General features: G+C 45.1%; 1 protein-coding gene across 2 annotated transcripts; it reads right to left on the reverse strand.

Annotated features, from left to right (window-relative positions):
• Positions 1-1477: 1477 nt before the first annotated feature.
• LOC140212387 (sterile alpha motif domain-containing protein 9-like) lies at positions 1478-29861 on the reverse strand. 2 transcript variants are annotated; one of them, XM_072283133.1, is made up of 3 exons: positions 29720-29861; positions 15413-15548; positions 1478-9836 (listed from the first exon to the last, which is right to left on the reverse strand). In XM_072283133.1, exon 3 carries the CDS (start codon positions 9820-9822, stop codon positions 4927-4929), a length of 4896 nt encoding a protein of 1631 aa, XP_072139234.1. In that variant the 5' UTR covers positions 9823-9836; positions 15413-15548; positions 29720-29861; the 3' UTR covers positions 1478-4926. The 2 variants fall into 2 exon arrangements, with proteins under 2 accessions (XP_072139234.1, XP_072139233.1); XM_072283132.1 differs by lacking the exon at positions 15413-15548.
• Positions 29862-72089: the final 42228 nt, after the last annotated feature.

The following is a 72089-nucleotide window of genomic DNA, read 5'->3' on the forward strand; positions in this document are numbered from 1 at the left end:
GACTGACTGTGTCCTGGGGCCATTCTCACTGACTATCTGTGTCCTGGGGCCATTCTCACTGACTATCTGTGTCCTGAGGCCATTCTCACTGAACTGACTGTGTCCTGGGGCTATTCTCACTGAACTGTGTCCTGAGGCCATTCTCACTGACTAACTGTACCCTGAGGCCATTCTCACTGACTAACTGTGTCCTGGGGCCATTCTCACCACACTAACTGTGTCCTGAGGCCATTCTCACTGAACTGACTGTGTCCTGGGGCCATTCTCACTGACTATCTGTGTCCTGAGGCCATTCTCACTGAACTGACTGTGTCCTGGGGCTATTCTCACTGAACTGTGTCCTGAGGCCATTCTCACTGACTAACTGTGTCCTGGGGCCATTCTCACCACACTAACTGTGTCCTGAGGCCATTCTCACTGAACTGACTGTGTCCTGGGGCTATTCTCACTGAACTGTGTCCAGGGGCCATTCTCACTGAACTGTGTCCTGGGGCCATTCTCACTGACCTACTGTACCCTGGGGTCATTCCCACTGACTAACTGTACCCTGGGGTCATTCTCACTAACTGTGCCCTGTGACCATTCTCACCACACTAACTGTACCCTGGGGTCATTCTCACTGAACTATCTGTGTCCTGGGGCCATTCCCACTGACTAACTGTGCCCTGAGGCCATTCTCACTGACTAACTGTGCCCTGGGGCCATTCTCACTGACTAACTGTGCCCTGAGGCCATTCTCACTGAACTAACTGTGTCCTGGGGCCATTCTCACTGAACTAACTGCATCCTGGGGCCATTCTCACTATACTAACGGTGTCCTGGGGCCATTCTCACTGACTGACTGTGCCCTGGGGCCATTCACACTAACTATGCCCTGTGGCCATTCTCACTGACAAACTGTGCCCTGTGGCCATTCTCACCGCACTAACTGTGCCCCAACAGATGAGGAACAAACAATAATGGAGAAACTTACAAGATATTTACCTCACCCAAGGCTGATGAGCCAAAGCCACTTCAACACTGGCCCACTCACGTAATGGCCATTCCCTTTGCCCTTGCCATAGTTTTGTACATCCTCATGAATCCTGTTCACTGATTGGGCACAGTCCAACTCCAAAAACTGCCATGAAGTGCTGCCTTTTTTAATCTTCAGCTGCAAACCCAAGTGAAATTGCCTCTTCTGCTCGCGTTCCCAGTAAATGACGAGGCACAGTTCAACTCCTGATGTGTTTGACTTCAATCTTCAAATAAGAAAGCAGCATTTGGAAATAGCCTCTGGTTATTTTATGCAACAAACATTTCACAGAAATTTTGATAGGTAGTTGGATGAGAGGGGTATGGAAGGTTATGGTTCGGGTGCAGGCTGATGTGATGAGGCAGAATTATAGTTTGGCATGGACTAGATGGGTTGAAGAGCCTGTTTCTGTGCTCTAGTGCTCTATGACTCTATGAGAAGGAAAAAAAGACAAACACCACCTTCGCAAATAATGCATTTATTAAAAAGACAAATTGCAGAGTCCAGTAAGTTGCGTAAGCTTTGTTTATAAAAGAAGTTATCAAAAGTACATTTGAATCATCAGGCATAGAGGCAGATAATATAGTCTCTACAAAAATAATGGACTGTGCACAAAGTTTTCCAGATATATCTTGCTTGGTCCCAGCATTCACCAAATATGCAGTGTGCAGAATTTTAGTACCAGGAGCACTGAAGGTAACCAGCACTAAACAGGACGATTGCTTATTTTGGAAGACAGGGCATTGGGAGGAATCTGCCCATGACAGTAGGGATAGGGAGGATGGTGAGTCCAACTCTTCTCATTACTACCATCAGGGAGGAGGTACAGGAACCTGAAGACCCACACTCAATCATTCAGGAACCGCTTCTCCTCTGCCATCAGATTTCTCAATAGTCCTTGAACCCATGAACATTTTCTCATTATTTTCCCTTCTTTTTGCATTTCTTATTGCAATATATAGTAATGTTTATGCATTTCACTGTGCAAGTTTCATGACATTCCTCAGTGATAATAAACCTGATTCTGATTCTGACCCCATAAGCTCTTCCTACCACCGCAATTAGTCAAAGTAATTGTGCCCAATCCAGGCTTTAAGTCAGGTTAATATTACTGCGGCCTCCGTTGGTCAGGGTCAACCATAGATACTGCGTCCCAGCTGTCTACATCAGTGGTCCCCAACCACCAGGCCACAAAGCATGTGCTACCGGGCCGCGAGGAAACGATATGATTTGGCGATATGAAACGATATGAGTCAGCTGCACCTTTCCTCATTCCCTGTCACGCACTGTTGAACTAGAACAGTACCCCCCTCCCAGCCCCCCCCCGTTGGCCAGTCCGCAAGAATATTGTCAATATTAAACCGGTCCGCGGTGCAAAAAAGGTTGGGGACCCCTGTCAACATGATATGTAAGCCAGGGCAATATGATATGGAGAGCAAGCTGCTGTCCATGTAACAGACTCCCCATCTCCACACAGCTGATGAATCCAAAGGAACACCAGAGATCGACAGTGTTTGGCACCAGTGGCATCGTAGCAGTTGTCTGTCAACATTGAACTCAATGCAGGACTGTCTTAGAGACTCCAGCTCTGGAATTTTCCTCTGGATTTAATCCTGAAGCCTTCCCCATGAGTGGATACAGCCACAAGGCAGTGCAGGTTTGAGATCAGAGTTTTCCTTCTCCTCGATGAGCTGCCAACCATAGCTGATGAGCCCCATCTTACCAAATCAAAGTCATATGTGAAGGGTTAGGAGCTGGACTTGGTTGTCAGAGGCTATTTGAGGTGCATGCCATTAGGAATAGATAGTGGGAATTTATCCCCACACTGCCTCTCCTCCCCCCCCCCCCCCCACCTCGGCTGTGACAGCCTTAAAGAACCAAGACAGGTTATTAGTATTCCCTAATTCGATATTAGAGCCTGCCTTTAACTGCTGGATTCTGAGTGCTGCGTAAATGTAGCTAGCCTTGATGCTTTGTGCTTTGGAACTTGAGGTATGCCTTCTACTGCTTTCAATAAAAAAAAAGGTAATGCTGATCAGAAAATCTAATTGAAATAGAGGATTATTCTGCTGGTATTTAACAAAAAGCTGAATTAACAAAATAGAATCCAGGAAATAAAATACAGATGCTGAAAATACAGGCTAAAATTTTGGGCTTTGCATTAGATGAAGTGGTAAAGAGATGTGCAGAAATTTGCCAAATGCTTTTTCTCTTGAAAACCTGAAGTGATCTGAAGGAGATAGAAAGAGTGATCATCATTGTACTTGGAGTACTGTGAGCAGTTTTGGGCCCCTTATCTAAGAAAGGGTGTGTTGGTATTGGAGAGGGTTCAGAGAAGGTTTATGATACTGACCCAATGACTGAGAGTGTTAACGTCTGAGGAGTGTTTGATGACTCTGGGCTTGTACTCCCCGGAGTTCAGAAGAATGAGGGAGGATCTCATTGAAAACTATCAAATATTGAAAGGCCTAGATAATCTAGAGTGTATGTGAAGAGGGCATTTCCTATAGTGGATGAGTCTAGGACCAGAGGGCACAGCCTCTGAATAGAAGGACATCTCTTTAGAAGAGAGATGAGGAAGATTTTCTTTAGGCAGATGGTGATGATTTTGTGGAATTCATTGCCATGGATGGCTGTGGTAGCTCAGCCCTTCATAAGATGGTCTTATGACCCTAAGAGCAGCAAAATAAATTACAAAATAGCTCTATAGGACCCTGGCTAGAGCAGACCTGGAGTATTGTGTTCATTTCTGATCACCTCATTATGGGAAGGATGTGGAAGCTTTAAAGAGGGCGCAGAGGAGATGCTGCCTGGATTAGAGAGCAAGTCTGATTAGGATAGGTTGAGTGAGTTAGGGCTTTTCTCTTTGGAGAGAAGGAGGATGAGAGGTGACTCGACAGAGGTGTATAAGACGATAAAAGGCATAGTTTGTGTGAGCAGCCAGAGAGTTCTTACTGGGGTGGAAATGGTAAATACAAAGGGCATTATTTTAAGTGTTTGGAGGAAAGTATTTGGTGGGGAGGAGGTGTATCAAAAGTAAGTTTCTTTACACAGAGAGTGGTAGGTGTGGAATGTGGTGGTGATAGAGGCAGATACATTAGGGGCATATAAAAAACTTTTAGGTAGACAGGAGGGAAAGGTTATATTGATTTTAGAGCAGGCTCAGAAAGGAGATAATGCTGAGCCCTTATAAGACACTAGTCAGGCTGCACTTGGAGTATTGTCAACAGTTTTGGGCTCCATATCTCAGAAAGGATGTGTTGTCATTGGAGAGTGTCCAGGGGAGGCTCATAGGGATGATCCCAGGAATGAAGGGGTTAACATATGTGGAGCGTTTGGCAGCTTTGGGCCGGTACTCACTGGAATTTAGAAAGATGTGGGGGGATCTCATTGGAGGCTGCTGAATGTTGAAAGGACAAGATAAGGTGGATGTGGAGAGGATGTTTCCTCTAGTGGGGGTATCCACAACTTGACGGCACAGCCTCAAAATTGCGGGGCGACCTTTTAGAACAGAGATAAGGTGGAATTTTTTTTAAACCAGAGAGTAGTTATTCTGTGAAATTCTCTGCCACAGACTGCGGTGGAGGCCAAGTCTGTGGGTATATTTAAGGCAGAAGTCGATAGTTTCCCAATTGGTCAGGGCATCACAGGATATGGTGAGGAGGCAGGTGTATGGGGTTGAGTGGGATCTGGGATTAGTCATGATGGAATGGCCGTACAGACTCGATGGGCTGAATGGCCTAATTCTGCTTCTATATCTTATCGTCTTAAAAGGTTGGCACAATATCATAGTCTGACGGGCCAGTATTGCTCCGTAAATTTCTAAGGTCTGTGTTCTATTTTGAAGTCTGAAGGAAAGTTAGGTACAAGGCTGTGTATCAGTGTTATCTCACAGCCTATATCTGTAACTCTTAAACTGTAGTCTCAATGTCATATGCAATTGGTCCATCCATAGAGAACCCCAAATAGAAGGATACTTTCTCGATGCTTAGACCACTTCTCAGCTTACCCAAATATACTGGTCTCACAGGAATTTTGACACTGCCAAACTCTGCGTACACCTTGTTATCCTCCCCTGTTCTGCCCTTCACGCGGACAAGAAGACTTCTGACATCAGGTGTCTTCCAGATTTCTCCAGATTGCCATAAGGAATTGAGATTTGGCACCTTTCTGAAAATTTGATCTATTTTTGCTTTGTGTGTGAATCTCCTCAAACCTTGTTCTTTGCAGAGATAGAAGTGTGCAACAGGATGTTTGGAATGACTCATTCGTCTGTAGCACCCTCTGAATGACTGTCGGATTGCTGTTATGCATTTCAGAAGAAGTCTGCAATCTTCTTCAGTTTCATTTCTTTTTGTTGGCCAGAATAACAGGGAACCCAAGAAATACGGTTCAACGTAACCACAGTTAAACTCCACATCACGCAGCACTTCCTTCAAAAGATCTTGAAGTTTAGTGTAAGATTCGATGTTCTTTGACTTTGGTTTAACACAGTTAAGCACAATGTTGGCCAAGATAAAATTCTGTTTCTGCTGAGGTAATCTTGCTGTTTCATTCATGAGGATAAATTTGTGACTATTGACAATTTCTTCCATTTTACCCCCAGTTTCAGAATTATTTGTCAGGAACTCAAGCAAACCGGCAAACCGGTCTGCTTTTTGAGGCTCCAAGAACTTCTTGTGTTCCTCCAACTGTAATGACAGGCTGAGTTTTGGATTCCTTCTCTTTGCTGAGATGGTTTCTATCTGTGACTGACAAAATACTTTGCAGTATTTATTAAAACAATCTGAAACTTTTTTCCGAACCCTAACTTCAGCAGCTTCTCTCTCAATGTTCTTTGTTTTGAAATGGACAAAGTAGTCTTCAAAGAAGTCAAGAGCTGTCTTCATGTTTGTTTTAATATTAATAAGATATCGATTGTATTCATCAAGTACTGAACACAATTCTTCATCGATATTATTTGTCTTTTCAATATGCTGAAGATTCATGTTACCTGACAGGAAGAATGCTAAATCCTCTGCATTTCTTTCTTTCTTCCCACTGAAGAAAGGGACCATTCTGATAATATCTATAACATACAGAGCAACTTCAATCTCTCCCAGATATCCAGAGGTATTGTAAATGTCAGGTTTTGATCTGGTCCCCCATTCATGCCAGCCAGCTCTATCTTCTTTCTGTTCTGTCAGTTGTTGTGATTGTTTGAAAGCTTCTGAAGCAGACTGCGCAAGATCCAAGAACTCCTTCAGTTGGGTAGGAGTCACCACTGTTGTTTTGTCAACTTCAACTGATTCCAACTTGTATTTTAATTTGCTTTTGAAAACTTGGCCTAGTGTATCTCTTATGTAGGAATTGTCTTTTGCCTGATCTTTAGCCTTTAAAGCCCATTTGAGTGCTGAATCAAAATCTTTTCTAACCAGATAGAAGTGTCTTGCCAAGGCCTGTGAAATGAAAGGATTTTGGTCAAACTTGTTTGATGCATCAGTCAAAATGTTTATGACTTTATCACTTCCTTCCTCATTCTGTACTGCTTCAATTAAAGGAGAGAACAGAGTATTGGCCTCATCTCCATGTTCTTTCCGCTGTCTGGTAATTAACATACTGTACGTGTCTTGTAGGAGTTTTTCTCTTCCAATACCGCGTTGGAGGAAAATGTTATTAGTGAGAAATGTCAAGACAATGTCACTCTTGGGAAGACTGTAAGATTGCTTAAGTTCTTCTAAGCAGCCACTTGCAATCAGTGGATGGATGATCCGAATTCCCTGGTACCTCCCACACTCTTCCACTTCCATGCGGATAAGTAGGACATTGCAAGGGCCTATCAAGTCTTCAAACTTCTTAGGACCCCAAAATGTGGTTTTCACTTGTCCTAATCCCAAGAATTCTTCACATTTTGAAACTGATATGGAGGAATCTTTAACATAGCAGTTCAGTAAAGCTAGGAATGAGATCAGCTGTGTTTGCCTGCTTGCAACATCCAAATCCTTTAATAAATTATGGACCACATTTTCAATGTACTTTTTATCAAAATTATGCTTCATAATCATGAATGAGTAGAAATCTTCAGGTTTTGTGTGTTGCTCTTCAATTTCCTTAAGTTTTGACTCAAATGAAAGCTGCTCAGCATCAGTCAGTTGATGCTTCAACGCAATACTTTCCAACACCATCATCTTTGACCTCCCAGCTGGATCCTGTGACCTCATGCAGTTCAAAATGATTACCAATGGTGTATCAAATTGGAGTCCTTTCTCAGCAACAGCATTTTGAATTGAGTGCTGTAACACATGAACGTTTTCAAATTCTTCAAGGTCATCTACCAAAAGTAAGACGGGATGACAGGAAGTCCCATAGGTCACCAACTCAACAATTTGTCTTCCAACTTCTAAGGGATCTTCTTTATTGTTCTTCAACACAGCACATCTAAACTTTTTCCTTAAATCCCATAAAACATGCATGGCCAAAGTTGTCCCACCACAGCCTGGATGATGAAATAAACTGATAATCACACACGTTGCAGAAGTTGATTTTACATTAATTAACTCAACAAGACGGTCGTAGCCTTGCCGTTTGATAAAGGGAACTTTTGTGGAAAAATAAAAATTCCACCACGATGCTTTACCACCTCTGTAAAACTGTTCTTCCTTGGATTTTTGAAATTCCTTAAACTTATTTTGATCCTTTTCGATGTCAGTATCCTCACATTCATTTTCACCCAAGATTTCAAGTGCTGTCATAAATTCCTCATCTTTCTTCTTAAGAACAATAGATGAGGCAGATGCTGAGGGCAAGAATCGCCTTGTGGACCGAGTGACCGATTTTATCTTCAGAACAGTGTCATTGACTTCTTCCAGGCTTAAGGCAGAAACACATCTCCGGATAACTTCCTCTGAATCACACCTGAATTGCATAAGATCTTTCCAACGCAAGTAAGTCTGCTCATTTCCACAGATGCACATTATGTCTTTGACCCCTCGCAGTTCCTGGTAAAATGAACAGAAGGTTTCAAGAAAGGGATCTCTTTGATCATCTACTTTAGCCAGCAGCAAAAACACTACCAGAAATTTCCCTTTAGGCATGATGTCTGGTCGGCACAGGAATGAAACCAGCCTCCTGACGTCAGCAGCTCGTTCTTTATACCACTGATTGGGTTGTAGTGGCTTGTATTCTTGGCCTTCAAGATCTGATCTTCCATTGCAGAATATCCAGCTTGGTTGTTTGTACAATTTTAGTTTCTCAATGTTTTCAATAATTGATGTATCAATATCCTGGAACTGTCCCGGGAAGTGAAGGTTTGCTGTTCTCTCTTTACGATAAGAATGACATAGCCCACTGCTTACAGACTCAGGGTCATATTCTAGCACACAAAACCAGTTCAATTCATTCAGGAACTCTAAATGTTGAATTTGATTCTGCTGTGCTTTATTCGTCACCAAAATATACCACTGATAATAGGAAGTGTCGATCATGTCTGAGCCACCTGTAATCATCCGGATCAGATTGTATCCTTCTTGTGTCTTTGTCACCCTTTGTGGTTTTGCTTCAGCCTTTTGTCGCATCTTGACCAAGCCCTCTAAAGTCTCGGTGAGAAATTTTTTGTGCTCTGCATCTCTCTCTGTGATGTTTTTATTTCCCAGAATATCTCTGGAACTGGTTCCATCACGTATGAACAACTGCTTCTCCTTGACCTTCATCCACTTCTTGCCGGTTTTATTCAGCAGGTGGATATAGTACAATTTAGAGTCACAAATGTCGGAGCTTGGCACAATGTCAACTTCAATAACGAATCTTTGTGACAGTGTTTGATCTGAGTTCAAAACCTCCACGAATCGGGGCGGTCGAATGCAGGATTTTGCATCTGCAACATCTTTCTCATCAAAGTAAGTAGAAAAGCTGTTATACAAACAATCAACGTACTTGTCAGTGTTCTCCACAGACACACCTATAATCTCACCATGTTCGTATCCACTTTTTGTGTCTCCTACCCCAAAATGGATGGTCCCATTTGTTCTGCTGTTAAGACATGCTGCTGAGAATCTGAAAACTTCATTACTGAACTTCTTCATCATATCTTCCAACACGTCTGCCCTCGTTTCATTCCCAGGCACATTAAAAAGCTTGAACTCATGCACTGGGTCTAGGAGATTGGAGGGTCCTGTTTCGGGAGGAAGGACATAGTTCTGTATATACCTCGAACCTATGTGACGCTGGTCAAATGGATATGGCTCACATCTTGGTTTTGAGGCATTTTCTTCAAACTGCTGTTTGTTTTTCCTTGCCTCAGATTCTGAGGCAGACTGTGCCTTTGCAACAGGAACAATCCTCTCTTGTTGATATTCCTGTCCGTTTGTCCCACTTTCCTCTGAATTTGTGGGGCTTGAGTTGGGTTGTGTGACTCGATCTCCCATCCTTCTCTTTTTACTGTGTTTCTGTGCCGAGGGGTTCTTGTTGAGATCCGAGGAAGCTGATTTACTCCCCTGACCTTCTGCGTTGAGTAACTCAGGTGCTTCAGAATCCGAAGCATTTGACCCTTTGCAAAGGGAGCTTTCGTCAGTTGTTTGCTTTGTGGAACTCTTTGAAAGTTTGATGAATTCATCACGTTTATTTATTATCAGAGCTGCTGGTCCAGCCTTTATGCCCATTCCATTTATGTCTGCTTTAGTAAGTCCTTCCAAAACCACTCCACTGACATCTTCATTGTACAATATCTCACCACACTGCTGACCCAGTTTCAGTTCACCAGTCACCCAGGATTTCACATGCTCTTTGGTCCATTCAGTTAAGTCACTGGGTAAACAGCAGGATTTGTTCATCTTTGGTTCTTCACCTTTAATGGAATCACAATTTGTCAAATTATTTATGTTGAACACATTAAACCTTTCGCATCAACTTTACTATTTGTCATAAGTACATCAACATACACTCAGTGGCCACTTTATTAGGTACACCTGTACACCTGCTTGCTAATGCAAATACCTTGCTTCAGTCTTTACTGTGGAAGACACTAGGTGTATGCCAGAGGTTCCTGTGTGTCAGGGAGCAGGTTTGAGTGTCATTGCTATTACAAAAGGAAAAGTGCGAGGCAACTGGAATGTCTTAAGGGGGTTAAGTCACCTGGACCAGATGGACTACATCTCGGAGTTCTGAGAGAAGTTGCTGAAGAGATAACGGATGCATTGGTCATGACCTTTCAAGAATCACTTGATTCTGGTATGGTCTCGGAGGACTGAGAAATTGCAAATGTCATTCCACTCTTTGAGAAGGGAGGAAGGCAAAAGAAAGGAAATTATAGGCTAGTTATCCTAACCTCAGTGATTGGGAAAGTGTTGGAGTCCATTATTAAGGACAATGTTTTAGGGTACTTGGAGACTAATGATAAAATAAGTCAAAGTCCACATGGTTTCCGTAAAGGAAAATCTTGCCTGACAAATCTATTGGACTTCTTCGAGAAAGCAAGGTTAGCAAAGGGGAGGCAGTTGATGTCATTTACTTGGATTTTCAGGAAGTGTTTGATAAGGTGCCACACATGAGGCTGCTTAAAATCGTATGTTGTTACAAGAAAGATACTGGCATGGATAGAGGAATGGCTGACAGGCAGGAGGCAGTGAGTGGGAGTAAAAGGGGCCTTTTCTGGTTGGCAGCCAGTGTCTAGTGGTGTTGCTCAGGGGTCAGTATTGGGACCGCTACTTTGCACATTGTTTGTCAATGATTTAGATAATGGAATTGATGGCTTTGTGGATGATAAAAAGACAGGTGGAGGGGTAGGTAGTGCTGAGGAAGCAATGCAATTGCAGCAGGTTTTCGACTAATTGGAAAAATGGGCAAAAAAGTGGCAGATGGAATACTGTGTTGGGAAGTGTATGATAATGCATTTTGGTAAAAGGAACAATAGTGCAGACTATTATCTAAATAGGGAGAAGGTTCAAACATCAGAGGCGCAGAGGGACTTAGGAATCCTCGTGCAAGACTTCCAGAAGGTTAATTTACAGGTTGAGTCTGTGGTAAAGAAGACAAATGCAAGGTTTGTATTTATTTCAAGGGGAATAGAATATAAAATCAAGGAGATAATGCTGAGCCTTTATAAGATACAAGACAAGCTGCACTTGGAGTATTGTCAACAGTTTTGGGCCCCATATCTCAGAAAGGGTGTGTTGTCATCAGAGAAATTGCAGAGGAGGTTCACGAGGATGATTTCGGGAATGAAGGGGTTAACATATGAGGAGCGTTGGCAGCTTTGGGCCTGTACTCACTGGAATTTAGAAAGATGCGTGGGGATCTCATTGAAACCTACTGAATGTTGAAAGGACGAGATACGGTAGATGTGAAGAGGATATTTCCTACGGTGGGGGTATTCAGAACTAGAGGGCACAGCCTCAGAATTGAGGGGCAACCTTTTAGAACAGAGGTGAGGAGGTTTTTTTTTCTAGCCAGACGGTAGTGAATCTGTGAAATGCTTTGCCACAAACTGCAGTGGAGGCCAAGTCCGTGGGTATACTTAAGACAGAAGTTGATCATTTCCTGATTGGTCAGGGCATCAAAGGATATGGTGAGAAAGCGGGTGTATGAGGTTGTGGGATCCAGGATCAGCCATGGTGGAGTAGACTCAATAGGCTGAATGGCCTAATTCTGCTCCGAAGATGGGTGGAGGGGTAGGTAGTGCTGAGGAAGCAATGTGATTGTAGTAGGAATTAGAAAAATTAGAAGAATGGGCAAAACAGTGGCAGATGGAATACAGTGTTGGGAAATGTATGATAATGCATTTTGGTTAAAGGAACAATAGTGTGGACTATTATCTAAATAGGGAGAAGGTTCAAACTTCAGAGGTGCAGAGGGACTTAGGAATCCTCATGCAAGACTCCCAGAAGGTTAATTTACAGGTTGAGTCTGTGGTAAAGAAGGCAAAACCAAGGTTTGTATTTATTTCAAGGGGAGTAGAATATAAAATCAAGGACACAATGCTGAGCCCTTATAAGACACTACTCAGGCCACACTTGGAGTATTGTCAACAGTTTTGGGTCCCATATCTCAGAAAGGATGTGTTGTCATTGGACAGAGTCCAGAGGAGGTTCACAAGGATGATTTTGGGAATGAAAGGGTTAAGTTATGTGGAGTGTTTGGCAGCTTTGGGCCTATACTCACTAGAATTTAGAAGAATGTGTGGAAATCTCACTGAAAGAACTAGATAGGTGGACGTGGGGCAGATGGTCACTCTGGGGAGCGGCGGAAGAACCAGATCCATAACCAGAGGGCACAGCCTCAAAACTGAAGGGTGACCTTTCAGAGCAGAAGTAAGGAGGAATTTTTTTAGCTGAAGAGTGGCGAATCTGTGGAATGCTCTGTCACAGACTGCAGATGAGCCAAGTCCATGGGTATATTTAAAGCAAAAATTGATAGATTCCTGATTGGTTGGAGGATATTCCTGGACGGATATGGTGAAAGGACAGGTGTATGACGTTGAGTGGGATCCAGGATCAGCCATGATGAAATGACAGTGAGACCGGATGGGCTGAATGGCCTAATTCTGCTCCTACGTCTTATGGTCTTATATTTAAGAAAACAACCTCTACCTAATGTTGCAAAAATGAAGGAGCTGGTTGTGGACCACAGGAGGAATAGAGATGTGCGAGACCCTATTGACATCAATGGATCTGGGGTTGAGAGGATGAATAGCTTTAATTTCCTTGGCATAAACATCACCGAGGATCTCACGTGGTCTGTACATACTGGCTGTGTGGGGAAAAAGGCACAACAGCACCTCTTTCACCTCAGACAGTTGAGCAAGTTCGGTATGGGCCCTCAAATCCTAAGAATGTCTACAGGGGCACAATTGAGAGCATCCTGACTGGCTGCATCACTGCCTGGTATGGGAACTGTACTTCCCTCAATCGCAGGACTCTGCAGAGAGTGGTGCGGACAGCCCAGCACATCTGTAGTTGTGAACTTCCCATGATTCAGGACATTTACAAAGACAGGTGTGTAAAAAGGGCCCGAAGGATCATTGGGGACCCAAGTTACCCCAACCACAAACTGTTCCAGCTGCTACCATCTGGGAAACGGTACAACAGCATAAAATCCAGGACCAACAGGCTCCAGGACAGCTTCTTCCACCAGGCCATCGTCTGCTTAATTCCTGCTGACGCAACTGTATTTCTATGTTATATACTGACTATCTTGTTGAACATAATATTTATTATAAATTGCTATAAATTGCACATTGCACTTTTAGACGGAAACGGTAGTGCTGAGGAAACAGAGAGTCTGCGGAGAGACTTGGATAGATTGGAAGAATGGGCAAAGAAGTGGCAAATGAAATACAATGATAGAAAGTGTATGGTTAGGCACCTTGGCAGAAGAAATAAAAGGGCAGACTATTATTTAAATGGGGACAGAATTCAAAGTTCTGAGATGCAACGGGACTTGGGAGTCCTCGTGCAGGATACCCTTAAGGTTAACCTCCAGGTTGAGTCAGTAGTGAAGAAGGCGAATGCAATGTTGGCATTAATTTCTAGAGGAATGGAGTATAGGAGCAGGGATGTGATGTTGAGGCTCTATAAGGCGCTGGTAAGACCTCACTAGAGTACTGTGGGCAGTTTTGGTCTCCTTATTTAAGAAGGGATGTGCAGACGTTGGAGAGGGTACAGAGAAGATTCACCCGAATGATTCTGGGAATGAGAGGGGTAACATATGAGGAACATTTGTCTGCTCTTGGACTGTATTCCTTGGAGTTTAGAAGAATGAGGGAGGACCTCATAGAAACATTTCGAATATTGAAAGGCATGGACAGAGTGAATGTGGCAAAGTTGTCTCCCGTAGTGGGGGAGTCTAGTACGAGAGGGCATGACTTAAGGATTGAAGGGCACCCATTCAGAACAGAGATGCGAAGAAATTTTTTTAACCAGAGGGTGGTGAATCTATGGAATTTGTTGCCACGGGCCACAGTGGAAGCCAAGTCGTTGGGTGTATTTAAGGCAGAGATTGATAGGTATCTGAGTAGCCAGGGCATCAAAGGTTATGGTGAGAAGGCGGGGGAGTGGGACTAAATGAGAGAATGGACCAGCTCATGATAAAATGGCAGAGCAGACTCGATGGGCCGAATGGCCGACTTCTACTCCTTTGTCCTATGGTCTATGCCTTATGGTAAAGATTCTTACACCTCAGGAATATGAAGGATGTAAGTCAATTCAGTTCAATTCAATTCAATTAATCAGCCAATTAAGTGGCAGGAATTTAATGCATAAAAGCATGCAGGCATGGTCAAGAGGTTCAGTTGTTCTTCAGACCAAAGATCAGAATGGGGAAGATGTGTTATCTAAGTGACTTTAACTGTGGAATAGCTGTTGGTACCTGACGGGATGGTTTGAGTATCTCAGAAACTGCTAATCTGGGATTTTCACATACAGCAATATCTGGAGTTTACAGAGAATAGTATGAGGAAAAAAAAAAACATTCAGTGAACGGCAGTTCTGTGGGCAAAAACACCTCATTAATGAGAGAGGTCAGAGGAGAATGGCCAGACTGGTTCAAATAATCATGTGTTTCAACAGTGGTTTGTAGAGGAGCATCTCCGAATGCACAACATGTCGAACCTTGAAACGGATGGGCTACAGCAGCAGAAGACCACGATCATACACTCAGTGGCCACTTTATGCATAGGAGGTACCGTGGGCGCCACTGTAGATGCGAACACTGCAGTTCAACTGCAGCCCATGCTCACCGCTGAAAAATCAGGCAATGCCTCTCAGTGCTTGGGAATGAATTGATGTTATAACTCAGTAATGCTTGAACTTCAATGATCTGCAGCAGTTATGGAACCTTTGTGGGAAGGTGGGATTAGGTCGATAGCTCTTTTTTGACCCCCACACACATTATGGGCCAAAGGCAGCTCCTCTACATTGGTGAGACCTGACAAAGTGGTGACCACTACGTCGAGTATATTTGTTCCACCTGGAACAACAAGCTAGATCTCCCAGTGGCCACCCATTTTAATTTTACTTCCTATTCCCATTCTGACAAGTTAGTCCATGGCATTCTCTACTTCCACAATAAGGCCACTCTTAGGTTGGAGGAACAGTATCTCATATTCTGGTTGGGTGATCTCCAACCTGATGACGTGAACATTAATTTCTCCAACTCCTGGTCATTTCTTCCACTCCCCTTCTCTCTTTTTCCACACCCCATTCTGGTTCCCCTCTCACCCCTTCCCATCTTCCTCTCACCTTCCCATCACCTCCCTCTGCTGCTCCCTTGCTTCCCTTTCTCCCGTGGTCTACTCTCCTCTGCTTTCAGATCCCTTCTTCTTCAGCTCTATACCTTTTCCATCTATTATCTCTCAGTTTCTCACCTCATCCCTCCCCCACCCACCAGGTCTCACCTATCGCTTGCCAGCTTGCACTCCTGCCTCACCTTTTTATTCCGCCTTCTATCTCCTTCCTTTCCAGTCCTGATGAAGGGTCCTGGCCAGAAGTCCTCTCCATAGACCTGCTGAGTTCCCTCAGCATTTTGTGCGTATCACTCAAGATTACCAGCATCTGCAGAATCTCTTATGTTTACAATGTTTGTGTTCAAAAAAAATATCATTAAGTATTAGAAACATGAAGGCTATTATATTTAAAACAATTAAAGATATCTCCAACTTCCTGACAATCAACACTGGTGCAGCTCAGGGATATATGTTTCACCCACTGCTCTAAACAATCAAGATTTAATACAATTAAAGATATCTCCAACTTTAATTGGATGTTTCCCATGGTGGGAGAGTCTAGGGCAAGAGGACAGAGCCTCAGGATAGAGGGGTGTCCTTTCAGAGATGCGGGGAAATTTCTTTAGCCAAAGGGTGGTGAATTTGTTGCCACAGGCAGCTGTGGAGGCCAGGTTGTTGGGTATATTTAAGGCAGAGATTGGTAGTTTCCTGATTGGACACATATGGGCAGAAGGCCTGAACTGGGGTTGAGGAGGAGTGAAAAAAAGGATCAGCCATGATTGAATGGTGGAGCAGACTCAATGGGCCAAACGGCCCAATTTCACCCATGAATATGTGGCTAGGCACAGCTCAAATGCCATCTGTAAATTTGTTAATAATACAACCATTTTGGCAGAATCTCAGGTGGTGATGAGAGGGCATACAGGAGTGAGATATACCAGCTAGTTAAATGGTGTTGCAGCAACAACCTTGGACAATGTCAGTAAGACCAAAGAACTGATTGTAGACTTCGCTGAGGATCTAACCTGGACTCAACATATCGATGCATCTAAGAAGAGGCAAGACAGCAGCTATATTTTATTAGGAATTTGAGGAATTTGATATGTCACCAAAAATGCAGGTTTCTACGGATGTACCATGGAGAGCATTCTAACTGGCCACATCACTGTCTGGTATGGGGCTGGGGTCTGCTGCACAGGATTGAAGTAAACTTCAGAGAGTCTTCTGCTGCTGTAGCCCATCCACTTCAAGGTTCGGTATCTTGTCTACTCAGAGATGCTCCTCTGCACACCACTGTTGTAATGTGTGGTTAGTTAAGTTACTGTCACCTTCCTGTCAGCTTGAGGCCAGTCTGGCCTTTCTCCTCTGACCTCTCTCACTAACAAGGTGTTTTCTCGCACAGAAAAGCTGCTCACTATTTTCTGCATCATTCTCTATAAACCCTAGAGCAGGGGTTTCTAACATTTTTATGCCATGGACCCCTACAATTAACCCCAGGTTGGGAACCCCTGTTCTAGAGATTGTTCTGTGTGAAAATCCCAGGAGATCATCAGATTCTGAGATACTCAAACCACCCCATCTGGCACCAACAATCACTCCACGGTCAAGGTCACTTAGATCACACTTCTTCCCCATTCTGATGTCTAATCTGAACAACAATTGAATGTCTTGACCACGTCTGTATGCTGTTATGGATTGAGTTGCTACCACATGGTTGGCAGATTTAGATATTTGCATTAACGAGCAGGTGTACTGGTGTACCTGATAAAGTGGCCACTGCGTCTATATTCCTGTTCTGTCCCTATTCTCTGTGATGATCTTTGAAATTTCTCCAACTCCTGCTGAAAGGGTTTGTGAGAGCAAACAGAAGGGCCAGACAGAGTTGTCAAAGTAACTGTCAATTTATTTAAAATCTGGTGTGCACGCAGAGACCAGCGAAAGCTGATCTACCTGAGTGTGAATTTGGTATGGCTTTTACATTCTCAGTTGAAGAGATTACCAGTAAAACTACATTTGGATAATAAAATGCTGGCTACAGGAGACTTAATTAAGTAACAGACTAGGTCCTGATTACAGAATAAAATGATTGTCCACAGGTCTAACAGTAAGTCAAATTTTCTATTATAACAATGGGCATACGTAACATAATTATCACGTTCCTGATTGGGTATTGTTGCTGCTACATTCCATGTCTACAGTCCTAAGCTTTGTGGTTCTCTGTTACCACATTAGCTCAACCTACATCCCTATTTACAAGTTATTAACCCTCACAATTCTTAACCACTACAACAAATATATTTTTAGCACTCTGTGGCAGCAAATTCCACATGATTATTATCACATTGAAGAAAATTCTCTTCACTTCAGTAAAAAATTTCTTGACTTATAACTTGAGACTCCAGCACTTTCTAATATGAGCTCAGAGGTGGCTGTTTTGAAGGCCCCATCCTACACCTCCTGATTGACAGACACCAAATAACAGACAACTGACAAATCAAGAATTTATCAAGCTCCGCCTTAAATGCACACAGGTCACTGGGTGTACTTAAGGTAGAGAATGATAGATTCTTGATTAGTCAGGACATGAAAGATTACGGGGAGAAGGCAGGAGAATGGGGTTGAGAGGAAAGTGGATCAGCCGTGATGATATGGCGGAACAGTCTTGATGGGTTGAATGGCCTAATTCTGCTCCTATACCTTACAGTCTAAGCATCCTCCCACAGTTTTGCCAGCTGTTAATGCAGCTTGGGACTTTCAAGTGCTTTTAAAGGTCACTGCCACTCAGGGAAAGTTAATACCATTGTAAGTGAATTTTTTTTAAGAAATGAAGATCATCTTTGTTCCAAAACAAATACACTTAAAAGTAATGAACACATTAAACTGAACAAACTATTTAAATGCGACACACACAAGATTGTGAAAGAACTCTGCAGGTCAGGCAGCATCTATGGAGGGGAATAAACAGTCAATATTTCTGGTCAAGTTCCTTCATCGGGACTGGGAAGGAAGGGGGAAAGATGCCGGGATAAAAAGTTGAGGGGTGGGGAAACGAGGACAATCTCAAAGGTGATAGGTGAAGCCAGGTGGGCTGGGGAGGGGGAAAAGAAGTAAGAAGCAGGAAGGTGATAGGTGGAAAGGGTAAAGGGCTGAAGAAGAAGGAATCTGATAGGAGAGGAGGTGGACCATGGGAGAAAGGGAAGGAGGTGGGGAACCAGGGGAGGTGAGTAGAAGAGGAGAGATGAGAGGAGTTTCATAGTGGGGTATGGAAGAAGAGGGAAGGGAGACCAGCCCTTTACCTTTTCCACCTATTACCTCCCAGCTTCTTTCTTTGTCCCACCTCCCTTCTTCTTATTGTGTCTTCTCCTTTGCCTTCCTTTCCATTCTGATGTAGAGACTCAGCCCGAATCGTTGACTGTTTATTCATTTCCTGATGCAGCCTGACCCAGTGAATTCCTCCAGCATTTTGTTTGAGTTACTATGGATTTCCAGCATTTACTGAATGTGTTTAAAACTAAATATAACATGCCCCGCCCACTATTATTTAACCTGAAGCCTCTTATCCCAGCTGGAATAGATCAGCATGTTGTTATATTTTATGCCTGGACTAAATGTACAGTGGATTCAGGTGCCAATTCCCCAGCATAAAGTCTGGAGAACTTCAGCAAAATTTATCAGTGAATTACTTTGTAAGTCAGGACTTCCACTGTGCCTAGCTACAGTGCTGAATCTCTGAATTTGCCAAGTTCAGACAATGAGTCACTGAACATACTCAACACTGTTGGCTTGAGCCTGCAAATCCCAGCCCATGGGTTTAGAATGCAGAACAGTCCAGCACAGGAACTGTCATGGTCCGGTCCATGAAATCCGCGTTCCGGTTTACGGTCCAGTCCGTGGACTCCGGACACTGGGTCTTCCAGCTGTCCCTTGTTTCATTTGGGCTTAATCATAGGCACCCGACGCTCGTCTTGGGGCTGGGAATATAAGTGGCCCTAGGTTCGTGTGTGCTTGCTGGTTTGTCTAGTCAGTATCTTGTCCTTGCCTCTGTTCGGTAAGTCAGGCTGTCTTTGCCGTTACCCTGAGGCTGCACTGTTCCCTTCCCTTCCCTTCCCTTCCCCTTCCTTCTGGAGACTTGCCCGCAACCTTGTCAAGTTCTACCACTGGAGCAAGACCAGAACCTCACTGTGTCAAGGTAAGGAACTGTCTCTGTGTCCACACCTCTGTGAGGTAGGTCCGGCTGTTTGCTGCTACCTAGTGTTGAGAACCGTCTCTGTTTTCACGCCTTTGCTAGGTAGGTCTGGCTGCTTGCCACTACCTAGTGTTGGGAACTGTCTCGTCGTGTTCAGCATTCTGTGTAGAGCCCCAGCCCCAAGTCCTGTTTCCAAGGAGGGTCCTGGCTCTGTGCTCTGTGTACGAGTCCTGGCCCTAAGTCCTGCTCCCAAGGAGGGGTCCTGGCTCTGTGTTCCATGTCCCTGTGTTCCTGTCTCTCAAGTCCAAGGCTCCGTGTTCCCGTGCTCTAGACAAAGGCTCTGTGTTCCTGTCCTCCCCAAGACCAAGGCTCTGTGTTCTGCGATCCTGTTGTAGCAATTCCAAGGCTCAGCTGTTCCTGAGTACCAAGTCAAGGCTTTGTGTTCTCATCCTGTCCATGTGCTTCGTCGTTATTCATCCTTTAATATTAGGAGGTTAATGAATATTATTTATACCCCCTCACTTACTACCCCGGAATGTATTATCTCATTAGATGCTGAGAAAGCCTTTGACAGAGTCGAATGGCCTTATTTAGTGTCCTTGAGAAATTTAATTTTAGTTTGACATTTATATCTTGGATTAAATTGTTATATTACTCCCCAGTAGCCTCGGTTTGTACTAATAATCATAGATCTCCGTTTTTTCGTCTTTTTCATGGTACTAGGCAAGGATGTCCTCTTAGTCCTTTACTATACAATATCGCCCTTGAACCTTTAGCCATTTCTATCCGCGACTCGCCCAATATTTTTGGTATTACCCGCGGAAACGAAATACATAAATTCGAAGAAGGAGTCTGAGAGTCTGAGTGGGAGTGCCGAGAAAGACATTTTTGAAATTTTCGTAATTTTTTTTTTCCAACGGCGTTCTGAGAGGCGGGACTGCGCAGGCGTGTGACGTCGGGCTGTGCGGCACGGCAGATTTAAAAGGAACAGAGCCTCATAGAGCGGGCAGCGTAGTTTGCGGGCTGCGGAGTGAGCCGGGAGCAGAGTGAAGACTTAAAGGCTTCGGCTCAACGGGCTTAGGCGGAAACAGGCGAGGAAGGTTTGGCATTCATTTTCTGTTGTTATTTGAGGAGAGGGGCAGTATGAGTGTGAGGGCAGTTTGCTGTTCTCGGTGTCGGATGTGGGAGGCCCTGGAGTTTACAAGCCTCCCGGACGTCTACATCTGCACCAAGTGCATCGAGATGCAGCTCCTAAGGGACTGCGTTACGGAACTGGAGCTGCAGCTCGATGACCTTCGTCTGGTTAGGGAGAGTGAGGAGGTGATAGAGAGGAGTTGCAGGCAGGTGGTCACGCCGGGGCCACGGGAGGCAGACAAGTGGGTCACGGTTAGGAGGGGGAAGGGGAAAGGTCAGGTAATAGGGAGTACCCCGGTGGCTGTGCCCCTTAACAACAGGTACTCCTGTTTGAGTACTGTTGGGGGGGACAGCTTACCTGGGGGAAGCGACAGTGGCCGTGCCTCCGGCACAGAGTCTGGCCCTGTCGCTCAGAAGGGTAGGGCAAGGAAGAGGAGGGCAGTTGTGATAGGGGACTCGATAGTAAGGGGGTCAGATAGGCAATTCTGTGGACGCAGTCCAGAGACCCGGATAGTAGTTTGCCTCCCTGGTGCCAGGGTCCGGGATATTTCTGATCGTGTCCAAGATATCCTGAAGTGGGAGGGTGAGGAGCCAGAGGTCGTGGTACATATAGGTACCAATGACATAGGTAGGAAAAAGGATGAGGTCCTGAAAGGAGAATATAGGGAGCTAGGAAGGGAGTTGAGAAAAAGGACCACAAAGGTAGTAATCTCGGGATTACTGCCTGTGCCACGTGACAGTGAGAGTAGGAATGCGATGAGGTGGAGGATAAATGCGTGGCTGAGGGATTGGAGCAGGGGGTAGGGATTCAAGTTTTTGGATCATTGGGACCTCTTTTGGCGCAGGCGTGACCTGTACAAAAAGGACGGGTTGCACTTGAATCCTAGGGGGACCAATATCCTAGCAGGGAGATTAGTGGGGGCTACTGAGGTGACTTTAAACTAGAATGGTTGGGGGGTGGGAATCAAATTAAAGAGGCTAGGCGTGAGGAGGTTAGTTCACTACAGGGGGATGGGAACCAGTGCAGAGAGGCAGAGGGGTGTAAAGTGAGGGTAGAAACAAAAAGTACTATGGAGAAAAGTAAAAGTGGCAGGCCGACAAATCCAGGGCAAGCATTAAAAAGGGCCACTTTTCAGCATAATTGTATAAGGGCTAAGAGGGTTGTAAAAGAGGGCCTGAAGGCTTTGTGTGTCAATGCAAGGAGCATTCGTAATAAGGTGGATGAATTGAAAGGGCAGATTGTTATTAATGATTATGATATAGTTGGGATCACAGAGACATGGCTCCAGGGTGACCAGGGATGGGAGCTCAACGTTCAGGGATATTCGATATTCAGGAGGGATAGACATGAAGGAAGGGAAGGTGGGGTGGCGTTGCTGGTTAAAGAAGAGATTAACACAATAGAAAGGAAGGACATAAGCCGGGCAGATGTGGAATCGATATGGGTAGAGCTGCGTAACACTAAGGGGCAGAAGACGCTGGTGGGAGTTGTGTACAGGCCACCTAACAGTAGTAGTGAGGTCGGAGATGGTATTAAACAGGAAATTAGAAATGTGTGCAATAAAGGAACAGCAGTTATAATGGGTGACTTCAATCTACATGTAGATTGGGTGAAGCAAATTGGCAAAGGTGCTGAGGAAGAGGATTTCTTGGAATGTATGCGGGATGGTTTTTTGAACCAACATGTCGAGGAACCAACTGGAGAGCAGGCTATTCTGGACTGGGTTTTGAGCAATGAGGAAGGGTTAATTAGCAATCTTGTCGTGAGAGGCCCCTTGGGTAAGAGTGACCATAATATGGTGGAATTCTTCATTAAGATGGAGAGTGACATAGTTAATTCAGAAACAAAGGTTCTGAACTTAAAGAGGGGTAACTTTGAAGGTATGAGACGTGAATTAGCTAAGATAGACTGGCAAATGACACTTAAAGGATTGACGGTGGATATGCAATGGCAAGCATTTAAAGGTTGCATGGATGAACTGCAACAAATGTTCATCCCAGTTTGGCAAAAGAATAAATCAAGGAAGGTAGTGCACCCGTGGCTGACAAGAGAAATTAGGGATAGTATCAATTCCAAAGAAGAAGCATACAAATTAGCCAGAGAAAGTGGCTCACCTGAGGACTGGGAGAAATTCAGAGTTCAGCAGAGGAGGACAAAGGGCTTAATTAGGAAGGGGAAAAAAGATTATGAGAGAAAACTGGCAGGCAACATAAAAACGGACTGTAAAAGCTTTTATAGATATGTAAAAAGGAAAAGACTGGTAAAGACAAATGTAGGTCCCCTGCAGGCAGAAACAGGTGAATTGATTATGGGGAGCAAGGACATGGCAGACCAATTGAATAATTACTTTGGTTCTGTCTTCACTAAGGAGGACATAAATAATCTTCCAGAAATAGTAGGGGACAGAGGGTCCAGTGAGATGGAGGAACTGAGCGAAATACATGTTAGTAGGGAAGTGGTGTTAGGTAAATTGAAGGGATTGAAGGCAGATAAATCCCCAGGGCCAGATGGTCTGCATCCCAGGGTGCTTAAGGAAGTAGCCCAAGAAATAGTGGATGCATTAGTGATAATTTTTCAAAACTCGTTAGATTCTGGACTAGTTCCTGAGGATTGGAGGGTGGCTAATGTAACTCCACATTTTCAAAAAAGGAGGGAGAGAGAAACCGGGAAATTATAGACCGGTTAGCTTAACGTCGGTGGTGGGGAAACTGCTGGAGTCAGTTATCAAGGATGTGATAACAGCACATTTGGAAAGCGGTGAAATGATCGGACAAAGTCAGCATGGATTTGTGAAAGGAAAATCATGTCTGATGAATCTCATAGAATTTTTTGAGGATGTAACTAGTAGAGTGGATAGGGGAGAACCAGTGGATGTGGTATATTTGGATTTTCAAAAGGCTTTTGACAAGGTCTCACACAGGAGATTAGTGTGCAAACGCAAAGCACCCGGTATTGGGGGTAAGGTATTGGTGTGGGTGGAGAGTTGGTTAGCAGACAGGAAGCAAAGAGTGGGAATAAACAGGACCTTTTCAGAATGGCAGGCGGTGACTAGTGGGGTACCGCAAGGCTCGGTGCTGGGACCCCAGTTGTTTACAATATATATTAATGACTTGGATGAGGGAATTAAATGCAGCATCTCCAAGTTTGCGGATGACACGGAGCTGGGTGGCAGTGTTAGCTGTGAGGAGATGCTAAGAGGATGCAGGGTGACTTGGATAGGTTGGGTGAGTGGGCAAATTCATGGCAGATGCAATTTAATGTGGATAAATGTGAAGTTATCCACTTTGGTGGCAAAAATAGGAAAACAGTACAAGGCCTTGGTGATACCACACCTGGAGTATTGTGTGCAGTTTTGGTCCCCTAATCTGAGGAAAGACATCCTTGCCATAGAGGGAGTACAGAGAAGGTTCACCAGATTGATTCCTGGGATGGCAGGACTTTCATATGAAGAAAGACTGGATGAACTGGGCTTGTACTCGTTGGAATTTAGAAGATTGAGGGGGGATCTGATTGAAATGTATAAGATCCTAAAGGGATTGGACAGGCTAGATGCAGGAAGATTGTTCCCGATGTTGGGGAAGTCCAGAACGAGGGGTCACAGTTTGAGGATAGAGGGGAAGCCTTTTAGGACCGAGATTAGGAAAAACTTCTTCACACAGAGAGTGGTGAATCTGTGGAATTCTCTGCCACAGGAAACAGTTGAGGCCAGTTCATTGGCTATATTTAAGAGGGAGTTAGATATGGCCCTTGTGGCTACGGGGGTCAGGGGGTATGGAGGGAAGGCTGGGGCGGTGTTCTGAGTTGGATGATCAGCCATGATCATAATAAATGGCGGTGCAGGCTCGAAGGGCCGAATGGCCTACTCCTGCACCTATTTTCTATGTTTCTATGTTTCTATCACTATATGCAGATGATTTGTTGTTATACATCTCCAATCTGGAGAAGTCAATTCCTGCTATTCTAGGTTTGTTGGCTCAATTTAGTAAATTTTTCTGGTTACAAATTGAATCTTAATAAGAGTGAATTATTCCCCCTAAATAAGCAGGAACCTATTTATGGATGAATCAGTTAAATTGGTTACTGATTCATTTATATATTTAGGGATAACAATTACGAAAAAGTATAAAGACTTACTTAAAGCTAATTTTTTACCTTTAATTGATCAGATTAAACTTTTGTTTACTAAATGGTCACCAATATCTTTGTCTTTGATTGGTCGGATTAATGCTATTAAGATGATCATTTTGCCCAAATTTATATATGTATTTCAATTGGTTCCAATTTTTATCCCAAAACCCTTTTTTGATAATGTAGAATCAAAAATTTCCTCATATATATGGCAGAACAAAAATCCTAGCTTAGGTAAAAGGTATTTATAGAAATCTTAAAAGGGGGGCTCGCCCTCCCAAATTTTAGATTCTATTATTGGGCAATTAATATTTGATATCTAAAATTTTGGTTACGAGATTTGGATGTATCTTTAAATCCACATTGGGTAAATCTTGAATGTAATTCATTACAAGGGTTTTCTTTGGGTTCGGTTTTAGGAACTTCGCTTCCTTTTACTACTAAATTGTATAAACAAATGAATAATCCAACAGTTAAGCATACTTTATGTATATGGTTTCAATTTCGAAGATTTTTTGGGTTTAATCAATTTATTTTAGCAAGTCCTATTATATCTAATTTCCTTTTTCAACCTTCCACTATGGACCAAGCTTACTTTGATTGGAAAACCAAAGGCATAGTACGTTTTCGCGATTTATTTCTGGATAATTGTTTCATGTCTTTTGATCAACTTTCTAATAAATATAACTTACCCAGATCTCACTTTTTTAGATATCTACAGATTAGAAACTTTTTAATTACTGTTTCTCCTAATTTTCCACACCCATATCCAATAGACACTTTGGAAAAAAATTTAGATTTAAATCTTTCTCAGAAAAGTGTTGTAGCAATTATATATAATTATGAATTTATGTCCTGATGTTTCCAATAAAATTAAAGCTGATTGGGAAAGAGAACTTAAGATTATTATACCGATTGAAAAATGGGAAAAAATTCGTTAATTGGTTAATTTATCCTCCATATGTGCTAAACATGTGGTGATACAGTTTAAAGTAGTGCACAGGGTTCATATGTCCAAAGGTAAACTATCTCGTTATTATTCTTATATTAATCCAATATGTGATAGATGTCATTTTGAGATAGCTTCTTTAACTCACATGTTTTGGTCATGTCCTTTGTTGGAAAAATATTGGAAAGATATTTTTGACATTATTTCAACGGTTTTGAATATAGACTTACAACCTCATCCAATTACTGCTATCTTTGGATTACCAATGATAGATTCAAATTATTTAACCTCTTCAGCACGTAGGATGATTGCATTTCTTACTTTAATGGCTAGAAGATCCATTTTGCTGAGTTGGAAAGAGATTAACCCTCCTACTGTATTTCATTGGTTTTCACAAACTATGGTGTGTTTGAATTTGGAAAAAAAATAGAAGTGCGGTCTATGACACTTCCATTAAATTTGAAGAAACTTGGAGGCCATTCATTCAGCATTTTCATTTGATGTAATTTGACCATTTCCAAACTTGTTTTATTTCTCTGTACTGTTGGTTGAGAGGAATGGAGTCGTCGACACTAAGGTTTTCTTCTTTCCCATTTTTAAGTTGTTAGAATTGCCCAAGTCTTTTAGTTTAGTTGACTAATTCTGTTTAGTTTTTTTTTGGGATGGGGTTTGTTTTTTTTTTCTTATTCATGATTTTTCTTCAGTTTTTTTTTGCTTTGTATTATCCATTGTTATTCTACACAATTGGGAGCTTTGTCAATTTATACTATTTGATCTTACAATTACTCATTTTAAGTTTAACAATGTATCTCCTACTATTTGTATTATTGTTATGTTAGGTTTTCATTCTATGAAATTAATAAAAAGATTGAAAAAGAAAAGTTGAGGGGTGGGGAAACGAGGACAAGCTCAAAGGTGATAGGTGAAGCCAGGTGGGCTGGGGAGGGGAAGAAGAAGGAAGGTGATAGGTGGAAAGGGTAAAGGGCTAAGGGCTGAAGAAGAAGGAATCTGATAGGGGAGGGGGTGGACCATGGGAGAAAGGGAAGGAGGTGGGGAACCAGGGGAGGTGAGTAGAAGAGGAGAGATGAGAGGAGTTTCATAGTGGGGTATGGAAGAAGAGGGAAGGGAGACAAGCCCTTTGCCTTTTCCACCTATTACCTCCCAGCTTCTTTCTTTGTCCCACCTCCCTTCTTATTGTGGCTTCTCCTCTGCCTTCCTTTCCATTCTGATGTAGGGACTCAGCCAGAATCATTGACTGTTTATTCATTTCCTGATGCAGCCTAACCCAGTGAATTCCTCCAGCATTTTGTTTGAGTTGCTATGTATTTCCGGCATTTACTGAATGTGTTTAAAACTAAAAATAACATGCCCCGCCCACTATTATTTAACCTGAAGCCTCTTATCCCAGCTGGAATAAATTAGCATGTTGTTATATTTTATGCCTGGACTAAATGTACAGTGGATTCAGGTACCAATTCCCCAGCATAAAGTCTGGAGAACTTCAGCAAAATTTATCAGTGAATTACTTTGTAAGTCAGGACTTCCACTGTGCCTAGCTACAGTGCTGAATCTCTGAATTTGCCAAGTTCAGACAATGAGTCACTGAACATACTCAACACTGTTGGCTTGAGCCTGCAAATCCCAGCCCATGGGTTTAGAATGCAGAACAGTCCAGCACAGGAACTGTCATGGTCCAGTCCATGGACTCCAGACTCCGGGTCTAACGGCTGTCCCTTGTTTCATTTGGGCTTAATCATAGGCACCCGACGCTCGTCTTGGGGTTGGGAATACAAGTGGCCCTGGGTTCGTGTGTGCTTGCTGGTTTGTCTAGTCAGTATCTTGTCCTTGACTCTGTTGGGTAAGTCAGGCTGTCTTTGCCGTTACCCTGAGGCTGGACTGTTCCCTTCCCTTCCCCTTCCTTCTGGAGACTTGCCCGCAACCTTGCCAAGTTCTACCACTGGAGCAAGACCGGAACCTCACTGTGTCAAGGTAAGGAACTGTCTATTGTTGAGTTGGAACTGTCTCTGTGTCCACACCTTTGTGAGGTAGGTCCGGCTGTTTGCTGCTACCTAGTGTTGGGAACCGTCTCTGTTTTCACGCCTTTGCTAGGTAGGTCTGGCTGCTTGCCACTACCTAGTGTTGGGAACTGTCTCGTCGTGTTCAGCATTCTGTGTAGAGCCCCAGCCCCAAGTCCTGTTTCCAAGGAGGGTCCTGGATCTGTGTTCTGTGTACGAGTCCTGGCCCTAAGTCCTGCTCGCAAGGAGGCGTCCCGGCTCTGTGTTCCATGTTCCTGTCTCTCAAGTCCAAGGCTCCGTGTTCCCGTGCTCTAGACAAAGGCTCTGTGTTCCCATCCTCCCCAAGACCAAGGCTCTGTGTTCTGCGATCCTGTCGTACCAAGTCCAAGGTTCAGCTGTTCCTGAGTACCAAGTCAAGGCTTTGTGTTCTCATCCTGTCCATGTGCTTTGTCGTGTGCTGGAGTTCCCTCATCCTGTACTGGAGTTCCTTCGTCTTGCCCTGGAGTCTCTCATTCGGTCCTGTAGCCTCGCCTAGTCTAGTCTCCCAAGGCCACTTTTGCCTGGTTCTGGAGTCCAAGCCCGAGTCTAGACCCAGGTTCTGGGTCCTTGTCCAGTCTCTGGCTTGGAGTCTGAACCCAAGCCTCGTCATGTCCTCGCCTCAAAGAACCCAAGCCTCTACCCCCTCCCCAGGCAGCACAGTTCAGGCACCCTCCACTCAGTGTAAAACAACTTGCTCCTCACGTCTCCTTTAAAATTACCCCTTCTCATCTTAAATGCATGTCCTCTGGTATTAGACATTTCATAGAATCATAGGAAACCTACAGCACAATACAGGCCCTTCGGCCCACAAAGCTGTGCCGAACGTGTCCTTACCTTAGAGATTACCTAGGGTTACCCATAGCCCTCTATTTTTCTGAGCCCCATGTACCTGTCCAAGAATCTCTTAAAAGATCCTATCGTATCCGCCTCCACTACTGTCGTCAGCAGCCCATTCCACACACTCACCACTCACTGCGTAAAAAAACTTACCCCTGACATATCCTCTGTACCTACTTCCAAGCACCTTAAAACTGTGCCCTCTCGTGCTAGCCATCTCAGCCATAGGAAAAAGCCTCTGACTATCCACACTGGGAAAATGATGTTGTCTGTCTGTTCTATTGATGCCTCACATAACCTTATAAAGTAAAATCAAAGCTCCCCTCAACCTTCGCCTCTCCAGACGGTTTGCGGTGCATGCATAGAACATCCTGCCAGGGGTAACACACACAGTGCTGGAGGAACTCAGCAGGCCAGGCAGCATCTCGGAAAAGAGTACATAGATGCTGCCTGACCTGCTGAGTTCCTCCAGCATTTTGTGTGTGTTGCTCGGATTTCCAGCATCCGCAGATTTTCTTTTGTTTGTGATCCTGCTGGGGTGGTGGTACACACAGATTGATTAGGGACAATTTTAGAGACTATTAGATAGGCATATGGATGGTAGAACATGGGGGGGGGGTGGTTTATGTGGGAGAGAAGGGTTAGATTGATCTTGGAGAAAGTTAAAAGTTAGTACAATATCCTAGGCCAAGGGGCTGTAGTGTGCTATAATGATCTCGTTCTTTGTGTGTCAATAAATCAACCATGATGTAATGATGGAGCAAAAATAATGGGCTAAATGGCCTAATTCTATTCCTATGTTTTATGGTTAATGGTCTCAATGTGACAACTGGATTAAAAACATCCTTAAATATATCCATTTGGGAACTGAAAGCAAAATAAAGTCGAGAAGCCTGGTCCAATGGAAGTGACGGAACTACAGTGTTAAGCCAAGTTCAGTGCCGTCGCTGCCTGCCCTCGGGTATTTGGTGTAAGTCCTTTTGGAAAGGACCCACATCCTGCGCACAATTCTCATCACTCCTACACTAGGGAGACGATGGACAGTAATGTGCACGCTCTTTCTGTCACCCTGCCATACATAACGCACCGTTTTTAACACTGACAGCTACCCGCAGTCGTGCCCGAAGCTCTTCCGTATTTCCGCTGTTTTGATAACCAAGGAAGTGAGACTGAAAGACATTTGAGCTAATCTCTGTCATATAAAGGAGGCGCAAGGCTCACCCGGTCCTTCTCCGGCACTCTGCATCGTCCGGTAGCGGTACAAACCGGCTCAGGGAACAGATCCCTGTCGGGACAGGGGATGAAAGCCCTACCGGGCACCAGGAGACCCTGTCCTGCCGAGACGGCGATAGTCCCGCGAAGTGCTCTAATTACAAACAACCTTCAGTTTCGATTCTCCCTTTTATCTTTCTCAATTCGTTTACTTGGTATCAGATTTTACGTCAGAGCCTGTGAAACGCGGAAGTATTTCTTCGCGGGGGACGGGGCTGGTGTCTGAATATCCGCAGCTGTCAGGCAGCAAGACACCCCGCAAGCCGCGAAGATCGGTTGGAATCTATTCGATGATTATTGTACAGCACTTCACAGTGCATTCGGTTCCACGACCAAATACTGGTCTCCACAAAATATATTTCACCATGGAGTTCGCCGTTAGGTGTAGCTTTGGTACCCGCCGAAGAATGGTAACTTCAGTACCTGTCCATTAGGGACAACTTTTGTACTTTGACATTAGCGGTAACTTTGTGCCTGGCCAATGAGGGTAACTTTGGTACCTTTCTGTTCGGAGTAAATTTGGCAACTTAGTGGACGTTAGGGTTAACTTTGTTATCCGGCTATTAGACCATAAGATATAGGAGCAGAATTAGGCCATTCGGCCCATCGAGTCTGCTCCACCATTTCATCATGGCCGATCCAATTTTCCACTCAATCCTGATCTCTTGCCTTCACCCCGTATCCCTTCATGCCCTGACCATTCAAGAATCTATCAAGCTCTGCCTTACATGTCCATAAAGACTTGGCCTCCACAGCTGCCAGTGGCAAAGAATTCCACGGGTTTCCAACTCTCTGGCTGCAGAAATTCTTCCTCATCTTCATTCCAAAAGGACTCTGCTCTATTCTGAGGCTGTGTCCACTGGACTTAGCACAGGAAACATACTCTCCACATCCATTCTATCAAGACCTTTCACCTTACAATAGGTTTCAATGAGGTCACCCCCCAATCTTCTGAATTCTATCAAATGCTCTTCATATACCAAACTATTCAATCCTGGAATCATTTTCGTGAACTCCTTTGAACCCTCTCTAGTTTCAGCACATCCTTTCTAAGATAAGGCACCCAGACCTGCTCACAATACTCCAAGTGAGGCCTCACCTGTCACAATAGGGTGCTGGGAACAGACCCCAATGCAAGACACAGACACTGAAGCACAAGGAACAGGACTTGACTACGGTAGGGACGTGACAGGATACAGACCAGGAGCAGGGACAACAACGCAGACTTGGGCAAGGGAAAGCTGAACCAGGACTAGAAACCATGGGCTAGGGGACAAGGCATCGACACCGAGCCCGAGACTGGACAAGGACCAAAAACCTGGGTCTTGCCTTGGGCTCGGACCCCAGAACCAGGCAAGGACATGACATGGCTTCAGGACAGGACGTGGCAGGGGACTAGAGGCCTGAGTCTGGAGCTTGGCTGCAGGCTGGCGTCTTGGGTCTTGAGCCCGGCTGGCGGGATCCTCGCGGCTCGGCTTCCTGGAGCCCGGCTGGCGGGATCCTCGCGGCTCGGCTTCCTGGAGCCCGGCTGGCGGGATCCTCGCGGCTCGGCTTCCTGGAGCCCGGCTGGCGGGATCCTCGCGGCTCGGCTTCCTGGAGCCCGGCTGGCGGGATCCTCGCGGCTCGGCTTCCTGGAGCCCGGCTGGCGGGATCCTCGCGGCTCGGCTTCCTGGAGCCCGGCTGGCGGGATCCTCGCGGCTCGGCTTCCTGGAGCCCGGCTGGCGGGATCCTCGCGGCTCGGCTTCCTGGAGCCCGGCTGGCGGGATCCTCGCGGCTCGGCTTCCTGGAGCCCGGCTGGCGGGATCCTCGCGGCTCGGCTTCCTGGACCTTGGCTGGCGGGATCCTCGCGGCTCGGCTTCCTGGACCTTGGCTGGCGGATCCTCGAGGCTCGGGTTCTTGGACCTTGGCTGGCGGATCCTCGAGGCTCGGGTTCTTGGAGCTTGGCTGCGGGATCTTCGTCTTGAAATGCGGAGGCTGATAACTCAGAGGCTGGAGCTGAGAGACCGACTGGGATCTGAACATCAAACAGAGCAGGGACTTATCCTTCGAAAAGCCGGGACTCATCTTTAACTCGACACTAACATGAGAGTGGACAATACATAGACAGAGCTGGGACTCATCCATAGACAAGCCGGGACTCAACTTTATCTCCACACCACAGTGGGACAGGTCCACCTGTTGGGTAACAGCAGAACAGCCAGACTTACCCAACAGAGGCAAGGCCAAGACAAGACAGATCCCCTTGCAGGGTAACGGCAAAATGGCCTGACTTACCCCACAGAGGCAAGGACAGGAAGAGACAAACACCAAAGAGCCTCAGACAGTTCCATCTCTGCTCCAGGGTATCTCCGAGTCGCAGTTCAGTCAGCAACCTCAGCTGGCTACAGAAACAGCCAGATCCCTACCTATCTCAGAGTGGCTGGCAGATACTCAGCTGGCCCAGGAAACAGCCGAATCCATACTGCAAAGACAGCTCCAACTACCAACAGCAAGGCTCCATGAAGTGATGGTTCTCCTAAAGATGACAAGTGGCCACTCTAGCTCTCAGGGGATCTCTTGACAAGACAAACCAGCAGCCCACACTCAACCCCAAGGCTACTTATCTTCCAAGCCCCAAGATGGGAATCAGGTGCCTATGCTTAACTCAATCAAATGAGGGACAGCTGGAAGACCCGGAGTCCTGAGTCCACGGACCGGACCGTGAGCTGGAATGCGGTCTTCACGGACCGGACCATGACATCACCAGTGCTTTATAAAGTTTCAACATTTCATCCTTGCCTTTATATTCTAGTCCTCTTGAAATGAATGGTAACGTTGTGTTTGCCTTCCTCACCACAGACTCAACCTGCAAATTAACCTTTAGTGAATCCTGCACAAGAGCTCCCAAGTCCCTTTGCTCCTCAGTTTATTTTTGTATTTCCTCAACAGTTAGAAAGTAGTCAACCCTTTCATTTCTTTCACCAAAGTGCATGTCCATACACTTCCCGACATTGTATTCCAACTGCCATTTCTTTGCTTATTCTCCTAATTTGCCTAAGTCCTCTGTAGCATCTCTGCTTCCTCAAAACTACCTACCCCTCCACCTATCCTTTTATCGTCTGCAAACTTTGCAACAAAGCCATTTAATTCCATTATCCAAATCATTGACATATAACGTAAAAAGGACAACCAGAAAAAGCTCCCTTTATTCCAGCTCTTTGCCTCCTGCAAATCAACCACTGCTGGAATCTTTCCTGTAATACCATGGGCTCGTCACTTGTTAAGCTGCCTTGATAGGTCATCTTGTCAAAGGCCTTCTGAAAATCCAAGTGCACAACATCAACTGATTCTCCTTTGTCTATCCTCCTTCTTATTTCTTCAAAGAATTCCAACAGATCTGTCAAGCAAGATTTTTCCTTGATGTGCCTCCAAATACCCTGAGACCTCATCCTTAATAATCGACTCCACCATCTTCCCAACCACTGAGGCCAGACTAACTGGCCTATAGGTTACATTATTCTGCCTCTCTCTCTTCTTGAAGTGTGGAGAGACATTTGCAATTTTCCAGGCTTCTGGAATGATTCCAGAATTTAGTGACTCTTGAAAGATCATTACTAATGACACCACTATCTCTTCAGCCACCTCTTTCAGAACTCTGGTGTGTACACCATCTGGTCCAAGTGACTTAGCCACCTTCAAACTTTCCAGTGTCTGAAGAACCTTCTCTCTAGTAAAGGTAGCTTCACACACCTCATGCCCCCTGACACCTGAAACTTCTGCCAGACTCCTAGTGTCTTCCACAGTGAAGACTGATACAAAATATTTATTCAATTCATCCACCATTCCATTGTCCCCCATTACTACCTTACTTTCCCCAAGCAGTAAAGACTGATCAATACCTCCACCCACTAATCAGCACAACACTTTGCCAATGATCAGGATTCCATTCCCATTGCTGTCTGTAATGAGTTTGTACATTCTCTCCGTGACAACATGCGTTTCCTCCCACAGTCCAAACATGTACTGGTTGGTAGGATAATTGGCCAGTGTAAATTGTCCTGTGACTGGGGGGCTTGCTAGGTAGTGTGTAATTGGCCAGTGTAAATTGTCCTATGACATGGGGGCTTGCTAGGTGGTGTGTAATTGGCCAGTGTAAATTGTCCTATGACATGGGGGCTTGCTAGGTGGTGTGTAATTGGCCAGTGTAAATTGTCCTATGACATGGGGGCTTGCTGGTGGTGTGGGTTGAAGGGCTGGAGAGGCCTACTTCGTGCTGCATCTCAATAAATAATTTATCCCATTTCTAGCTTTTTAGAAAATCAATTTTTTAAAGTAGTATTCCCCTAAATGGGATTGAGGTCGACGTGCTTGTTTACAGAATTGTTTGTGGAAAACCACACTTCTAGGAATTCTCTTGCCTGCCTTGTGTTTGCTTATGCCATGACTTTCACTGATACCCAGTCGCATTTGTGCCCCTCTCGATCTTCATGGGTAGTGATGAGGGAGAGTTGGTCACTCTTTTACAGCCAGTTCATGGGTGATGATGAGGGGGAGTTGGTCACTCTGCTTTACAGCCAGTTCATGTTCTTGGATCCTTGTGGATAGTTGTCTCCCCGTTTGTTACCAGGTTCAAGTACGGAGTGAGAAACTCAAGCAGGTCGATAGTTCACAGACTTTAATGTGAAGAATGTTAAAGGGAAAATAAAATAAACGCTAGACCAAAACTCAAACTAAACCTCTCAAATGGGAAACGAAGCTGACACTGCAGCTGTAAAGAACATCTAAACATTAAACGAATACCGCTAGACTTCAGAGTCAGTTGACTTGACAGTCCGATCGCTCAGGGAAGGCTGAATGCAAACAGGCAGTGAAGCGTTTCTGTGCTCTGTCCAAGTCTCGACCAGCATGGAGTTAAATACTATCACGATTAAATAATTAGCTGACATGTGCAAATTGACAAGCGCAATTACCGTATCTACTGCACTGCCAAATCCGTCCTGGTAACAGGGCCCCCTCTCCAGGCATAGTCCCTGAGGCGCCACATACCTGTGTCCTCTGGAAGTCCCGGATCAGCGACTTGTCGGAGATGTCCTTCGCCAGGATCGAAGTACATTATTTTGGGCCATACCCTTCCCAGTCCACAAGGTACTGGACCTTACCACGTACTCAGCGAGATCCCAGGAGGTGCCGCACAGTATAGACAAGGGAACCATCTACTAGGCAGGGAGGAGGGGTGACTGGGGCCAGGAGAGAGGTAGTAACCGGCTTGAGCTCAGAAACATGGAATACTGGGTGGATCTTCAGTGATGCTGGTAGACGCAATCTATAGGACACCTTGTTGACAGCCGTTTCCACTACAAATGGTCCCACGTAGTGCAGTGCCAATTTCCGGTTCTCAACTTTCAGGGGAAGATCCCTTGATGCCAACCAGACCTCCTCTCCTGGCTTGAATGGCCTTACCTGTCGACAGAGCTGATCAGCCTGCCGGGAATGCTGTTTGTGGGCGCGCAGCAGAGAAGACCTGCCTCGTCTCCAGGTGCGCTTGTAGCGCTGGATCAGCTGTTCAGCAGCAGGAACCCCTACGTCGATCTCCATGGCCACCGTTTCAGGACGAGAGAGGGAAAAGAGCTCGCCCCTGGAGAGGACTAGTGCCAGGTAGGAGATCTATGGCAGTCGTAGCCAGTGTGCAGGCAGGGTGGCGGCCTTTCTTTTACTGAAAACCCCAAGGAGATCCTCATATTCAGCCGGAATCCCAGACAGGTCCACATCCTTAGCTGACACAGGAGGGGATTCATGGGATGGAGCTTGAGCTGGACCCAGACAGGTAGACAGGCATGCCGGTCCTCACTCTTGGAGTACCTTCAGAGACCAATCGATCCGTTGGTTATGTCGGGATAACCAGGGGAGACTGAGTACCAGTGGCAGTTCAGGTGAATTAACCAGATAGAAAGGTATTTCTTCATGATGGTTGTCTTCGAGCACCAGTTGGAGGGTTTGGGTGGAAAGGTGGATCTGGCCAGTTCCCAGAGGTCGACCGTCCAGCGCTTTGACGTTGATCTTTTCTCTTAATTCCTGAGTTGGAACTCCATCTTTGAGCGAGAGAGATGTCCATAAGATTCCCGGCTGCACCAGAGTCGATAAATGCCTTAAGTTCACGGGTCTGAGACCTCTACGACAAGGAAGCTGTGAGCATTACAGAAGTAGGGGAAGCTGACTGAAGAGAGAACCGACCTGTCAGGATTCCTCTCCCTGCTGATGGGTTTTCTCTTTTACTGGACGCTTGGAACATGCCGCCCGGAAGTGTCCTGGATCACCACAGCAGAGGCAGGAACCTGTTCTCCAGCACCGCTCTCGTTCCTCCGGAGACAGGCGCATGCACTCCACTTGCATAGGCTCCTCCGGGGTCTGGGTGCTGGGTGGTGAGGGAGGGGGAGAGGGCGAGGAAAGACGGTGTTCAGGTGAGGGGGAGAGAGGGCGAGGAAAGACAGTGATCTGGTGGTGTGTAGGAAGTTTGAAACATTCTTTCCCTGCGCCACTCAGTCACCCGGTCGTCAACTCGAATAGCCAGATTAATCAGGTCATCCAGACTATCCTGCTCGTCCCAGGCAGCGATCTCATGCCGGACCCCTGTGTTCAGTCCATGCTGGAAGGCAGTGATGAGAGATCTCTCATTCCATCCGTCTCTACTGCAAGGGTACGGAATTTGACTGCATAGGCTCTCACCGTTACTCTGCCTTGGCGCAGGTCCAGGAGTCGGTGGGCAGCCTCCTGACCCCGTACAGGAAGATCAAAAACCCTCCTTAAGTCCGCCATGAAATGTTGGAATGACTGGGCTGCAGGGTATCCTTGCTCCCGTAAAGCGTTGAACAGGCTGAGTGGAGGTCCGTCAAGAACGTGTACGCCAATTTTTGCTCATCATCACCAAAACGACCAGGCTGGGCTTGGAATGTCAGCTCTCATTGGATAATAAAATTCCTGCAACCATCGGGATCACCAGAATATCTGCCTGGTGGTGGAATACTCGGTTCCTGAGCGGTCGTGGGAGTTGGATCTGGTCTGGGCGGGAACATTCGTAGCGGAGGTTGTCGAGGCGGCAGAAAAGGAGGACCTACAAGATGCTGGAAGTGGGACTGAGGCTGCCTGAAGCTGCTGAATTGAACTGGCTGGAATGTTAATGGCTGTCAGCTGATGCTGGCTGTTCACAGTGAGTTTGTGGATGGCAGCCATGAGTGTGGAAATCACAGACACTCGAGTCCGATTGTCTGTGGTGAGCTGTTGTACAGTTGCTGCCTGGGACGATACCTGTTCCTCCAAGTGAGACTGAGCTTGTTGGCATGAGGTTATCTGCCTCTTTGCTTCCGTAACTTCACTGAGAACAGATTCCATTGCCTGTAACTTGTCTCCTACCTGACCAATGAATCTCAAGGCCAAGGTCAGCTGCTCTCTCTCTCTGCTGGGTCCACCTTTGTGTGGTTGAGACTTGCTGTTACCAGGTTCAGATCAGGCCCAAGTGCAGAGTGAGAGACAATGAAGCAGGTCGATAGTTCACAGACTTTAATGAGAACAGTGTTAAAGGGAAAATAAAACAATAAACGCTAGGCCAAACAGGGCCATTAACTAAAACTCTCAAATGGCAAATGAAGCCTACACTGCGGCTGAAAAGAACATCTAAACATTTAAATGAATACCGCTAGTCTTCAGAGTCAGTTGACTTAACAGTCCGGTTTCTCAGGGAAGGCCGAATGCAAACAGGCAGCGATGCATTGCTGTGCTCTGTCCAAGTCTCAACAAGCACTAAGATGACAAATATGGTGTTAAATACTATCACTAATTACCTAACATGTGCATATTCACAAGCACAATTGCCATATCTACTGCGCTGCCGAATCCATGGTTGTGACATTGTCCAACGTAACATTTGCTGCAGTCTCCCCACTGGATTTTGTAGACAACACTGGTCTTGTTTAATATCTTCGTTTGTTCTTTTGGTCTGTAAAGTCCTCTACTCAACGTCGCTGTTGGCTGACGCGTGACTGAAATTCTATATTCTTGGAGCAGCCTGGCCGTCATTTCTGAGGTATTTTGAGCGTAATGAAGAACAACCTGTTTGGTTGCTTCTTGCTTGGTGTGTTCATCTTCGTATGAAGTTCCATGGGTATCAGTTTCATGCAAATACTTTAAAGAAATGTTTCTCCTTTTTATCCTTCAGCTCTGCAATGCTGCAGTGTGTCTCTGCTCTTCGGAACAAAGTTTTGATACAGCTCCTCTTGTGTGCATTTGGGTGGTTGCTGTGATAGTTTTGGTTCTGATCCGTATGTGTTCCCTTACAATAAACACAAGTTTCCCAAATACTGACAAGCAGGTCCAAGAATATTAGTTTCCCCTCAGCTTCTGTTTCCATTGTGAATTTAACATAATCAAACACATAGTTATAATTTTTCTAACACATTGGTGATTATCTTTTGCACAGTTGATATTAAAACTCAGTGAACTGTTCATTATGTGTCTGTCTGTCTCTCTCTCTGGACTTGAACCATCACTGAGCTCCAGTCACTGCACTAATTGTGTCGGAGCCTTTGATATCCAGCATTGTCCAACATCGAGCTTCATCAAATGGTGACTGGTGGGGTGTGGGAGTCCTCTAAGGACAATCTACCCACCTGCTCTATCCCCATCCTCACTGAGTCTAGGAGAGATCCACAATGAATGAAAGCAGGAAACACTGGAGGTGTCCGGCAGCCAGCTAGTGTCTGTGGAGAAATGATATTAGCATTTCTAGTTAATTCTGATTAATTCCCTCTCCACTGATGCTGCCTGAACTGGAGAGTATTTACAGTCATTTCAGTTTTATTTCAGACTTTCAGCATCTGCAGTTTTCTTTTCCTTGGCCATTTGTATTCTAGGCCAACTTCAGCCGAGGAACTGAATGAATTTCACGCCTTATATTTTAGTATTACACTGGCAATTATCAGTCACAACTGCTGACCGGTGTTTTAAAGGTAAATACATCTTAAATTTGCTCAGTCCAGTGTTATTGTCACATGTACTGAACTACAATGAAAAATCTTGCAGTGTCCGTTGTACTATCTCTGATAAACCCATCAGCACTGTTAGCTCTTGAGATCTCCGTCGTTCCCTTATGTTACCGTACCCATCCCTGCTTTGAATTGCTTTATATTTTCTGACCATGGCTTTGACCCCAATTTCTGGAATTCCTTCCTAAACTCTGTCTTCCTGTCACTCTTTCTCTCACTGTCTACCTCTCTGTCTCTCTGACTCTATCTCTCTCTCACACCCTCTACCTTTTCCTCACTCTATATCTCTCTCTTGCTCTCTCACATTCTCTATTACTCCTCTCTCTATTTCTATCTTCCTCTCTCTTTCTCTCATTCTATCTCTCCTTCTCTGAGAAGCGTTACAAACCCAGTGTCTTTATGAAGGTTTTGTCTTGCCTTCCTGTTGTGTACTTCTGTAGCTCTGAGACAAATTTTGGTTAATGAAGCTCTTCTGGAGGGCCTTCGAGGTCCAAATAAATATGTGTTGGTGTTGTTGTCATTTGGTTATTCAAATGATCTATGTCTGCACTGACGATGGGGATAACATTTCAATAGGAATTGTGGTCACATCTAGGTGGCTGTCGTGGCAAGTTTCTAATCATTCTATCTAATTAACCCTGGCTCAGTGAAATGAGGAGCAGTTTTACATGTGGCCACTGGGTGATGCTGCAGACCACAGTTTGACTGATGTGCTACCCGATGACTACCTGGTACTGTATCTGATATAACAAGCCCGAAGCGCATGGTGGATGTTACAGAGCTGTTGACACATCCAATAACCAAGCTCTACAAAAAGCCATACAGATAAGAGTACCATGTTTTGTTTGAGAGGCACAGGCTGATTCTGGTGGTTGTGACCTTCTCTGGGCAGAAATTCGATGCAAGTATTCTGAGAATCTTGGCTTTAAATTGATGCCTAATCAGAATCAGGTTTAATATCACAAGCATATGTCACGAAATTTGTTAACTTTGCAGCTTTAGTACAATGCAATACATGATAATATAGTAAAAACCTGAATTACTGAAAGTATATATCTATTAAGTAGGCGAGCACACGAGGAGAAAGCAGACTTGACTACTGCTACTCTCCCTTCCGCAATGCCTACAAAGCACACCTCCACCGTCTGTGTAGAAAGTCTGACCATTGCTCCAGCTTGCTTCTACCGCCTACAGGCAGACATTGAAGCTGGAAGAACCATAGTGAAAACCATCCACTGACTCAATGTGACAAGGTAGCTTTGATAGCGTCACCTGGGAGGCTTTTTCAGCTGAGAACATCTCCGAATACACGGAGGTGGTCTCAAGCTTCATTCAGAAGTGGATTGAAGACATCATTTCCCAAAAACGGTTCGGGTCTACCCAAACCAGAAGCCTTGGATAAGTAGTTCAGTGTGTGGCTCTCAGCACAAGGGATAAAGCCTTCACCTCCAGAGACCAACAGGAGCTCAAGAGGTGCCACTATGATTTACGTGGAGCCATCAAGCTGGCAAAACGGCAACACGGACAAAATCCAGTCACAGCTCTGTGACAATGACACACGCAGAGTATGACAAGGACTTTTCTGACAACTCTGCCATAGTTGGATGCATCAGCAAGGGAGATGAGGCTGAGTACAGGGCTACGGTAGGAAACTTTGTCACATGGTGTGAGCAGAATTATCTGCAGCTTAATGTGAAAAAGACTAAGGAGCTGGTGGTGGACCTGAGGAGAGCTAAGGTATCGGTGACCCCTGTTTCCATCCAGGGGGCCAGTGTGGACATGGTGGAGGATTACAAATACCTGGGGATAATAGACAATAAACCGGACTGGTCAAAGAACACTGAGGCTGTCTACAAGAAGGGTCAGAGCTGTCTCTATTTCCTGAGGAGACTGAGGTCCTTTCACATCTGCCGGACGATGCTGAGGATGTTCTACGAGTCTGTGGTGGCCAGTGCAATCATGTTTGCTGTTATGTGCTGAGGCAGCAGGCTGAGGGTAGCAGACACCAACAGAATCAACAAACTCATTCGTAAGGCCAGTGATGTTGTGGGGATGGAACTGGACTCTCTGACGGTGGTGTCTGAAAAGAGGATGCAGTCCAAGTTGCATGCCATCTTGGTCAATGTCTCCCATCCACTACATAATGTACTGGGTGGGCACAGGAGTACATTCAGCCAGAGACTCATTCCACCGAGATGCAACACAGAGCGTCATAGGAAGTCATTCCTGCCCGTGGCCATCAAACTTTACAACTCCTCCCTTGGAGGGTCAGACACCCTGTGCCAGTAGGCTGGTCCTGGACTAATTTCCTGGCATAATTTACATATTAGTATTTAATTATTTATGATTTTATTACTATTTAATTATCTTGTGGTGCAACTAATGAAAACCAATTTCCCTCAGGATTAATAAAGTCTGACTATGACTGCACACCATCATGGACTCCAAGAGGAAATGCAGCAGTACAGCCAATATTGCTGCCTTGCTCCCGGATGAGTTAAATGTTGTTTACACTTGATTCGAGGTTGATAGGACTGAACCCCCGAGGAGAGCCGCCAACGAGACCTGCTCCTTGGTCATCTTGAAGGTGTCTTCAGAGGCCAGTACCAATGATGGAACTGACTAATTTTACAACTCTCTGCAGCTGACTTCGATCCTGTGCTGTAGCCGCCCCCACCCCATACCAGACGGTGATGCAGCCAGTCAGAATGCTCACTACGGTACATCTGTAGAAGTTTGTGAGTGTTTTAAGTGAGCTACCATATGGTATCTGCTCAAACTCCTAATGAAATATAGCCACAGTCTTGCCCTCTTTATAGCTGCATCAATATGTTGTGCCAGGTTAAGTCCTCAGATATTGACACCCTGGAACTTGAAATAGCTCACCCCCTCCACTTCTGATCCCTCTCTGAGGATTGGTGTGTCTTCTTTCTGAAGTCCACCATATGAACTGTGTGCAAGACAAGCTCTTCACTGTATCAAGGTACATGCAACAGTGATAAACCAATTGCAATACCAGTTTGAATATCATGTGCTGCATGATAGTGGACCAGCCAGTGTAACACATTGCAGCACCCGCAATCGGGACTCAATTGACAGAGGTGTGCAAGATGATAAGAGGCGCAGATCGCATGGACAGACACCCTTCCCCAGGGTGGAAGTGTCCAGGATTGGTAGGCATAATTTTAAGGGGACTGGAGGAAAGTCTAGGGTGGAATGACAGAGGAAGCTTTATTACACAGGGAGTGGTGGGTGTGTGGAACACCCTGCCAGGAGCGATGGTAGAGGCAGAGACATGAGGGGCGTTTGGCAGACTCTTGGATAGACACATGGATGATAGAAAGACGGAGGCATCTGTAGGAGGAAATAGTCAGATTGGTTAAAAGGTCAGTCCGACAGGGGACCGGACGGTCAGTACCGTGTGCGACAGGGGGCCGGATGGTCAGTACCGTGTGCGACAGGGGGCCTGACGGTCAGTACCGTCTGCGACAGGGGGCCGGACGGTCAGTGCCGTGCTGTAATGTTTCATGCTCCAGTTCCTGCTGCTGTCTGTAAAGAGTTTGTGTGTTCTCCTGGAGGTGGCATGAGTTTCCTCTGGGTGCTCCAGCTTCCTCCCGCGTTTGGATTAGGGTCAGTGAGGTGTGGGCGTGCTGTGTTGGTACTGGAAGCGTGGAGACACTCGCATACTACCCCCAGTATATAATTGGACCGTGTTGGTCATTGATGCAAACAACGCATTTCACTCCATGTTTTGATGTTTCGTAAGGCAATGAGATCGTTAGACAAAGGAGCAGAATGAGGCCATTCAGCCCTTTGAGTCTGCTCCACTAATTCATCATGGCTGATGTAATTTCCCTCTTGACCTCATTCTCCTGCCTTCCCCCATGAGCTTTGACACCCGGACTAAGCAGGAACCTAACAACCTCTGCTTTAAATATCTGAGGCAATGAATTCCATAGCCTCAGCACCCCCTGGCTAGGGAGTTCGGCAGTAAATTGGAAAGCAGGACCACCGGGGTCGTAATCTCTGGATTGCTGCTAGTGAGGGTAAGAGTAGAATGATTCAGCAGATGAATGTGCAGATGAGGAACTGGTCCAGGGAGCAGGGCTTCAGATTTCTGGATCATTGGGTTCTCTTCTGGGGAAGGTATCACCTGTACGAAAAGGGCAAGTGACACCTGAATCCTGGGGGGGGGGCAGGGGGGGATGTGGGACAAATATCCTTGTGGGCAGGTTTGCTAGAGCTGTTGGGGAGGATTTAAATTAATTTGGCAGGGGGATGGGAATCAGAGTGATAGGGCTGAGGATGGGCAGTTGTTTACAAGCAGAGGCAGTGTGAAATGAGACAGTGAGGAAAGGCAGGAAGCGTGGTTTTCTATTGGGGAAATCTTGCCTGACAAATCTGTTGGAATTCTTTGAAGAGATAACAGGCAGGTGAAAAGAGCAATGTTGTGATAATCGTGGGGATCTCAATATGCAGATAGATTGGGAAAATCAGGTTGGTGCTGGATCCCAAGAGAAGGAATTTGTAAAATGCCTACAAGATGGCTTTATAGAGCAGCTTATGGTTGAGCCCACTGGGGGAATAGCGATTCTGGATTGGATGTTATGGAATGAACCAGATTGGATTAGGACACTTAAGGTAAAGGAACCCTTAGAAGGACAGTGATCATAATATGATAGAATTCATTCTGAAGTTTGAGAAGAAGCTAATTCAGATGTACCATTTACGTGATGGAGTAAAGGGGATTACAGAGGCATGAGAGAGGGGCTGGCATTGGAGAGGTTTCAAAGGAGGTTCATGAGAATGATCCCAGGAATGAAAGGGTTAACACATGAGAAGTGTTTGATGGCACTGGGCCTCTACTTGCTGGAATTCAGAAAACTGAGGGGAGATTTCATTGAAACCAATTGCATGTTGAAAGGTCTGGGTAGAGTGAATGTGAGATATAGTGGGGCAGTCTGGGACCAGAGGGCACAGCCTCAAATGGAGGGGCATCCAATTGAACAGAGATGAGGAGGTTACCAGCCAGAGGGTGGTGAATCAATGAAAACTTTTGCTACAGATGTCTGTGCAGACCATGTTATTGGGCATGAGTTTGATAGGTTCTTGGTTAATCAGGGTGTCAAAGGTTTCTGTGAGAAGACAGGAGAATGGAGTTGAGAGGGATAATGAATCAGCCATGATGGAATGGCAGAGCAGGTTGAGCCAATTGACCTAATTCTGCTCTGACAGCACTGTGCAAAAGTCTTAGGCACGTGTAAAATCAATTATGTAAAGCAAAGATGCTTTAAAAAAAAATTAAATGAAATATTTCTAAATATCAAAAAATTTACTGTAGAGGGCAGTAAACAGTAAAAAATGAAATCAAATCTAGATTTGGTGTGACTACCCTTTGCCTTTAAAACTGCATCAGTTCTCTTGTGTCTGCTGCCATGCAGTTCTATACGAAAACTGGCTGGCAGGTTGTTCCAAACATCTTGGAGAACTTGCCACAGTTCGTCTGCAGACTTTGGCTGTGTCGCTTGCTTCTGTCTCTCCAGGTAATCCCAGACAGCCCTGATGATGTTGAGATCAGGGCTCTGTGGAGGCCAGACCATCTGAAACCATGCAAAACAATTAGGGTGTCTAAGACTTTTGCACAGTATTGTAGGTCTTATGGTCTTATGAAAAGCGACCCTAACACAGGTCCTGCAGGACACCACTAATCCTCGGCATGGGCTGGAAAGGCACGTTCTGCAATACATCTCTAAAGAGATGTCACACTAGACTGCACATAATCTACACACCCTTCCTAGAGTTTCCAAGCAGGTATATATGTATTTATTTATTTGAATTAAATAAGTAGAGCAGAAATAGTGAGGTAGTGTTCATTGGTTTATTGTCGATTCAGGAATCTGACGGTGGAGGGGAGGAAGCTGATGCTCAAACACTGAGCGTGTGTCTTCAGGCTCCTGTACCACCTCCTTGATGGTAGTCATGAGAAGGGGGCGTATCCTGGGTGATGGGGGTCCTTAATGATGGACACTACCTTCTTGAGCATCGCTTGAAGCTATTTTGTTTGTGTATTTTAGACTACTTGCTATGATCCCAGTCACACACCTAACCCCATCTCCAATTCACTGAGGGTGACCGAGTTGTGAATAGACAAGCTGTTTTTTTAATTGCATTTTGAAACTACTCACTGCCGGTTTAACCTTTCCGTTCTGTTTTCAGTTAAACAATCCAATTCTGAAGAAAGGATTTTAGAGGGACCCTCAGGTAGACATCTCAGCAAGAACACAATAGTGGAATGCATTTAATTAAAGATGAGAGGCCAGTACTATATGTGATAATGAATGTCCTTTGTGTTATCACAAAGGAAACTAGGAGAGTTCTAATAGCTTCTGTCACTATGATAATGAGTTTCTGTAAAAATTGGTAGTGGAATACAGATCAATGAAGGAACCTCCCTAGAATAGCAGATTGATAGCTACACATCAGACCTGGTGTGCCTGAATTCTTGAAGGGCAAGGCCAGACAGATTATACACTCAGGGCCACTTTAATAGGTACACCTGAACACCTGCTTGTTAATCAGCCAGTCACGTAGCAGCAACTCAATACATAAAAGCATGCAGACATGGTCAAGAGGTTCAGTTCTTGTTCAGACCCAATGGGGAAGAAATGTAATCAAAGTGACTTTGCCTGTGGAATGATTCTTGGTTTGAATATCTCAGAAACTGCTGATCTCCTGGGATTTCCACTCGCCACAATCTCTAGTGTTTACAGAGACTGGTGCGAAAAACAAAAAAACATCCAGTGAGCAGCAGTTCTGTGGGTGAAAACATGAGAGAGTTCAGAGGAGAATGGCCAGACTAGTTCAAGCTGACAGGAAGGTGACAGTAACTCAGAGAACCCAGCGTTGCAAGAGTGGTGTGCAGAACATCTCTGAATGTACAACACATCGAATCTGGAAGTGGATGGGCTACAGCAGCAGAAGACCACGAATATGCAATCATTGGCCACTTTATTAGGTAGAGGAGGTACAGGAGATACCAAATAACGTGGCTACTGAGTGTAGAAATTGGTTATAGATAGATAGATACTTTATTGATCCCGAGGGAAATTGGGTTTCGTTACAGCCGCACCAACCAAGAATAGAGCATAAATATAGCAATACAAAAACCACAAACAATCAAACAACAAAATGCAAACTATACCAGATGGAAAAATAAGTCCAGGACCAGTCTATTGGCTCAGGGTGTCTGACCCTCCACGGGAGGAGCTGCAAGTTTGATGGAAGGAAGCTTTTCTCATCTGTTGCTCTCAAAATGAAATGAATTCTAAGCCAGCTCATATTTTGCAAGACAAAGGGCAGGGTCTAACCCTTATAAGAATTAATATTTAATAGATTACAGATCAGCTTTCACGTGGGATGGCACAGTAGCGTAGTGGTTAGCACAATGCTTTGCAGTACAGGTGACCTGGGTTCAATTCCCACTGCTGTCTGTAAGGAGACTGGACGTTCTCCCCGTGACTGCTTGGGTTTTCTCCAGGTGGTGCGGTTTCCTCCCAGTCCAAAGGTGTACCAGTGAGTAGGTTAATTACTCATTGCAAACTGCCTGGTAATCAGGCTCAGATCAGGGAGCTGCTGGGTGGGGTGGCTCGAAGGACCAGAAGGACCTGTTCTGCACTGCGTCTCAGTAAAATAACAATCACACATCGCAGCATATAGCGAGATGCGTCTTTGCATCAAATCAAACCAGTGAGCCCACAGTGTTTCCATGTGACTGGCGGGGCATTGCATGTCCACACCTTCCTGATCCTACCCTGTACCTTATCTTTGGACTGTGGGCAGGAACTGGAGCACCTGGAGGAAACCCCTGTGTTCATGGGGAGAACACAGAGACAGCGGTGGGAATTGTGAACGCCGATCTTACCGCTGCCACTGTAACAGCGTTACGCTAACCGATACACTACCGTCAATAAAATGTTATAGTTCATTTACCATTCCCAGAACTTGTATTCGTTGTGAAATATTCTACAATGGCCTGGTGCTCCTGACCCGAATCCTGTGGTACGTTCAAAGTTCAAAGTAAATTTATTATCAAAGTACGTATATGTCACCATATACATCCCTAAGAGTCATTTTCTTGCAGGCATTCTCGGGAAAAAGAGACTCAGAATCAGAAAGTTCACTAGGATGTTGCCGGAACTTGAGCATCTCAGTTGGGAAGGGTTGAATAGGTTAGCACGTTGGAAAATGTGGGGAGATTTTTTTAGCGGTATACAAAATTATGATGGGTATTGGTAGGGTACATGCAAGAAGGCAGGTTGGATGGGACTGCAACTAGAGGTCATGGGTTAAGGGTGAAAGGTGAAATGTTTAAGGGGAACATGAGGGGAAACTTCTTCACTCAGAGGGTGGTGAGAGTGTGTAACGAGCTGCCAGTGGATGCGATTTCGATTTCAAAGTTTAAGAGGAGTTTGGATAGGTGCATGAATGAGAGGGGTGCGGAGGGTGATGGCTCACGCGCAGGTCAATGGGACCAGGTGGAACAATAATTTGACATGGACTAGATGGGATGAAGGGCCAGTCTGTGCAGTCATGGTCTATGACTCCATGACTTCATGGTCAGTTTCAATGTTCTTACTTTTCCTTGCTGGACATGTAGTGGACATCTATTTCCTGTAGTGAGGGAGTTTAGGACTAGAGGACACGTGGAGAGATAATTTCCTGTAGTGAGGGAGTGTAACACCAGAGGACATGTGGAGAGAAAGTTTTCTGTAGTGAGGGAGTTTAGGACCAGAGGACACATGGAGAAAATGTTTCCTGTATTGAGGGAGTCTCGGACCAGAGGACATGTGGAGAGACAGTTTCCTGTAGTGAGGGAGTCTAGGACCAGAGGACACGTGGAGAGATAATTTCCTGTAGTGAGGGAGTCTAAGACTAGAGGACATGTGGAGAGATAATTTCCTATGGTGGGGTGGGGTTGCTTAGAACCAGAGGCCACTGCCTCTGAATAGAAGGTCCCATTTCTGTGCTGTAGAGCTCTCTGTCTCTATGGTGCTGGAGGAACTCAGCCGGTCAGCGGCGTCTATAAACAGTCGACATTTCCAGCCACAGCCCTTCACCAGGACTGGAAAGGAAGGGGGAAGTACCCAGGATAAGAAGGTTGGGAAAGGGCAGGCGTACAAGCTGCCAGGTGATAGGTAAGACCAGGTGGGTGGGGGAGGGGGAATGAAGGTGATAGGTGGAAGAGCTAAAGGGCTGAAGAAGATGGAATCTGATTGGAGAGGAGAGTGGACCATGGGAGGAAGGGAAGGAGGAGAGGCACGATGAGGAGATGATGGACAGGTGAGCAAAAGAGAACAGGTGAGTGGGGAGTAAGATAGATGATTTATTTAAATACTGATGTGCACCAGGAGATCAGTCAGGACTGATCTACCTGAGTGTGAATTCGGTATGGCTTTTACATTCTCAGTTGAAGAGATTACCAGTAAAACTACATCTGGATAATAAAATGGTCGCTACAGGAAGAATTAATTTAGTAACTGACTAGGTCCTGGTTACAGAATAAAATGGTTGTCTACAGGTCTAACAGTAAATCCAGTTTTCTATTAAAACAATGGGCGCACACTGTAACATAATTATCACGTTCCCGAAATTCTTTGGTGTCGTTGCTGCTGCATTCCGTGTCTCACTGCCCATCCCTATTTACCAGTTATTAGCCCTCACGGTTCTCTCTGCCCTGCAACAAATGGTACCTTGTGGGAGGAATCTAGAGAAAGCTGAGGAGACCCACAGGGCACGAGGAGGACGTGCAGGCAACGTCGGGAGTTGAACCCAGATCACCAGCGCTGTAATGCCATTACACTAACTGCTGTGCTACGGTTCATCCCCTCTGTTAAGTGATGGATTAATAAAGCCAGCAAAGCTTAAAGGAGATAATCTGTGGGAGCAGTCCTGTGGAATATTATGGGTTAAATGAAAAGTAAAGAATCTTCCACTCCGTTTCAACAATGTGACAGGACTCCAATCTCAGAAGACTAAACTCGATTGTGGCAGATTGACATTTCCACTTTGCAGCCGTCCTTTCTTGTGGTTTCTCTCAATGGAATGTCACTTAGTGTTTAATTACCAGTAAGGCTTGTCCTGTGTATTCACTCCAAGTAGAGGCTGAAGTGAAATTGTTAAAACTAATTTCCTTTTGAATTCTATGAGATTCCATTTGTCAGCATGGGTTGGAATCGTTCCAGGTCCCAGAAAGAGAGAGACCATTGTCTGACTCGCTGATTTACTATTACGGTTTATCTAATAACCTTGTAATTTAGACTGCCTTTCAGATGCTGCCTCAGATGTAGTTGGTGGTGGTCGAATGCATTGTTAATTCAAAGGTGGTAATGGTTTTCATGAAGGAAGTCTAACACTTCTATTTGCCTCAATGCCCCTCCTATGAAGTTCTATTTCTCTAAGAAAGTATTTGAAATGATAAATTACTTCAAAACCGATGATACCTATTGCCAGGTCAGCCTGGAGCATTGGCAAAAGCCATATTACCACACTTCAGAGTGTATCACTGTAAATGCTCTAAAATGTATGTTAGATTCAGGTTTATTATCATTGTCACAAATGATGTGAAATTTGCAGTTTTACAGCATCAACACAGTGCAAATACATAAAAATTACCATCAAATATATAACCAGCATTTAAAAATGGAATAAGAAGGTAGTGTTCATGGATTCATGGACTCTCAGCCTTTTGTCCTGTTGGGTGCTGTCTTTCATTGACTCCGTTGTGTTTCAAAGATTCAAAGTACATTTATTATCAAAGTATGCATGCTGTATATAGTCCTGATATTCATCTTCCTAGATAGCCACAAATCAAAGAAACACCATGGAACCCATTCAAAGAAATGATCAAATGCCCAATGTGCAAAAAATTCACACAAATGACAGAAAAAGAGTGAAAACACAGAATATAAAACATCAAACCATAGTTATTGAAATAGTTCTTGGATTTACTGAGTGTGCTCGCAAGGAAACAAATCTCAGGGTTGTATATGGTGACATACATGAACTTTGATAATAAATTTACCTTGAAATTTGATCTGGTGTCAGAGGGGAAGACGCTGTTTCTGAATCACTGAGTGTGGACCCGTAGCTTTTCCTCAATTGTACTAATGTGAAGACAGTATCCTAGGATTAAGGTTCAAAGTTTAGGGATAATCTCTATTCACCAGATACATTTACACGTATTAGGAATTTGCTGTGGTGTGTTGGTGTGACATGCAGCAAAAACAAACACCATTCAACTATTCAAAAGTTCAAAGTAAATTTATTATCAAAGTACATTTATGTCACCATACACATAATCAGAATCAGGTTTAATATCACTGACATGTTGTGAAATTTGTTGTTTTGTAGCAGCAGTACAGTGCAATACAAAACGATAAGCATATTTGTAGACTCGATGGGCCAAATGGCCTAATTCTGCTCCTATGTCTTATTGTCTTATGGTCTAAATTGATGTTCATGCCATCAGGTTGGAGGGTATAGTACACAGACAGAATGTGAGGTGTTGCTCCTCCAACTTGAGTTTGGCTACATTGTGACAGTAATCAAATCAAGCTTAATTATCATTCAATCCATAAATGGATACAGCTGAACGAGACAGTATTCCTGTGGGGCCGTGGTGCAAAATCATACACTCGCATTCAAAATAATGAGAAAGAGAAAAAAAATACAGAGTCATGCAAGAAAACACATTTTTTGTCTAAGACCCTGAGCGATGTCCTGCAAATTGATGGTTCCCGGCAGTCTAGCCTGTAGTTCTACAGATCCAACACTGGAGGGCAGCACTGCCAGGAGAGGCCACCTTGCCAACTGACCAGGGGTGCCACGCTACACCGCTTCCGGTGTCTCCTCACCTGGACAGCAGAGCAGGGGTTCCCAACCGTTGTTATGCCACTAACCAAGGGGTGCGGGGACCTCAGGTTGGGAACCCCTGCAGAAGGGGAAGCCATGGATTGACATGTCAGGATGGGAACGGGAAGCAAATTGAAGAGGCTGGCCATCAGGAAGTCTCAGATGTTGTGGTGGATGCAGTGAAAGTGCTTGATGAAGCAGTCGCCCAAACTACACCGGGTCTCACTGGTGTAGAGGAGGCTGCACCAGGTACAGTGGATGAGCCCGACAATCAAAAATTCTGCTGGCATTGTATAAACCATTTGTTTTCTTTTCTTACCAATAAAAGGAACGAGTAAGATGATTCCCAGCTGCTTTCGTGAACATGCTGCTCCTGATTTCCTCTGTGGAGTTTGTAAAGGAAAACAAAACCGTTATAACATATTGAAATCAACAGAGCCTGTCTGAAATAAAAACCTCGAGTGTTCAAGCTTTTGGAGTAAAGTAAATTCCAAATTCTCGCAGGATGAGGAGACACCTCCACCTTCAGTTCAAACACTTATTGGTGTGCAGTCTGCGTGCTGGAGGTGTTGTAAACTGCTCAGGCTTAGAGCATACAGATGTAGTTGAAAAAATACAAATGTCATGGGGCTCGTTTTTTTCAGAGAAACAAAAAGTCCATTTGAATTAATTAAACTATTAAGAGATAACATAGTTAAAAAAAATTATCACAGGGTTCTGTAAACATACACAGTAACCTCTCGTACCTATTGGGGTGACCAATATTCTTGCTGGCAGGTTTGTTAGAGCTGTTCGGGAGGGTTTGAACTAGTTTGGCAGGGGTGGTGGAAGCTGGAGTGAGGGACTCGGGATGGGACGGATGGTAAAAAAGCAAAGGTCATGAGCAGTCAGACTATCGGGAAGGGCAGGCAGATGACAGGACAAATTTGCAGCCTGCAGGGTAATTATCAGTGCATTAGGGATGCAGGATCAAAAAGGGTAGCAAATACAGTACTCAAAGTGTTTTATCTCAATGCACAAAGCATAAGGAATAAGGTGAATGATCTTGTTGTGCTATCTGGCCCGTTGAGCCTGCTCTGCCATTCAATAAGATCATGGCTGATCTGGCCATGGACTCATCTCCACCTACCTGCCTTTTCCCCATAACCCTTAATTCCCTTACTATGCAAAAATCTATCCAACCTGTCTTAAATATATCTACTGAGGTGGCCTCTGCTGCTTAATTGGGCAGAGAATTCCACAGATTCACCACTCTCTGGGAAAAGCAGTTCCTCCTCATCTCCATCCTAAATCTACCCTGTCGAATCTTGAGGCAATGTCCCCTAGTTCTAGTCTAATTTACCATTGGAAACAACTTTCCTGCCTCTATCTTATCTATCCCTTTCATGATTTTATATGTTTCTATAAGATCTCCTTTCATTCTTCTGAATTCCATCGCGTATAGTCCCAAGCAACTCAATCTCTCCTCATAGTCTAACCCCCTCATCTCTGGAATCAACCTGGTGAACCTCCTCTGTACTGCCTCCAAAGCCAGTATATCCTTCCTCAAGTAAGGGGACCAGAACTGCACACAGTACTCCAGGTGTGGCCTCACCAGTGCATAACCTCCCTGATCCCTCTAGCATTGAAGGCCAACATTCCATTTGCCTTCCTGACAGCCTGCTGTACCTGCAAACCAGCCTTTTGTGATTCATGCACAAACACCCCCAAGTCCCTCTGCACAGCAGCATGTTGCAATTTTTTACCATTTAAATAATAACCTGCTCTTTCACTTTTCCTTCCAAAGTGGATGACCTATGACCTTGCACCTACCAACATTGTACTCCATCTGCCTGACCTGTGCCCACTCACTTAACCTATCTCTTTGAAAGTCTTCCACTGTTCCTCAACCATCCCACCAAAAAGCCTGTGTTCCCAATCTACACTAGCCAAATCCTCCCTCCTCCTGTTGTAGCCTCCCCTTACACCTGTCCTCTCACCATATCCCTTGATGCCCTGAGCAATCAGGAATCTATCAGCTTCTACTTTGAATATACCCATGGAATTGACCTCCCTGCAGTGTCTCTGTATTTTTAGCACAATTTACTTTTCCACTCAGTTATGGAACCCAAACCTGTGAATTAACCTTCTGGGAGTCTTGCACGAGGACTCTTAAGTCTCTTTGCACATCTGATGTTTCAAGTTTCTCCTCATTTAGATAACAGTCTGCACTATTGTTCCCTTTACCAAAATGCATTATCATACATTTCCCAACACTGTATTCCACCTGCCACTTTTTTGCCCATTCTTTCGATTCATCTGAGTCCTACTGCAATCACATTGCTTCCTCAGTACTACCTACCCCTCCACCAATCCTTGTATCATCTGCAACCTTTGCCACAAAGCCATCAATTCCATTATCTGAATTATTGACAATGTGAAAAGTAGCAGTCACAATACTGACCCCAGAGCCAACCAGTAAAGGCCCCCTTTATTCCCACTCATTGCCTGACAATCCTCTACCCATGTCAGTATATTTCATGTAACACAATAGGATTTTATCCTGTTAAGCAGCCTCGTGAGCCACCTTAGCAAATAACTTCTGAAAATCAAAATAAATTACATCCACTGCCTCTCATTGGTCCATCCTGCTTGTTACTTCCTCGAAGAACTCTAACAGACTCGTCAGCAAAATTTCCCTTAACAGAAACCATGCTGGGCTTTGACATATTTTACCATTAGTCTCCAAGTACCCCAAAACCTCGTTGCTAATAATGGATTCCAACACTTTCCCAGCCACTGAGGTTAGGCCAACTGGCCAATAAATTACTTTCTTTTGCCTTCCTTCCTTCTTAAAGAGTGGAGTGAAATTTGCAATCTTCCAGTTCTCCAGTACTATGCCAGAATCAAGTGAATCTGATGTAAAGAACTTATTAAGTTCATCTGCTATTTCTTTGTCCCCCATCACTACCTCACCAGCATCATTTTCCAGTGGTTCAATATCAACTCTCACCTCCCTTTTATTCTCTATATAAGTGAAAAAACTTTTGGTATCTTGCATTATATTATTGGCTAGTCTGTCCTTATATTTCATCTTTTCCCTTCTTATAGCTTTTTTAGTTGCTATTTGTTGTGTTTTAAAAGCATCCCAATCATCCCAGTTCCCACTCACTTTTGTTACCATGTGTGACACGCTGTGAGGTTTCACTGCTAATGTAATGGCCTCTCTGTACTGTTACACTGCTAAGGTAATGGTTTCTGTGTAGCAGCAATGTTTGGGTTATATCTAAAAATAATGGGGCTTTGGAATGTGGGCAATCCAATGAGAGACATATTGGTCTTGTGGGTCTGAGAGCCAGGGATTTCATGGTCTTTTGTCAGCGAGAGATGAAAAGTGAAGATGCGAATGGAATGAGTTGGTAGACCAGCAGACTAAGTAGACCCGGAGCGAGGGTCCAACGGTCAGCGACATAGGGAGGAGGTCGATGGGGAATGAATGGATGAATTTGTGAGCTCCAATGTGCACATTACACTGTTTCATTAAAATGGGCCCTTTTTCTTTTTATTTTCTTTACTAATCCTATAGTCAGATTAAGATTTGTAAAGTTCAATCATTAAATCGCATATGGTGTACTGTCTGATACTTTGCAGTTCACATTTGTAACCGGGCAACACATAACACAGCATCCACACAAACGAGATTGCTCAGTTTGGCTGGCCCAGAGGTTGTCTTCCCCTAGACAAACACATTCTGGCCGAACCTGAGGGTTACAATTGTGGGGGCTCATCTGGGATTGACTCCTTTGGATGCTGTGTGATTGCCCTGAGCATTGAACCAATGGGTTGTGTGTTTAAGTCTGTGCTGGTATGGATGCTGGTAGGGTGGAGCGGTGGTGTGCCTCCATGGGGTTACTGGTAACTAATGTGTGCGTGTTGAGTGGGGTAGATATTCGTACCCCGGATGAATTGTTTATTCCATTTTTGAGTACGGTTAAAGCTGTTGGCAAAGTTGCAGTTTTAGGAGGAGATTTGATAAAATGGCAGGCTCAGATCTTGTTTTAGTTCAGAGTAGCGCTGACATAACGGTAATGGAACTGCCAGCTTCTGGTGCCCCAGGTGAGGCAGGGCCATGGCCTGTCTATACTGTCAAGGAGGAGGGGAATGTAGCAGAGTGGGCCAAGTCACGAGTCAATCTTCTCGTAGCTGGGGGTGTAGACTTCAAAGGCAAGGCTCTATCATTTCTCAGGAGTGAGGGGAAGGAATGGTCAGATTTGGAATGACCATGTCCCCCAGTGAAGAGTGAGAATTCTGAGGTAGTATCCACCTTACCTCTGGCGAATAAATGGAAAAATGCCCAGGTTCAAAGTCCCTGTGTGGACTATAGAACTCTGAACAGACATGCCATCCCTGACTGTTATATGGTCCCGAGGATCAAAGACATGCTGGCCTGTCTGAGTGGTACAAAGTGGTTCAGTGTGCTGGACTTGAGAAGTGGATATTACCAGATCCCCATGAGTGAAGTTGACAAAGAGAAGACGGCATTTATATGTCCCCTGGGACTTTTCCAGTTCGAAAGGATGCCCCAGGACCTTCCAGCAGGTCATGGAAAAGACGGTGTGGGGAATATGAACTTGCTTGAGTTATTGGTGCATCTGGGTGACCTCATAGTGTTTGAATCTACCTTGGAAGAACATGAAGTGAGGCTACAGAAGGTGCTGGGCCGCCTGAAAGCTAAAGGGTTAAATCTTTCCCTGGACAAGTACCAGTTCTGCCAAACGTCTGTTAGCTAAGTTGGGCACATAGTCTCACAGTATGGAGTAGCTACAGATCCAGATAAGATAGAGACGGTGACCACTTGGTCATACCGACCAACCTCTAATTGCGCCACGAGTTCATCCACCTTATTCTGAATGCTGCGTGCATTTAAATACCACATCTTCAGTCCTGCATTCTTTGCCCTTTTGAATAATGGTATGATGGTTTCTATCATACCATTAAAACCTTTATTCTCAGTCATTTATATTTGTCATTTTAATTAAGGAAAAAATGCAGATTAAATTTTAAGAAGCTGGTAATTTCTCAGCTGTCACATTAACGGGAAATCCCACTACCAATGCATCCAACATAACATAAAGCACGTGACTAGAAATTCCTGCCTGCTGCTCCTGCAGAAATCACACAGAAACCATCCGAATCGTCTGAGTGATCTGAGGTGTTGGTGCCAACTTCTTGTTGAAAATCTGACTGTTGGGAATTGGACAGAGCACCTCTCGTCACAATTCACCTTGTCATATTTCCTGCCCGTGATGATACCTTCAACTGGTGTGTCCTGTTTTTATTACTGAATTCCAGATCGTTCATGTCAGTTCCAGTACACAAATGTAAAGGAGAAGGGACTAATTGTTACTCCGGATCCAATGTAGAGCAGAAAAAAGATCAAGGACACGATATATATAAATACATAAGATAGTGTATATACATAGATAGATCGTTTGTCTGTAAAGTGACGCTCCACACAGGCGGGTATGAACATAAGGTGACTCTGACAGAAAATGATGAAGTAGTGGTGTTTGTGGGTGTGGAGGGGTGGGTTAGAGGTGGAGGTGCTGATCAGCCTTACTGCTTGGGGAAAGTAACTGTTTTTGAGTCTGGTGGTCCTGGTGTGGATGCTGCGTAGCCTCCTCCCTGATGGGAGTGGGACAGTCAGTCCATGAGCAGGATGGGTGTGATCAACACTCTGAAGATAACCAACATTTCAAATTAATACAGTATAATGAAAACGTCTTCAGCACATACACCTTTGTATATAGCTCGGGTGCCTAAGACTTTTGCACAGTACTGTATTTGTAAACGTGAAGCGGAGAGTGAATCTGTGAATCTGTGAATCTGGTTGGAGCAAAGAATGTTGGGACAAGCGAGGGGGGAGAGCCGCAGGAGGGGTATGGGACAGATGACAGAGGAGTGCCGGGGTGGGGGAGTGGCGCAGGTGCAGACACATCCAGACCTGAGTTGCCTGGCATGGTCATTTGGTTCCTAACAATTGTTTATTGATCATTACAGAATGTGTCTCTGGTGCTTCCCACTCCATCTCCTCTCCGCTTTTCCCAGCCATGATTCCCCTCTCCCTGTCCGCTTCCCTCTTTCAGTCCACAATACAGACCCCAAATCAGAATTAGGTCTATCATCGCTCACATGTCAGGAAATTTGTTTTATTTTTGTGGCAGCAGTACAGTTCAATACATAACATTATTATTATGTATTATATGTAACATTACAGTGCTGTGCAAATGTCTGAGGCACCCCAGCTCTATATATGTGCTGAAGACTTTTGCACAGTACTGTATAACTCAAAGCACAGCCAGAGAAAGAAATGATACAACATGAAATAGCTGAAGAGTGAGTGTGAGCTTCAGCACTCAAACCCCGCTGTGTGAGGCCAGTGGAACCCCACTGTGTGAGGCCAGTGGAACCCCGCTGTGTGAGGCCAGTGAAATCCCGCTGTGTGAGGGCAGTGGAACCCCCACTGTGTGAGGGCAGTGGAACCCCGCTGTGTGAGGCCAGTGAAATCCCACTGTGTGAGGCCAGTGAAACCCCACTGTGTGAGGCCAGTGAAATCCCGATGTGTGAGGCCAGTGAAACCCCGCTGTGTACGGCCAGTGGAACCCCACTGTGTGAGGCCAGTGGAGCCCCGCTGTGTGAGGCCAGTGGAGCCCCGCTGTGTGAGGCCAGTGAAACCCCGTTGTGCGAGGTCAGTGAAATCCTGCTGTGTGAGGCCAGTGGAACCCCCACTGTGTGAGGGCAGTGGAACCCCGCTGTGTGAGGCCAGTGAAATCCCACTGTGTGGGGCCAGTGAAACCCCACTGTGTGAGGCCAGTGAAATCCCGATGTGTGAGGCCAGTGAAACCCCGCTGTGTACGGCCAGTGGAACCCCACTGTGTGAGGCCAGTGGAGCCCCGCTGTGTGAGGCCAGTGGAGCCCCGCTGTGTGAGGCCAGTGAAACCCCGCTGTGTGAGGCCAGTGAAATCCCACTGTGTGAGGCCAGTGCAGGCCAATGAAATCCCGCTGTGTGAGGCCAGTGAAATCCCGCTGTGCAAGGCCAGTGAAGCCCCGCTGTGTGAGGCCAGTGAAACTGCCGCTGTGTGAGGCCAGTGGAACTGCCGCTGTGTGAGGCCAGTGAAACCCCGCCGTGTGAGGCAAGTGAAATCCCGCTGTGTGAGGCCAGTGCAGGCCAGTGAAATCCCGCTGTGTAAGGCCAGTGAAATCCCGCTGTGCGAGGCCAGTGAAATCCCGCTGTGCGAGGCCAGTGAAGCCCCGCTGTGTGAGGCCAGTGCAACCCCGCTGTGTGAGGCCAGTGCAACCCCGCTGTGTGAGGCCAGTGGAACCCCGCTGTGTGAGGCCGGTGAAACCCCCACTGTGTGAGGCCAGTGGAACCCCGCTGTGTGAGGCCAGTGAAACCCCGCTGTGCGAGGCCAGTGGAACCCCGCTGTGCGAGGCCAGTGGAACCCCGCTGTGCGAGGCCAGTGGAATCCCGCTGTGTGAGGCCAGTGAAATCCCCGATCTGTGAGGCCAGTGAAATCCCGATGTGTGAGGCCAGTGAAATCACCGATCTGTGAGGCCAGTGAAATCCTGATGTGTGAGGCCAGTGAAATCCCGCTGTGTGAGGTCAGTGAAATCCCGCTGTGTGAGGCCAGTGAAACCCACCGTGTGAGACCAGTGAAATCCCCGCTGTGTGAGGCCAATGAAATCCCGCTGTGTGAGGCTAGTGAAACTCCCACTGTGTGAGGCCAGTGGAACCCCGCTGTGTGAGGCTAGTGAAATCCCCGCTGTGTGAGGCCAGTGGAACCCCGCTGTGTGAGGCCAGTGGGACCCCCACTGTGTGAGGCCAGTGAAACCCCACTGTGTGAGGCCAGTGGAACCCCACTGTGTGAGGCCAGTGGGAATCCCCACTGTGTAAGGCCAGTGGAACCCCACTGTGTGAGGCCAGTGGAACCCCACTGTGTGAGGCCAGTGAAATCCCGCTGTGTGAGGTCAGTGAAACCCCGCTGTGCGAGGTCAGTGAAATCCTGCTGTGTGAGGCCAGTGGAACCCCCACTGTGTGAGGGCAGTGGAACCCCGCTGTGTGAGGCCAGTGAAATTCCACTGTGTGAGGCCAGTGAAACCCCACTGTGTGAGGCCAGTGAAATCCCGATGTGCGAGGCCAGCGAAACCCCGCTGTGTACGGCCAGTGGAACCCCGCTGTGTGAGGCCAGTGGAGCCCCGCTGTGTGAGGCCAGTGGAGCCCCGCTGTGTGAGGCCAGTGAAATCCCACTGTGTGAGGCCAGTGCAGGCCAATGAAATCCCGCTGTGTGAGGCCAGTGAAATCCCGCTGTGCAAGGCCAGTGAAGCCCCACTGTGTGAGGCCAGTGAAACTGCCGCTGTGTGAGGCCAGTGGAACGGCCACTGTGTGAGGCCAGTGAAACCCCGCTGTGCGAGGCCAGTGAAATCCCACTGTGCGAGGCCAGTGAAACCCCGCCGTGTGAGGCAAGTGAAATCCCGCTGTGTGAGGCCAGTGCAGGCCAGTGAAATCCTGCTGTGTGAGGCCAGTGAAATCCCGCTGTGCGAGGCCAGTGAAATCCCGCTGTGCGAGGCCAGTGAAGCCCCGCTGTGTGAGGCCAGTGCAACCCCGCTGTGTGAGGCCAGTGGAACCCCGCTGTGTGAGGCCGGTGAAACCCCCACTGTGTGAGGCCAGTGGAACCCCGCTGTGTGAGGCCAGTGAAACCCCGCTGTGCGAGGCCAGTGGAACCCCGCTGTGCGAGGCCAGTGGAACCCCGCTGTGCGAGGCCAGTGGAACCCCGCTGTGCGAGGCCAGTGGAACCCCGCTGTGCGAGGCCAGTGGAATCCCGCTGTGCGAGGCCAGTGAAATCCCCGATCTGTGAGGCCAGTGAAATCCCGATGTGTGAGGCCAGTGAAATCACCGATCTGTGAGGCCAGTGAAATCCTGATGTGTGAGGCCAGTGAAATCCCGCTGTGTGAGGTCAGTGAAATCCCGCTGTGTGAGGCCAGTGAAACCCACCGTGTGAGACCAGTGAAATCCCCGCTGTGTGAGGCCAATGAAATCCCGCTGTGTGAGGCCAGTGAAACTCCCACTGTGTGAGGCCAGTGGAACCCCCGCTGTGTGAGGCTAGTGAAATCCCCGCTGTGTGAGGCCAGTGGAACCCCGCTGTGTGAGGCCAGTGGAACCCCCACTGTGTGAGGCCAGTGAAACCCCGCTGTGTGAGGCCAGTGGAACCCCACTGTGTGAGGCCAGTGGAACCCCCACTGTGTAAGGCCAGTGGAACCCCCACTGTGTGAGGCTAGTGAAATCCCCGCTGTGTGAGGCCAGTGGAACCCCCACTGTGTGAGGCCAGTGGAACCCCGCTGTGTGAGGCCAGTGGAACCCCGCTGTGTGAGGCCAGTGGAACCCCCGCTGTGTGAGGCCAGTGGAACCCCCGCTGTGTGAGGCCAGTGGAACCCCCGCTGTGTGAGGCCAGTGGAACCCCGCTGTGTGAGGCCAGTGAAACCCCCACTGTGTGAGGGCAGTGAAACCCCACTGTGTGAGGCCAGTGAAATCCCGACGTGTGAGGCCAGCATTGCAGCACTTAGAATGCACCTAATGAGTGAAGGGTAGGAGCCTGGGGCTTCAGTATGAGACAATTTGACACTTTCCTGTGAGGAATTAAATTTTATTAATGTTACTTCCTTGGTCTCTGTGTTGTGAATCTGTCAAAACAGAATACACAGCATTTGTGGAAATATATTCAGAGACAAGCCTCTGAGCTGTGGTTATACCCTTGTTAAATGCAGGTGATGTCCAGCTGTTGCGAAATGAGTCCACTTTTTAAATGAGGAGTCTCCAGAAGTTATTACGATGCTTTTTGAATCTTTATTTAAAATGAGTATAATGTACCGAATGGTCCAGAGTAGGTGCAAAATAGTTTACTAGAATAGATCCAGGGATGAGGTAAAGAATTTCAGGTGATGTGTATGTCCCATCCTCTACATCCCATGACCCAGTTAATGCCCCCTAATTAATTTTGTATACTAAATAATGAGGGGTATAGATAGGGTATAGGTGGTGCATTGGAGAAACGTCTCTACCAAAGGAGATGTAAGGTGCTCCTTCCCTCCACTAGCCTGCAGGTCACCCTTGGTCAAGGTGTAGCACCTGCCTAGTCCCTCGATCAGGGCGATGTGAAGCCATGGGAGCAGGTGGTGGATGGTCATAGGAGCAGCCAGTGCATATCAGAAGTCCTAGTTACGTGACCACTGATGCCAGGAAGGCAATCTCTGAAGAGCATTGATAATGGCTGGGGTCACTCGTCTTGTAGACACTGCCCAGAAGAACCACTTCTGTAGAAAAACTTGCCAAAAACAATCATGGTCATGGAAAGACCATGATCGTTCATGTCATATGACATGACACATAATGACGATGATGATGATAGATAGGGTTGCAGTGCCGACTTTCTGGGCCAAATGGCCTGATTCTACTTCTATGTCTTATGATAAGTGCATGGTTACTCTTCAATCTTCATGGTGGTGCACTAGAGACTAAATTATTTGGGCAGTGAGTCAGCCAGGCCTGCATGAAACAAGGATTCAACTCAATGTCAATATCCACTCGGAGTCTAAGGTCCGTTAAATGCCAATTGTGAAAATCTGAGATTTTCCCAGAGGACTTTTCCACGTCCTGCCCAATGGTCTCTTTAGGTATGATCCAATTCTTCATTCAGTGTCAGAATGAGAATACACACATCCCACTTTTCTCTGGAGTTCGCGGTCCCAGAGAGTTGTGGAGGCTGGCTCATTAGAAGGGAAGACAGTCAGAGTTTTGGAAGATCGGGGGACTGACAGCTGTGTGAGATCTGACACAAAGGAAGAATTGAGGCCCGAGTTAGATCAGCCACGATCACAATGAACAACAGGCTAGACGTTTCAAGCCAGGAGGCTCATCCTGCACCTATTTACTGGTGTTCTACAACTGGTCCCAGAGTCTGTATGAAGGGAACGTGACTTGATAGATGTGTACAGGGTGATAAGAAGCATAGATTGAGTGGACAGCCAGAGACTTTACCCCAAGGAGGAAATGGCTAAAACGACAGGGCATAATTTGAAGCTGATTGAAGGAAACTATTGGGGGGATGTCAGAGATAGTTGTTTTTTAACAAAGAAAGTAATTTGGAGTTGTAAAATTAGTCAGCTCCATCATGGGCACTAGCCTCCGTAGTAAGGAGCAATACCTCAAAAAAGTGTCATCATTCAGGACCCCCATCACCTAGGACATGCCGTCTTCTCATCGCTACCATCAGGAAGGAGGTACAGAAGCCTGAAGACACACACTCAACTATACAAGAATGGTTTCTTCCCCTCCGCCATCAAATATCTGAATAGGCATTGAACCCATGAACACTATTTCACTATTTTTAAATTTTAATTTTTGTGCTACTTACTTAATTTAACTGTTTTATATATATATATTTACTCTGAATCACGTTTTTCTATCATTATAAGATCATAAGACCATTAGATGTAGGAGCAGAACTAGGCCATTTGGCCCATCGATTCTGGCCCAACATTTCATCATGTCTGATCCAATTTTCCTCACAACCCCAATCTCTTGTCTTCTCCCCATATCCCTTCATGACCTGATCAATGAAGAATCTGTCTATCTAAAGATACATACAGACTTGACCTCTGCAGCTGCCTGTGGCAACGAATTCCACAGATTCCACTCTCTGGCTAAAGAAATTCCTCCTCACCTCCGTTCTGAAAGGACGCTCCTCTATTCTGGGGCTGTGTCCGCTGGTCTTAGACTCTCCCACCACAGGAAACATCCTCTCCACATCCGCTCTATCAGGACCTTACTCTGTTCGATAGGTTTCAATGAGATCACCCTTCATCCTTCTGAATGCCAGTGAATACAGGCCCAGAGCCATCAAATGCTCTTCAAGTGACAAGCCATTCAGTCCTGGAATCACTTTTGGGAAGATCATTTGAACCTCTTCAGTTTCAGCAGATTCTTTCTTAGAAACGGGATCCAAAACTGCTTTCAATGCTCCAAGTGAGACCTCAGTAGTGCCTTATAAAGATTCAAAATTACAGCCTCACTTTTACATTCCAGTCCTCTTGAAATGAATGCTAACATCGCAAATTAACCTTTAGGGAATCCTGCGCAAGGGTTCCGAAGTCCCTTTGCATCTTAGGTTTTTGTATTTTCCCTCCATTTAGAAAATAGTCGACTCTTTCATTTCCTTTACCAAAATGCATGACATACACTTCTTGACACTGTATTCCATATGTCACTTCTTTGTCCTTTCTCCTAATCTGTCTAAGTTCTTCTGTAGCCTCTATACTTCCTCAAAACTATCTGCCCCTCCAGCTATCCTGCTGAAGGGTTTCGGCCCGAAACATCGACTGTACTCTTTTCCATAGATGCTGCCTGGCCTGCTGAGTTCCTCCAGCATTTTGTGCGTGTTGCTTGGATTTTCAGCATCTGTAGATTTTCTCTTGTTTCCCCCTCCACCTATTCATGATCACCTGATCATCCAAATCATTGACATGCAACATAAAAAGAATCGGCCCCTGGGGAACACCTCTAGTCACCGGCAGGCAACCAGAAAAGGTACCCTTTCCCCACTCTTTGCCTCCTGCCAATCAGCCACTGCTTTATCCATGCTAGAATCTTTCCTGTAATACCATGGGCTCGTAGCTTGTTAAGCAGTTTCATGTGTGACTGCTTGTCAAAGCCCTTCTGAAATCCAAATACACAACATCAACTGATTCTCCTTTTGTCTATCCCACTTGTTATTTCTTCAAAGAATTCCAACAGATTGTCAGGCAAGATTTTCCCTTGAGGAAACCATGCCGACTACAGGTGACTTTATCATGAGTCTCCAAATAACCCGAAACCATATCCTTAACAATCGACTCCAACTTCTTTCCAACCACTGAGGACAGATTAATTGGCCTATAGTTTCCTTTCTTTGCCTCTCTCCCTTTTTGATGAGTGGAGTGACATTTGCAATTTTCCACTCTTCTAGAATCATTCAAGAAACTAGTGATTCTTGAAAGATCATTACTAATATCTCCACAAGCTCTTCAGCCACCTCTTTCAGAACTCTGGGGTGTACACCATCTTGTCCAGGTGACTTATCTGCCCTCAGACTTTCAGTTTCCCAAGAACCTTCTCTCTAGTAATGGTAACTTCACACTCTTCATGGACCATGAAACCTGGAACTTCCACCAGACTGCTAGTGTCTTCCACAGTGAAGACTGATGCAAAATTCAGTTTGTTCAGTTTGTCCACCATTTCCTTGTTCCCCCGTTACTACCTTTCCAACATTGTCTTCTAGTGGTTAAATATCTACTCTCACCTCTCTTTTACACTTTATGTATCTACACTTCATGTATCTGAAGAAATTTTTGGTATCCTCTTTAATACTATTGGCTAGCTTACTTTCATATTCTGACTTTACCTCGTTAGTGCCTTCTTTAGTTGCCTTCTGTTGGTTTTTAAAAGCTTCCCAATCCTCTAACTTCCCACTAATTTTTTCTCTGTTATGGTGCAGGGGGCAGGGCTTCAAATTCTTGAATCATTGGGATCTATTTTGGGGAAGGTATGACTTATACAAAAAAGATGGATTACACCTGAACTCAAAAGGTACTAATATCCTGGCAGGATTGTTTAATATAGCTGTTAGGGAGGGTTTAGACTAAGTTGGCAAGGGGAAGGAAACCAAGGTGTTAGGGTCGAGGAAGAGGAAAATAGAAATGTCAAAAATACTGTGCAGTAAAGATGGCAAGAAGGACAGGCTGGTGAATATACAGGATAATTTGCTGCAAAATAGAAATATCGGCAACAGATACTGATCTAAATGTACTGTACTTAAATGCACGCAGCATTGGAAATAAAGTGGATGACCTTGCTGCACAGCTGCAGGTTAAAAGATATGACATTGTGGCCATCACCGAGTCATGGCTAAATGATGGATGTGATTGGGAGCTGAATATCCCAGGATACACTGTACAGGAAGGATAGGAAGGTAGGTAAAGGGGGCGGCGTGGCCCTGATGGTAAGTAACGATATCAAATCAATAGAAAGAAGGGACATAGGATCAGAAGAGGTAGAATCCTTATGGGTAGAATTAAGAAATGGCAAGGGGAGAAAGACACTAATAGCAGTTATATACAGGCCTCCAAACAGCAGCCGGGGATTAGGGAGCTGGAGGTAAAGGAACCCCTTGGAAGTAGTGATCATAATATGGTTGAGTTCAGTTTCAAATTTGAAAAGGAGAAGCTGGTATAAGGTGTATCGATATTTCAGTGGAACAGGGGAAATTACAGTGGTGTGACAGAGGAACTGGCCCGAGTCGAATGGAAAAGTAAGCTAAATGGAGGGACGGCAGAGCAGAATTGGATGAAATTCCTACAAGAAATAAGGAAAATGCAGGAAAAATATATTCCAAGAAAAAAGAAAATCATGAATGGAAAAATGGCACAAATGTGGCTAACGAGAGGTTAAGGCAAAAATAAAAGCAAAAGAAACGGCGTACAAGGAAGCAAAAATTAGTGGGAAAAATGAGGACTGGAAGACTTTTAAAAACTTACAGAAAGAAACTAAGAAAGTCATTAGGAAAGAAAAGATGAATTATGAAAGGAAGTTGGCGATTAACATAAAGAAGGATACTAAGAGTTTTTTTTAACTATATGAAGAGTAAAAGAGTGACAAGGGTAGATATGGGACCGATTGAAAATGATGCTGGAGTAATTATAATGGATAACAAAGAGATGGCGGAGGAACTGAATGAGTATTTTGCATCAGTCTTCACAGTGGAAGACATGAGCAATATACCTGATAGCCAGAGGTATCAGGGAATAGAATTAGGTACAGTCAAGATTACTAGAGAGAAAGTGCTTGGGAAGCTAAATGGACTAAGAATAGATAAGTCTCCCGGTCCGGATGAGGTGCACCCAAGGGTTCTGAAGGAGGTGGCTTTGGAGATTGTGGAAGCATTGGAAATGATCTTCCAGGAATCAATAGACTCTGGCATGGTTCCGGAGGACTGGAAGGTCGCAAATGTAGTTCCGCTATTTAAGAAAGGAAGGAGGCAGTAAAAAGAAAATTACAGACCTATTAGTCTGACATCGGTAGTTGGAAAGATATTGGAGTCAATCCTCAAGGACGAGGTTATGAAATACCTCCAGGTGCATGACAAGATAGGCCGAAGCCAGCATGGTTTCATGAAGGGAAGATCCTGCCTCACCATCCTATTGGAATTTTTTGAGGTAATCTCGAATAAGATTGACAAGGGAGAAGCTGTGGATGTTGTGTATTTGGATTTTCAAAAGGCCTTCGATAAGGTGCTGCATATGAGGCTGCTTAATAAGATGAGAGCCCATGGAATTATAGGAAAGATATTGGAATGGGTGGAGCATTGGCTGATAGGCAGAACACAAAGGGTGGGAATAAAGGGATCCTATTCTGATTGGTTGCCGGTTACTAGTGCTGTTCCGCAGGGGTTGGTGTTGGGGCCACTTCTTTTTATGATGTATATCGATGATTTAGGTTATGGATTAAATGGTTTTGTGGCTAAATTTACGGATGACACCAAGATAGGTGGAGGAGCAGGAAATGTTGAAGAAACGGAAAGGTTGCAGAGAAACTTAGTCAGTTTAGGAGAGTGGGCAAAGAAATGGCAGATGAGATACAACGTTGACAAATGTACGGTTGTACATTTTGGAAGAAGAAATAATCGGGCAGATTATTATTTAGATGGGGAGAAAATTCAAAAATCAGAAGTGCAGAGGGACTTGGGGGTCCTCGTGCAGGATACCCTAAAGGTTAACCACCAAGTTGGATCAGCGGTAAGGAAAGCGAATGCTATGCTGGCATTCATTTCAAGAGGAATAGTGTATAAGAGTAAGGAGGTGTTGATGAGGCTCTATGGGGCATTAGTGAGACCTCATTTGGAACACTGTGTGCAGTTTTGGGCCCCCTATCTTAGAAAGGATGTACTGATGTTGGAGAGAGTTCAGAGAAGATTTATGAGGATGATTCCTGGAATGCAGGGGCTAACATATGAGGAGCATTTGTCGGCTCTTGAACTGTATTCATTAGAGTATAGAAGAATGAGAGGGGATCTCATAGAAACATTTCAAATGTTGAAAGGGTTGGACAGAGTAGATGTTAAAGGTTGTTTCCCTTGGTGAGTGAGTCCAGGACAAGAGGCCATAGTCTTAGAATTAGAGGGTACCCAGTTAAAACAGAGATGTGGAGAAATTTTTTTAGCCAGAGGGTCGTGGATTTGTGGAATTCGTTGCCACATACAGCTGTGGAGGCCCGATCATTGAGGGTGTTTAAGGAGGAGATTGACAGGTATCTGATTAATCAGAGTATCAAGGGATATGGGGAAAAAGCCGGAAATTGGAACTAGATGGGTGAATAGTTTAGCTCATGGGGGAGCTGCGGAGCAGATTCGATGGGCCGAATGGCCTACTTCTGCTCCTTTGTCTTGTGTTCTTGTGATCTTGTTATATTCCTTCTCTTAGGCTTTTATGTTGGCTTTGACTTCTCTTGCTTGTCACAGTTGTGTCATCATTCCTTTAGAATACTCCTTCCTCTTTGGGCTGTATATATCTGGTGCCTTCTGAATTGCTTTCGCTTTAATTTCTAATCATCCATGTATAGAGGGTGTGTCAAGGTATAATTCATTTAGTTGTTTCTGATTTGATAACTAATTTCCGTCCAATTCAGTAAATTAGAGAGTAGGTTTAAAGCTAGGCAGGACTATTATTATTACAGTATTGTTATTATTTCTTCTTGTACTCGCAGAGTTTGTTTTTTTATGCACATTGGCTGTTTGTCCATCCTGTTGGGTGTGGTTTTGCATTGTTTCTAATCTGTTTTATGTATTTATTGAATGTGCTTACAATAGAAGGAATCTCTAAGTTGTATATGGAGACATATATGTACTTTGATAATTAACTAACTTTGAATTTTGAGTTTGATTAATTTAGATTGTCGAGTTGATACAAGTTCGATCAAATGTTGGGCAATTTTAGCTCTAGCTGATCAGTTTGCATTGGGAAGGCGCATTTAATATCTGAGTCTTGACAGTCATTGGAGATAGAATAATTCATCCTATACTCATTGTTGATGTGGACCTAGAGCTGAACACATTACAAAATTAGATTGTCCACAATATATTTGGGTTAGGTATCTGCATACTCATGTAATGAAGTCAAAGCTTTAGGAGTCAAATAGTTTTTAAATTAATTTCATCTGCAGGACAGATTAATGTGTTGTCACACTGGTGTGAATGTGAAAATCGGTCTGTAACTCAACAATTTCATTCTGACTCCATTCTCATTAGTTTCTGACTCTTATGTGGGGGGAAAATGTTATTTACATCAGTGGCATAAATTGAATTTTTATGTCTGACTCCTACACACATTTGGCTAAAGTTGGCTAAATCAAAGTTTGAACGTTGAGCTTGAATGCACTGAGAACGAGGAGGCAATTTTTTTATACTTGCATAAATTCTTCTTAGATACATTGTAATTGAATTGAAGTTCTTGATTGTAAGTGAATCTCCTTCAAATACAATTCATTCTACACCTGGTAAGAATTGTGAGCAATTTTGGGTCTCTTATCTCAAAAAGGATGTCTTAGCATTGGAGAGGGTCCAGATGAGGTTCACAAGAATGATTTCGGGAATGAAAGGGTTAACATATCAGGAACGTTTGATGGCTCTGGGCCTGTATTTGCTGGAGTTTAGAAGAATGAAGGGGGATCTCATTGAAACCTATGAAATATTGAAAGGCCTAGGCAGAGCGGACATGGAGAGGATGTTTCCTGTAGTGGGGGAGTCTAGGACCAGAGGGCTGAAACCTGAAACTCAGAATAAAATGGCATCCCTTTAGAACAGAGATGAGGAAGAATTTCTTTAGCTAGAAGGCATTGAATCTGCCACAGACAGCTGTGAAGGCCAAGTCATTGGGTATATTTAAAGCAGAGGTTGCTATGTCTTGATTAGTCTGGGTGTCAAAGATTACAGGAAGAAGGCAGGGGAATGGGCTTGAGAGGGGTAATAAATCAATCATGATGGAGCAGGCTTGATGGGCTGAATGCCCAATTCTGCTCCTATCTCTTACAGCCTTATGGAATCTCACGCACATTGTTAAATGGAACAATCTATTCAGAGCAGCACACACAAGATGGTGGCGGAACTCAGCAGATCAGGCTGCATCTGTGGAGGGGAATGAACTGTTGATGTTTTGGGCCCAGACCTATCTTCAGGCCTGATTTTGTGTGTTGCTCTGGACTTCTGGTATCTGCAGAATCTCTTCTGTTTACAATTTACTCAGCAGCATGTCTTATGTTCCAGCAACCTCTCGGAAAGAATGGCAGGTGAAAGGGGTCTGGAGCTGAGAGGACAGGTTTACCGCTGGTCTAACTGCTTATCTCCAGATGAATTATTCAAGCCGCTCACGGCTGTGAAGTGTGTAATGATGGTAAATCTGGAAACTCATTCAGACCGTGACATGTCATTCACAATGACATATTAGCTGTTCACAATGCAAGGAAATATTTTCAAGTCAAGGGCAATAGCTGCACTAAAACATCACACAGAATTATTAAGGCTAAAAATAAGAAGTTCAAGTCTTAAAAAATAAAGGACTGAAGTTATCAGTATTTTTATTTTTATTTTACTTAGAGATACAGAGTGGAACAAACCCTCCCAGCCCACCGAGACTGGGCCCTAGCAACCCACCAATTTAACCCGAGCCTAATCACAGGACAATTTACAACGAACAATTAACCGACTAACCGGTGTGTCTTTGGACTGTGGGAGGAAACCTGAACACCTGGAGGAAACCCAAGCGCATACGGGAGGAACTTATAAGCTTTCTTTCAGAGGACCATTAGTTTCAATTTGATCATGGACAAGGATAGATCTGGTCCTAGGGTTGAGGTTCTGAACTGGAAGAAGGCCAAATTTGAAGAAATGAGAAAGGATCTAAAAAGCGTGGATTGGGACAGGTTGTTCTCTGGCAAAGATGTGATCGGTAGGTGGGAAGCCTTCAAAGGGGAAATTTTGAGAGTGCAGAGTTTGTATGTTCCTGTCAGGATTAAAGGCAAATTGAATAGGAATAAGGAACCTTGGTTCTCAAGGGATATTGCAACTCTGATAAAGAGGAAGAGGGAGTTGTATGAAATGTATAGGAAACAGGGGGTAAATCAGGTGCTTGAGGAGTATAAGAAGTGCAAGAAAATACTTAAGAAAGAAATCAGGAGGGCAAAAAGAAGACATGAGGTTGCCTTGGCAGTCAAAGTGAAGGATAATCCAAAGAGCTTTTACAAGTGTATTAAGAGCAAAAGGATTGTAAGGGATAAAATTGGTCCTCTTGAAGATCAGAGTGGTCGGCTTTGTGCGGAACCAAAGGAAATGGGGGAGATCTTATATAGGTTTTTTGCGTCTGTATTTACTAAGGAAGCTGGCATGAAATCTATGGAATTGAGGGAATCAAGTAGTGAGACCATGGAAACTGTACAGATTGAAAAGGAGGAGGTGCTTGCTGTCTTGAGGAAAATTAAAGTGGATAAATCCCCGGGACCTGACAGAGTGTTCCCTCGGACCTTGAAGGAGACTAGTGTTGAAATTGCGGGGGCCCTGGCAGAAATATTTAAAATGTCGCTTTCTACGGGTGAAGTGCCGGAGGATTGGAGAGTGGCTCATGTTGTTCCGTTGTTTAAAAAAGGATCGAAAAGTAATCCGGGAAATTATAGGCCGGTGAGTTTAACGTCAGTAGTAGGTAAGTTATTGGAGGGAGTACTAAGAGACAGAATCTACAAGCATTTGGATAGACAGGGGCTTATTAGGGAGAGTCAACATGGCTTTGTGCGTGGTAGGTCATGTTTGACCAATCTATTGGAGTTTTTCTAGGAGATTACCAGGAAAGTGGATGAAGGGAAGGCAGTGGATATTGTCTACATGGACTTCAGTAAGTCCTTTGACAAGGTCCCGCATGGGAGGTTAGTTAGGAAAATTCAGTCGCTAGGTATACATGGAGAGGTGGTAAATTGGATTAGACATTGGCTTGATGGAAGAAGCCAGAGAGTGGTGGTAGAGAATTGCTTCTCTGAGTGGAGGCCTGTGACTAGTGGTGTGCCACAGGGATCAGTGCTGGGTCCATTGTTATTTGTCATCTATATCAATGATCTGGATGATAATGTGGTAAATTGGATCAGCAAGTTTGCTGATGATACAAAGATTGGAGGTGTAGTAGACAGTGAGGAAGGTTTTCAGAGCCTGCAGAGGGACTTGGACCAGCTGGAAAAATGGGCTGAAAAATGGCAGATGGAGTTTAATACTGACAAGTGTGAGGTATTGCACGTTGGAAGGACAAACCAACGTAGAACATACAGGGTTAATGGTAAGGCACTGAGGAGTGCAGTGGAACAGAGGGATCTGGAAATACAGATACAAAATTCCCTAAAAGTGTCATCACAGGTAGATAGGGTCGTAAAGAGAGCTTTTGGTACATTGCCCTTATTAATCGAAGTATTGAGTATAAGAGCTGGAATGTTATGATGAGGTTGTATAAGGCATTGGTGAGGCCGAATCTGGAGTATTGTGTTCAGTTTTGGTCACCAAATTACAGGCAGGATATAAATAAGGTTGAAAGAGTGCAGAGAAGGTTTACAAGGATGTTGCCGGGACTTGAGAAACTCAGTTACAGAGAAAGGTTGAATAGGTTAGGACTTTATTCCCTGGAGCGTAGAAGAATGAGGGGAGATTTGATAGAGGTATATAAAATTATGATGGGTATAGATAGAGTGAATGCAAGCAGGCTTTTTCCACTGAGGCAAGGGGAGAAAAAAACCAGAGGACATGGGTTAAGGGTGAGGGGGGAAAAGTTTAAAGGGAACATTAGGTGGGGCTTCTTCACACAGAGAGTGGTGGGAGTATGGAATGAGCTGCCAGACGAGGTGGTAAATGCGGCTTCTTTTTTAACATTTAAGAATAAATTGGACAGGTACATGGATGGGAGATGTATGGACGGATATGGTCCATGTGCAGGTCAGTGGGACTAGGCAGAAAATGGTTCGGCACAGCCAAGAAGGGCCAAAGGGCCTGTTTCTGTGCTGTAGTTTCTATGGTTCTATGGACACTGGAATTGAACTCTGAACTCAGATAGTGTCACGCTAATCACTACGTTACTATGGGAAACCACGGTATAATATAAGGGATATATTAGATGAAAGAAGGACTAAGAGGAAACAAATTATTTGGATATGTGTGGGGTACAGGAAATGTGATGAACAGAATTATGTTTTCCATTGGAATAGATAAAGATAAACAATTGCTGCATGTACATTGAAACATTGACACACA

The sequence above is a fragment of the Mobula birostris genome, chromosome 19, assembly GCF_030028105.1.
Source record: "Mobula birostris isolate sMobBir1 chromosome 19, sMobBir1.hap1, whole genome shotgun sequence".
NCBI classification, from domain to species: Eukaryota; Metazoa; Chordata; class Chondrichthyes; order Myliobatiformes; family Myliobatidae; genus Mobula; species Mobula birostris.

Bases quoted from the DNA above. Each gene is read 5' to 3' on its own strand.
- LOC140212387 (XM_072283132.1), bottom strand. From the start codon at position 29,744: ATGCAGAGTGCCGGAGAAGGACCGG. The intron at 9,837-29,719 runs GTGAGCCTTGCG...ATTCCATTAAAG, and splicing joins GAGTGCCGGAGAAGGACCGG to GTGAAGAACCAAAGATGAAC.